At 46.7% G+C, this 57728-nt stretch overlaps 1 protein-coding gene across 6 annotated transcripts; it reads right to left on the bottom strand.

Annotated features, from left to right (window-relative positions):
* Window positions 1–10942: 10942 nt before the first annotated feature.
* On the bottom strand, window positions 10943–57147 carry LOC129343284 (very-long-chain 3-oxoacyl-CoA reductase-like). 6 transcript variants are annotated; one of them, XM_054999417.1, is made up of 13 exons: window positions 40336–40360; window positions 40096–40201; window positions 35892–36110; window positions 32754–32800; window positions 29560–29635; window positions 26348–26458; window positions 21942–22006; window positions 20243–20287; window positions 19186–19220; window positions 17045–17126; window positions 16237–16302; window positions 13662–13808; window positions 10943–12341 (listed from the first exon to the last, which is right to left on the bottom strand). In XM_054999417.1, the coding sequence occupies exons 1-13, from the start codon at window positions 40345–40347 to the stop codon at window positions 12249–12251; spliced, it is 1104 nt and encodes a 367-aa protein (XP_054855392.1). In that variant the 5' UTR covers window positions 40348–40360; the 3' UTR covers window positions 10943–12248. The 6 variants fall into 6 exon arrangements, with proteins under 6 accessions (XP_054855392.1, XP_054855390.1, XP_054855394.1 ...); XM_054999415.1 differs by having other exon boundaries at window positions 35892–36113; XM_054999419.1 differs by lacking the exon at window positions 40336–40360 and adding an exon at window positions 37641–37791 and having other exon boundaries at window positions 35892–36113; window positions 40096–40162.
* Window positions 57148–57728: the final 581 nt, after the last annotated feature.

The raw sequence follows: 57728 nt of genomic DNA on the forward strand, positions 1-57728 counted from the left end.
CCCCTCTCTGAGTGAAGTGGAATTTCTTGCAAAGAACAGCCACTCAACTGAAGAGATTGTCTTTCAAAGAGATTATTTCAAAGAGAGACTGATTCTCTTTCAAAAATCCAACTAGCTGGTTTTGCTTCAGCTCAGAGATGGAGGTGGGGTGGGGGGAATCCGAGCTGTGATTCCCTGCCAGGAGGGACGAATTTCTCTCTTCCTCGCAAAACACCTCTGCTTTTTTTCTGTCTCTTGTTACGTTGTTCCCCCACCCACCCCCATCCCAAGTTCTCAGAGGATTTTTGAAAGAGAGAGTGTGCGTGTGTGTGTGAAACTCCCCCCTCCCTCCCCAGCTGAGAATCATGTTGAGCAGATGTTTATTTAAACTACAATTCCCAGGGATCATTGCAGGATCTGACACTTGCCCATGAGTATCGTGTGTTTTGACCCTCTCTGTCAGAGGCACCGAAGCAGACGCGACTGTACTGTAGAGCTTGGCTATAGATATGTTTGGTGATCAGTAGGCTTTCTGTATAAAGTGGTTCTTAAGTTTCCTGCTTAGACCTGCATTCTCTGCTCAACAGGTGTGACCCTCAGCTAGGATGGGAGCACTGTCTTTTTAAATGCTCTTACTCTTTTTCTGCAGGTAAAGCAAAGCTGTCCTAATGCAGAAAGCATTTGCTTCTTTGAATTTGGGGTTAATTTTGGAGCCTGGGAGATTATGAATGAATCTCTTGTACTTTGAATTTTTGTGATGCTAGTTATGTTGCTCTAGTTGAACTAGTTCTTAATTGCCTCAAGTACACAAAAAAGATAAGCTACATGTTTTTATAGAAACACACACAAATGTAAATAGCAGGGAAGAAACCGTTCAATAACCTGAAAGTAAACAGGTTTTTACTTACCATAACTGTTGTTCATCTAGGTCTTCCGTGCAGGCACACATGGGACTGCGCACGCGCAGGCCTGCCGATCCGGACATTTCCAAGCTCAAAAAATTCACCACCAGGGGGCGCTCTCGCCTCCCACCGCGCAAGCGCGGCAATTTCCCGCCGAAAAACGGCTCCCAAGAGGCAGAGCGTCCCCCCACATACCCTCAGTTCCTTTCTCGCCGCTGTCTACAAGGAAAAAATACCAAAAGACTCAGCGGGGAAGGAGGGAGGGCATGTGTGCCTGCACGGAAGACCTAGATGAACAACAGTTATGGTAAGTAAAAACCTGTTTTTCATCTACGGTCTTCCAGTGCAGTCCCACATGGGAAGATTACAAAGCTTAACGCCAGGGAGGTGGCATTACCTAAGAAAAAACACAATTAGACACTGTAATCATGTCCTTTATTAATCTATTCAGTTATTTATTTATTTATTGTTAATGAAATTCACAAAAACATGGATTGCAACACTGCAGTTCCCACTAAAGACTCCTTCCTATCCAGGATATCCAAAGCGTAGTGCTTTATAAACGTGTCAGCCGAGGCCCACGTTGCTGCCCTGCAAATATCATGGAGAGGGACTCCCCTCAGCAGGGCCGCAGAAGACGCCTGCGCCCTAGTAGAGTGAGCACGTACACCCAGAGGGCAAGGTTGATTTGCTGCAGCATAGCAGGTCCCAATTGTTTGAACCACCCAACGAGAAATGGTGCAAGATGACGCTTTCTTACCCTTATTGGGCCCTGCGTAACACACAAATAAATTAGAGTCACGCCTAAATGGTTTCACCCTGTCCAGATAAAACAGGAGTGCCCTGCGAACATCCAAGGAATGCAACGCCCTATCAGCTTCCGTAGATTGGTCAGGGAAAAACACCGGTAAAGTAATATCTTGGGAAAGATGAAACCTTGATACCACCTTTGGCAAAAACTCCACCTTCGTCCTCAAAACAACCTTCTCTTTATGGACCTTTAGGTAAGGGGGTTCATGAGACAAAGCTGCCAATTCCCCCACCCTCCTGGCCGAGGTGATAGCCACCAGAAAAACGACCTTCTGAGACAAAAGTCGAAGAGGACAAGTGGCCAAGGGCTCAAACGGTTTTCCCATCAAACGAGACAACACCAGAGGCAATGACCACTGGGGAACGATAGCTGTCACTGGGGGGAAGAGGTTATTCAGACCCTTCAGGAACATCTTCGCAATCGGATGAGAAAAAACCGATCTCTGATCAATGGGAGGATGAAAGGCTGAGATAGCCGCCAAATAGACTTTTACGGAGCTATTAGCCAAACCCCTCTGTTTGACCTCCCACAAAAAATCTAATATTTCCGGCAACGAAGCCTGAAATGGATGCGATCCCTTTTGTTGACACCACAAAGAAAACTTTTCCCACTTAAACACATATGACTGTCTGGTGGAAAAGCGCCTAGCGTTCTCTAAAACATTAGTTACATCAACCGAAAAAAAGGGCCTTGTGTGATCAGCCAAGCTGTGAGCTTGAGCCTCTCGATATCGTGATGTAACACTCCCCTCCAAATCAGCAGGTCCGGCACCGCCGGTAACTGAATCCACTGTGCCTGGAGCCTCCAGAGGGCGTGAAACCACGGTTGGCGTGGCCAAAAAGGGGCTATCAGTATGATCGATGCTCCGTCTCTCTGAATCTTGCTGACGACTCTGGTCAACAGCGGAAACGGGGGGAATGCATACATCAGGGGACCCGACCACCCAAGTTGAAATGCGTCCCCACGAGACCCTAGGCCTACTCCTCCCCTGGAGCAATACTTTTGGACTTTGCAATTCTCTTCCGAGGCGAAGAGATCCACTTCCGGGAACCCCCATCGGGAGAAAACAGCGAGCAGATATTTGTCCTGCAGGGACCACTCGTGATTGTCCCTGTCCAATCTGCTCAGATGATCCGCCATAGAATTCTCGGCCCCTGGTATGTGCATTGCCTGGAGCCACACCGAATGTTCTATGGCCCAAGTCCACAACTTCTTTGCCTCTGCACACAGGGACATGGACGCCGTGCCCCCCTGTTTGTTCACGTAAAACATTGCTGTCGTATTGTCCGTCAAGATCTGGACGGACTTGTTCTGTACCGTATCTGAAAAGGAAATCAAAGCGAGTAAGATCGCTCTCAACTCAAGCAGATTAATATGCTCAATACGTTCTAGTTCAGACCATACCCCATGAGCATACAATCCCTCACAATGAGCACCCCACCCCAACAGTGAGGCATCCGTTGTAATAGTGATTTGAGGTTGTTTATAACCAAACTCAACACCCTTCATAAGATTGGCGTCAGACAACCACCAATCCAGCGATCGCAGAACCTGTCTGGGGACGGAAAATTTCCTGTCCTGGGAATCCCGTTCAGGGGAGTAAACAGAATTGAACCACGTCTGTAGGTCTCTCATAAAAAGCCTGGCAAGGGGGACCACAGCCGTCGTGGACGCCATACATCCCAACAAACCTTGAAGGAACCGTGCCGGCTGGTAACGGCATCTCCTCAATTTACGAACAAGGGTCTTAATCTTTGATGCCCTCTCCTCAGGCAGGAAACCCATGTTCCTAACACCATCTAGTACCACTCCTATAAAAAGGAGGGACCTTACCGGGGTCAATTTAGATTTCTTCTGGTTGACAACAAGACCCAACTGAAGACATACAGATAAGGTGAGGGCGATCTGCCTATCGACCTCTTCAGGGGAGTGTCCCACCAATAACCAATCGTCTAAATACGGGAAAATGCAACATCCCTGGAGTCTCAAATGGGCCACCACAACTGCCATGCATTTTGTAAATACCCTCGGTGCGGTAGCCAAACCGAAGGGCAAGACCCTGTATTGAAAAACCTTGGTACCACACGTAAACCGGAGGTACCTCTTGTGATCGGAAAAAATTGAAATGTGAAAATAAGCGTCCTTGAGGTCAAGGACGGCAAACCATGAATACGAGGGTAACAGTGTTAAGACCGTCTGTAATGTTACCATCTTAAACTTTCTAATTCGAACCAGCTTATTTAGTTTTCTGAGATCTAGGATAGGCCGGAGACCTCCATCCTTTTTCTCAACCATAAAAAGGGGAGAATAAAACCCCAACCAGGATGATGTGCCAGGGACTTCCTCAATAGCCCCTTTAATCAACAATGCAGAAATCTCAGATAACACCTCTTGTGAAGGTGGTTGAGAAATAAACACAGGGAGACTCAAGGAAGGTAAATCCAAAAATTCAACTTTATAACCTTTTTCAACTATTGATAAAACCCAACTGTCCGAACAAATAGAACACCATGCAGCCTTGTAAGTGCTCAGCCTGGTCCCGAAAATGGGGTCAGGGCTCTGTAACTGTCAGAATTGTTTATTTGCTTGAGGTAGGTCTTTAGCCTGTCGCTGTTGTGAACTGGCTCTACCCCTCTGATTTTGCCGGCGCCGGTAAAAGGAAGGCTGAGGACTTTGATAATTTCTGCGGGATTGGTACGCATACCCGAAGTATGGTTGGTATCTTTGCTGCCGATTTCGTTGAAAAGGCCTATAATATGGACGAGAGGCCTGCTGAGGATTCTGGTGGAGCACACCGTACGAACGTGCAGTCAGGCGGTCCGTCCTCTTCTTTGAAAGGAACTCATCCGTTTTTTCAGAAAACAGTAACGTTCCTTCAAAGGGGAGATCTTCTACTCTATTCCTAGTCTCAGGAGGCAGCGCCGTGGTCCTCAACCAGGCGTGACGACGCAAAACTACTGCCGAGAGGAGTGACCTGGCCGATGTGTCCGCCATGCTTCTGCTTGCATTGATCTGGTGGCGAGACAGCCGTACCGCCTCCTCCTGTATTACCCGCAGGAAGATTCTCTGATCTTCTGGGAGCTTTGGTACGAAGGCAGCTACTTTCTTCCAAAGCAACAATTGGTATGCGGCCATCATCGCTGCATAGTTTGCTATCTTGATCCCAAAGGCAGCCGAAGTATAGAATTTTCTGCCTAAAGCATCAATCTTTCGGCTGTCCTTATCGACTGGTGTGGAAACAGAACCTTGTCTAGGTCTAGTTTGCATCTCTTCAGTAACTAGAGATGATGGAGGTGGATGTGTCGATAGAAAAGGATGAGCGTCATCTCTAAGACGATAGAGATTTTCAACCTTACGATTAGTGGCGGGCGTAGAGGCCGGTTTAGACTGAAGGCCCTTCCACAAATCCACAAATCCATCAATCAAAGGAAAAGCCACTGTCGGAGTGGATCCTGAGTAGATGTGCTGTAAAATTTTGTCCGTAAATTTGGACTCGGTTGCAGAAACTTCAAGGTCCAGAGCTTTGGCCATGCGCTGTAACAGGTCATTATACGCCCTGAAATCATCCGTAGGAGAAGCCTCATCAGTGGGGCCAATTTCTCTGTCAGGCGAATCAGAGATTGGTGAATCACTATAATGCCGACGAGACCTATGGAAGTCGGTATCAGAAGGGAGAGGTGTTCTGCGATAGTCCCCATAAGACCTCCACGAAGGCGACCTGGGGCTCTCCTGATAAGGTCGGTCCGAGATTGGGGAGGCTCTCTCACTGTAATACGATCCAGCCGGATCATCGCTGAGGCGATCGTCCCGCGACCGACTTCGATAGGAACGTGGACTGCGCCTGCGGGGTCGACCCCTGCGACTGCCCGATGAAGCAGATGATCGTGCCTCTCTCGAAGTCGACCTCGGGCGCCCCGTCGGAGTGGAGGGTTTGTCTAAAACGATAACATCACCCACCGGACTGGAACGCTGAATGGAACCTCTGGGCGAGCCACGATCAGCCGAATCCGCACGTCGGTCCTCAGCCGGAACCGCTTGCAACGGTTCCGAAGAAGGAGCGGTAGGAGGCACAATAAGACTTTCCAAGACTGCCGTGTCCTTTTTAGAAGAGTGTTTCCGCTTCTTCTTTTTCTTTTCAATAGTCGGTTCCGGAGCCTTCGACGTCGAGGATGGTTCCGATGTTCTCGGAACCGACAAAGGCACAGCCGGCGCGGATGTTGGAACCGTTTTCGGAACCGAAGGAGGTCGGTGTCGCTCCGAGGGTTTATGTGCCGATGGCGCCGAGGCCACAGATGAAGTCGAGGGTCGACGGTTCCGACTCGCCTTCGAGCCCGACGATCTCCGACCAGAAGCTGCCGGTTCCGACGCGCTCCGGGATGACGTGGTCGGGGGCTCAGAAGCCCTCGGTTCCGAGTGGCTGGGAGAGGGACGGGAACGCGAAGTTCTCGAAGATGTGGAACCCGGGCCAGATCTATGGGCCGCAGAACTCGGGCCGGGCCTAATCGAATCACCAGTCGCGCCCGGTGGATCGTGGACTTCCATTGCCCGCTTCCAAAGAGAAGCATGCAGCCGGCCTGCTCTCTCCGCCCTAGCCTTGGAGGTGAAGGCTCGGCAGTGTTTGCAAGCCTGCGTATTATGGGTTTCCCCCAGGCAGTACAAACAATGAGCGTGGCCATCAGACCGAGTCATTTTTCTATCGCATGACTCACATCTCTTGAAGAGGGCAGTGTCCGACATAGCGAAGAGCTGGAAAGAACCTTCTCGATCGGCGGCGAAAAAGGAACTGAGGGTATGTGGGGGGACGCTCTGCCTCTTGGGAGCCGTTTTTCGGCGGGAAATTGCCGCGCTTGCGCGGTGGGAGGCGAGAGCGCCCCCTGGTGGTGAATTTTTTGAGCTTGGAAATGTCCGGATCGGCAGGCCTGCGCGTGCGCAGTCCCATGTGGGACTGCACTGGAAGACCGTAGATGAACAAAAAGATACTGGAGAACATGAACTTTCGCACTGAACTTAGGCAAACTTGTCTTTTATAACACTAAGTTTGCAGCAATAAACTTTGTGAATGAGGGAGACCATCCAACAATCTATGGAAAAAGCTTCTCAGTTTAGGGGTTTTCCGCATGGTTTTTTTCCTGCCTGTTCTGGCCCCATACTGCTTCTATTTATCCCATGATTTCCATGCGCCCTTTTTCGCCTTCAGGTTTTGCTTTTTTGTTTTGTTTTTCTTTGTTTTCCTTCCTTTTCTTTTCTTTTGAGGCCACTTTTACCCCAATCTTTTTCTGGAAGCTTATTTTGAGTCGATTTTTCCTTTGTGTGGAACGTTTCTTTTGTTTTTATTTGTCCCACCCTCTCCCTCCCACCTCCAGTTCACTTTTTGTCAAACCACTCCCCCTTTCTTCCTTTCTCCCTCCTCCTGGTTTTGTTTTTGTTTTTATCATCATTTCATATGTTATCTCAAGCTATCATTGTAGCAATACATGCAGCAGATTCTCTGAATTCCCAGCTTTCATTTTTTTTAAAAGTAAGTCTCTAGCCTGTTCCATTGCAGAGATATGCCTTTTCCCTTATATCTCTGCAAGGGAAAAGGCTAGAGACTTACTTTTTTAAAAAATGAAAAAAATCTTCTACATGTACTGTTACAATGGTAGGGGTTGATATAATGCTCTGAAAATGACATTTTTTTTAAAAAAAGTGCAAAAACCCTAGGGGCTTAAAGGAGGCAGGGGTGGCCACTTTTGGTGCCAGAAAAAGCAGTACAGTTTGAAAAGCACTGCTGCTCCAGGCTCCATCCCAACAGAGTTTGGTTTGCCCTACCAATGCCAGCTTCTGCCTCCTACCTCTGGGTCAGCCCAGGTGGGAGTCTCCATTTTGGACCACGGGGGGGTAGGTTAGCTATGGGTAGCAAAGTTGTTACCCTTTTAGGCTTCCCCATACAAAGACATCCCCATTTTCAATTGTTTTTTTTAAATGTTAGCCCTTAGATCGATTTATTAACCTAGCGATATAAGCATGTGCAAAAAATAAAAAGGGTGGGTGTGTGCGTGCTGTGATATCACTGATGAGATCATAGGTGATGACGGCCCCCTCACTTGAAAATCCTGATTATTTAAGGCACGTGCAGAACAAAATAAACAGACGCCACAACTGTAAAAATGCAAAGGGAAGGCAGTCATGTGGAAGAACCATACCCGAACCGATTTCAGTGCTTGGGGATCAACTGCTAAGAGAAACAGGAATAAGTTGAGCGGGCAGAAAAGCCCTTAGATAAGGAGATTTTTGAAGTACCCCCATCGGTGAAATATTGACATCAAGCCAAGAGTTGTCCCTCCACACACACACTCATAAATCTAATTACTGGCAAAACTGTAATGAAAAGAGTGTGCACATAGGACCAGGGCTTTTTTTCAGCGGGAACACGGTGGAACGGAGTTCCGGAACCTCTTGAAAATGGTCACATGGCTGGTGGCCCCGCCCCCTGATCTCCAGACAGAGGGGAGTGTAGATTGCCTCTGTCCCCTCTAAACTCCCCTCTGTCTGGAGATCAGGGGGCGGGGCCACCAGCCATGTGACCATTTTCTCCGAGGTCAACCCACTGAGTTCCACCACCTCTTTTCCCAGAAAAAAAGCCCTGTGTAGGACCATCTAAAGTTTCTGGTATCTCCATAACAGCAGTTAAAACTTAGGGAGGAAGGGACATGTTAAGCAGTCTTGGAAGAATAGAAAAGAGTCCAGTTGCACCTTTAAGACTAACCAACTTTACTGTAGCATAAGCTTTCGAGAATCACAGTTCTCTTCTTCAGATGCATGCAGAAGAAGAGAGCTGAGATTCTCGAAAGCTTATGCTACAGTAAAGTTGTTTAGTCTTAAAGGTGCTACTGGACTCTTTTCTATTTTTGCTGCTACAGACTAACACGACTAACTCCTCTGAGTCTTGGAAGACTTTTTCTTCTTTTTACTCACTGAAGGAATAGCCTTCTCTTGGGCCGTTTCCACAGGGCTTACCTTATTCTGCGAAATAGCAAAATCTCGCGAGATGCTGTTATCGCGTCTTCTCGTGAGATTTTGCGCGAGATTTCGCTATTTTGCAGAATAAGGTAAGCCGTGTGGAAACGGCCCTGGTTCTTTGAATCTAGAACATCAGAACATCTATTTCTTTGTATTTATTTTACTTCATTTATACTCTACCTTTCTCCCCAATGGGCACCCAAAGCAGCTTACATCATTCTCCTCTCTTCTGTTTGTTCTTCACAACAAACCCTGTCGGGCTGAGAATGTGTGACTGGCCCAAGGTCACCCAGCGAGCTTCTGTGGCAGAGCAGGGAATCGAACCTGTGTCACCCAGATTCTAGTCTATCACTCTCGCCATTACACCACATATTTCACCACTATAAGAAGAGTGAACAGTGGTCCATCTAGTCCAGGATCTTGCCTCACAGAGTGGTAGGGTTGCCAGCCTCCAGGTAGCAGCTGGAGATCTCCCGGAATTACAACTGGTCTCCAGGCCACAGAGATCAGTTCACCTGGAGAACATGGCTACTTTGGGGGGGGGCTCTATGGAATTATGCCATGCCAAGGTCCTTTCCCTCCCCAAACCCCACTTTCTCCAGGTTTCTCCAGGTTTCACCCCCCCCCCCCCAGATCTCCAGGAATTTCCCAACTTGGAGCTGGCAACCCTACAGAGTGGCCAACCAGTTACTCTGGAAGGCCAACGACAGGCCGTAGAGGCCAAGGCCTTCCTCTGACGTTGCTTCCAGGCACTGGTGTTCAGAGTTGGACTGCCTTTGACTGTGGATGTTCTTTTTAGACAGTATGGCTAGTAGCCACTGGTAGGCCTATCCTTTTTTATAGGTTTTCATACTTGTGCCCACCATGACAACAGAAAATTCCACCTTTTAAACACTTACGTAAAGAAGTATTTCCTTTTTTTCGTCCAGAATCTTCTGCTCAACATTGGATGCCCTAGTATTTCTTCTGGTCTGAGCTGGCCACTTGGATCCATGCTACGGTAACATCAAGGCTTGACTACTGTCATGCTCTATACATAGGTCTCCCATCTAAGTTAACTAGGAGGCTCCAATTAGTGCAAAATGCTGCAGCTCGACTGTTAACAGGAGCGAGCAGGAGCATGAACGTCACTCCCATCCTACAGTTGCTCCACTGGCTACCCATCGTTTACCGTGCTCAGTTCAAGGTATTGGTTATTACATACATAGTTCTTCACAGCTTTGGTCTGGCATACCTACAGGACCATCTCCCTCCCTATGTTCCTCCACGACAGCTTTGCCCATTTGAACAGGGTCTCCTGCAGGTGCCAGGCTGCACACAGGTGAAGTCAGCAGCAGTCTGTACAAGGGCTTTCTCCGTGGTGGCCCCTATCCTGTGGAATGACCTGCCTGAGGAAGTCAGAAGACCCCCACTCTCCTGGCTTTCTGTAAATGATGCAAAACCGAACTATTCAAAAAGGCTTTTTACCAGGGCTTTTTTTCTGGGAAAAGAGGTAGTGGAACTCAGGACCACACAATGGCGTCACTTTGGGTCAGCTGGAATAAGGGGGGAATTTTTTAAAGTTTAAATCGCCCTCAACGAAAATGGTGACATGACCGGTGGCCCCGCCCCCTGATCTCCAGACAGAGGAGAATTTAGATTGCCCTCCATGCCGCACCACCATGTAACCATTTTCAAGAGGTGCCGGAACTCTGTTCCACCGTGTTCCTGCTGAAAAAAAGCTCTGCTTTTTACTCAAAGGGGAGGGCTGTAATGTAAGGAAGATGCTTTGCTAATGAGTTAGGGACCATTGGTTTCATCACTATATTCCCTTACATATTATCTGCTGCTTTAAATATGTATTCCTATGTACTACCAGTGCTCCATGTTGTCTAATGTTAGTCCTAGAATTGATTGTGTTCTGCTTCAGTTTTTTTCCTACTTTGTATTGGATTCTTGCTAATATGATGTCTTTTAAACTTGTATCTATTTACCCCATGTTATTGTTTATGAAATGTACTTGATACTGATTGTACTCATCTCATACTGTATAATCTGCCTTGAGTCTCAGTGAGAAAGGCGGACTATAAATGACATAAATAAAGTAAGTACAATAAAATATTTCAGGAGAAGGAAGAGTTTCTCTTTCTATTCTCCCTACCTCATATATAATTTTATAAACTTCTATCAAGTTGTCATCCTCCCTTAGTCTATTGGATATTTCACAGATTACCCCCAGAAAAAGAACAGGCACTAAGTTAGTCTTAGAGATCTTTATGTTAAACAACAGTATTATGCCACTTCTCCACATACAAAATGTTCCCAGGCCACCCCACAGGATAAACCCCAGCTCTGCATGTGAATGTGTGCCCTCAACAATCTAGGTGTCTAATTGTGTGTATTAAATCTAGAAAATAGGCACACTGCCATTCCTGGACTCTGGGATTTAACAAAAGACTATTAATGTGGAGATTTCCATCTTTGGAAAATAACGCCTTCGGTAAGCATGAAGGGGCAGAAGAAATGCTTTGGAGCCAGTTTGCAGAGAGAAAGGGGCAAAGAGGGAGGAGGATGTCCCCAATGCAGTTGTCAGAAGCTGAAAATGAGATGTAGGCAGGGCTGGTGTGCAAGTTACTTGCTGCGAACCTGAGGTTGTGCTTCTTGCTGAAGGAGGGTCTGTTTGCTTCCATAGGCTCTGTTCGTAGGTTTGCAAATAAAACAATTATAAAGGGCCAAGCTAGAAGTGACGAATTACACTTGAATGGCAAGTGAACAAACTCACATGTATTCCTCCCTGTTCACTTGCACTCCACTTGCACTCGACTCGAGAGGAGTGCAAGCGGAGTGCAAGTGAACAGGTGAACAAGTGTAATTCGTCACTTCTAGCTTGGCCCAAAGGTCCTTTGAAGTCTCCAGTGCAGCTCTCCCTCATCCAATGGTCATGAAACCCTGCAATGCTGCCCCAGAACTCACTACCACTGAGGGAAACGGAAAGAGAGAGAGAGTACATCCAAGGAAAAGCAAAACCAATCCAGAGGTGCTAATGAATATCGAGAAATCACACTATGCTGCCTTGAAGTTCCTCACTGTCGTAACCAATTTTATACCCATGCTACAACTATAAAAATTAAAAAGACATTGCTCTGCCCACCAGCTTGCGAACGAATAGAACACATCTGGGCCATTTCCACACTGCTTACCTTCCCTCGGAACGACCCAGAACATCATGCAAAACCGCGGAAGATCGTGTTTTCTCGTGCGAGATTTGCGCGATGTCGCGCAAATCTCACGCGAGAAAACGCGATCTTCTACGTTTTTTGAGTGATGTTTCGGGTCATTCCGAGGGAAAGTAAGCAGTGTGGAAACAGCCCAGGTAAGGAGATATGAAGAGAAAAGGGTAACACTCAAAGTAATTTTCTTTTCTTGGTTAGCAAGTGAGGGGGGGGGAAACAGAAGGGAGGAAAAACCTTCACCCTCAGAAGATAATGTTTTAAACAGTGCTCTGAACAGCGACCTGGAGGAGATTAAGAACTCTTGGACTGTTTCCATCCCAGTCCCAAATGCAGTACTGTGATTCAAAATACTTTTCCCACATATTTTTCGAACAATGTGGTTCCAGCAACGAATAAGTGCAACCAGACAGGAAACACCAGCTCAATGGCGAGTTTCTGAAAGAAAAGCAACCCCCCCAACACCAAATTTTAAATCAGGTGGTGTAAGGGCAGCCTTCTGTCACTTCTTTCATTTAATTTTTATATAATTAAAAACAAGCTTTAAAAAACTACAATGCACATATATTAATAAAACAAACAAAAACAACTAATCAACATACAAAAACATAGATAATACTGGGGGGGAAAACAATCTAAACTAAAAGGTTTCCGATTTTCTCCAAAACAAATATTCATATCGTGTCAAATCTACACTTTCTCTAAGTAATGATTAACAGTAGACATGGGCACGAACCAAAAAAATTTAATGAACCAGCAGTTCGTGGTTCGGTGCTACCACCGAACCCGAACTAACAAACCGAAATGAATACTTCCCACTGACGAGCTGGGTCGAGGTTCGTGGTTCATGGGCATCAGAACGGCCCCCGTTGGACTTACAGAGCCCATGTTCCCAGGCAGTGTTTAGCAGGCTCTCGTCCAGCCAGCACTCAAATTTGGTCAAGATTGCAATAGAGATCTTGGAGTTATACCCTCTCCAATCCGAGCCCCCAGGAAACTCCCATTAGATACAATTAGAGCCACCAGTTGATATTGGCCCAGCGTACAAGGGGTGGGCTGTCAGAACTGCCTATCAGGGTTTGCAGGGATGAGATTGGAGTGTCCATGGCTACAGAACACCCTCCTTCGCCTTCCCTCCCCCCGGGTGTCTTCTTCCATGTTACCAATTGTAACCAATTTGCAGCTCCATGGTTGGAAGGAAGACCTGCTGATCAAGGTAAGCTGGGCTTCGATTCGGGTTTCCAGGGCGACAGGAGTGCAGACAGAGTTCAGGTATTCCTCCAGCTCTGTTTCCAAGGGAATTGATTGATGATGCCTGACTGTCTGGCTTCACGAACCGCTGACATACGCAACTAACTGGGTTTCCAATGAACACTGGTTCGTTGGCCATGGACCCTCATGAACTGCCGGTTCGCAAACAGACTATCAGGCAGTTTGTGGGGTTTTTTGGTTTGTAATGTGGTTCGTGCCCATGTCTAATTAACAGCTCTCTTTTTCTAAAGTCAAAATCTCTTAATCCAGAAATCATCAAATCGTGGCTTTCTATTTCATGTAAATAGTCTATGAAGGGTTTCCATTCATCAACAAAAAAATTTATTGACTTTCTTTTAATCTTTACCCGCAGCCCACCGAGGACAGAGAAGAACACAATGATGATGTTTCACCTTCTTTACAATATGAAGAATCAATCTCTTTGGAAGACCCATCAGCCAGAACCACCAGCCCCTTCTGTCTCTGTGAACCTTTCTTCCCCCTTACCTGGACAGCATGGCTGAGACAACCAGTGACTCTGTCGGAGAGCCCCACAGTGTTCAAGGCCTGCCGTACGAAAGATTCTGAGGAAACCGTAAAGCGCTTGTCGATGACGGCAGTCATGCCGGTCGCAACGTACAATGGCAGAACGCTCTGCAGAGAGAAACAATATCAGGACCAAGCTGAGGCGGGGTGTGGCCATACCTGAAGCTCCAGCTCAGGGTTCCCTAGGGTTGCCGTAATCGTGATACCCCTTCGTTTCCATGAAATTCCCTTGTCAGATTTGTGGAAAGTTGCTCTGTCGATCAGGCAAGAGCAGAAGGCCAATCTCCTTCGCCAGGAAGACGCTGTTATCGCACGATTTCATGCAAGATCACACTGTTATCGCACAATTTCGCACGAGAACACGCTGTTATCGTGCGATTTTGTGCGAGAACACGCTGTTATCATGCAATTTCACGCGAGAACACGCTGCATCCCGGCAAAAGGTAAGCGTGTGGAAACTGCCCTTCTGTCCAATCCTGAGGTAAAATAAAGTCTGCCAATCACCGGGAGCCAATATTACTCATTCCAGCTCCCCTCAATATTTACTTACTTTAAAGATTTTTATCCCACCCCACCCTGGGGGCTGAAAGAAGTTTACAAAGTAATATACACAAACTGCATGACATTAAACTATTTTATACACATAAATATATATTTTAAAATGTAGGTTCCCGGTAAAGCTCCGTACTGGTTTCAACAGTACCTCTCACATAGGGCCAGAAGTTGCATGCCGTAAGGTAAGAGCTCCTTGGGCTCATGATGACAAAGGGTCATGCTTTGGGCCAAGTCAAGTTACCCACAAAAGGCTGGGGGATCCTTGGTTTCTCAGGTGGTGTTTCCAGTTCCCTCAATCCCTAAAAAGGGCTCCGGTCTCTAAGCCCACACACCATCCTTGGCAAGTCACTAGGACAGGCCTAAACCTTAGATGACAGACACCCTAGTATACGCTCTTCAGTAGTAGCAAGGCCTTATCCCATAGGCAATTCTAGGTTGACAGTGAGAATTTTGCCAAGCCCTGTGGAGTATCAAGCACAAATCATACAAATCGTGAAGGGCACTAACCCAAAGGTGTCTTGGGAGCAACATTCCATGTCCCAAACTGGCAAGAAAAATCATCGTTACTTTTATTTTTGTTTGTTAGATTTGTATTCTCCCCTCCTGGGAAGGGGCTCAAGATAGCATATGGGTCCCTCTCCTCACTTTTTTTTCTCACAGCAATCCGGTGAGATCCAGCAACTGGCAGAGTGGGGATTTGAAACCCAGTCCCAGTTGTATGCTGACACTATAATAATTACGCCACATGTATTTTACATGAAGACCATTGCTCTGTGCTGCCTGTTCTAATAGGTAGAGGCTCTCCAAGGTCGTTGTTGTAGATTTTCCGGGCTGTATGGCCGTGGTCTTGGCATTGTAGTTCCTGACGTTTCACCAGCAGCTGTGACTGGCATCTTCAGAGGTGTAGCACCGAAAGACAGAGATCTCTCAGTGTCAATGTGTGGAGAAGATATTAGCAGGTAATTTATATCTGCTCAGGAAGGTGGGTTTCGGCTGAGTCATCCTGTAAGAGTTTCCCAGGGTGTGGCATGCTAATAGGGGGAAGCTTCACTGTATCCTGAGGAGGTTCTTTTGCATATGGATTGGTGGCTCTCCAGGGTCTTAGGCAGAGACACCTGGAGATGCCAGAGATTTACAGTGCAATCCTCAGAAGAGTTCCTCCAGTCTAAGACCACTGAAATCAGTGAGCTGAAGTAACTCTTCTTAGGATGGTACTGCCTGTGATCTTCTGCATAGAAAGTTATACCTATGAGATGTAGGCCTGTCCTTGAGATCAATGCAACGTGATCATGTTGTTCACTCACGCTCTCTCTCTATCTAGTAGTGCTCCTACGACTATTGCCTTAAGCAGAAATTAAAATGGAAAGAACCTTACATGGGGCAAATCCACACACCCCAGTGCATCCCGGCGTCGCAGTAAACATTAGCTAAACTTCCGGAAGTATAGCATCTTTCTAGCGAGATTTCTGACTCCTCGCATGATGAGTCAGAAATCGCGCTAGAAAGACGCTATACTTCTGGAGGTTTAGCGAACGTTTACCGCGATGCCGGGATGTGTCGATTCAGCCTTGGAATCATATCTTATGTTGTTCATTCAATATAGTTGGGCACAGCTCAAATCTGTTATTACTCTCTCTATTTTTTTTGATGTAACGTAATATATTTTTTATACGTTTCTATGCACTTTTAATTTTCTCTCTCTTTTTCTAAATAAAATTAATTAAAACTCAAAAAAAGAAAAGCGTTATCTATATGAAAAATAAAAAAAAATAGTTGGCCACCCTGTTCCATGGACCCAAATGACTGAAGATGGGATTGTGCAATATCTGCACTGCACTGAGGATATTTTAACGAACTGTAATTTAGTTTTATGCTACCAGTGCTTTATCTTTTATATATCTTCATTATTGTGATCTGCTCTCAACCCGCTTGCGGGAAGAGCAGGCTATAAATTTAATAAATAAATAAAAATGCCCAGTACCTGAACAATGATGCCTTTGGATCCATACTCTATGTCCAATCCTTGCGAGAAGAAATCAACAAATGTCTTCATTGGAGGCAACAAAGAAGAAATCAAAGAATGTACAGGTCTGAGGGCGTTCCAGATGGAGATACAATGGCTTTCATGTTTACAGCTACATCCCTAAACTTATAATCAGGGCTTTTTTTCAGCGGGAACGCAGTGGAACGGAGATCCGGCACCTCTTAAAAATGGTCACATGGTCGGTGGCCCCGCCCCCCTGATCTCCAGACAGAGGGGAGTTTAGATTGCCCTCCGCGCCGCTGAGTGGTGCGGAGGGCAATCTAAACTCCCCTCTGTCTGGAGATTGGCGGGGGGGGGGGGCGGCACTGGCCATGTGACCATATTTGCGAAGGGCAATTTAAACTTTAAAAAACTCCCCCCTTGTTCCAGCTGACCCAAAGTGCCGTCATTGTGCGGTCTTGAGTTCCACCACTGACTTCCACCACCTCTTTTCCCAGAAAAAAAAACCCCTGCTTATAAGGATGCTAATTAATCTCTCCCCCAAACTGGAGGTTTCTACAACTTTCGTGACAAGAAGTTGCAATTGGGCGATTCCTTACCAAAACGGCAGTAGCATTTACAGTATAAGCCTAAGCAGAGTTGCCATGAGTCAGAGGTGACTTGAGGGCACACACATTAAGTGTAAGCTGTAGACCTAGGCTTGTCGTAACTAACTAACTACGAAAGGCTTCCTGCATTTCTTTACGACATTGCAAATCTATGTTCTCCTGCTTTCAAAAACCCAAGAGAAGCAGATTTTCCTTACCTTGGTTGCACCATACATCAAGTTGAATGGCCAGGGACGCGCACCACCAAAAGATGCAAAGTTTATAATAATTCCCTTCTTCCTACGGAAAGAAAGGCATCCTTGTGAGGTAGGTCTATACCTGCCACGTACACAGGCATGTCTGAATCGAGATCCTCCGTATGGAGGAGAATCAGAAGCCGTGGAGAGAGGAGAAGCTGGAAATGACAGCTTCTAGAGCTTCCTGTGCCACCAGAAAACTGATAGCAGCTAAACCGAGATGACATATAAAAATAATCGCGAGGAGGTATCAGTATATCATGGCTGGGCAGTTCAGAAGGGCATTTTCATAAATGAAACAGTATTCTGTTTCAGTCTGCACGTTATCTTTCAGCTCTGAGCTTCAGCTTATTAGGTTTCATCCAGCGCATTGCCATATCCAGGCACCTATTCGGAATATCCTGTCTTTCACCTGTCACTGCAGCAACTAGGGTTGCCAGGCCCCCTCAACCTCCCGGCGGGGGACAAGCGCCTGGCACTTACCTTTGGGGAGAGGGGGGTAAGTGCGCGCCCCCACAGGCACGATGATGTCACTTCAGGAGTGACGTCATCGCACGGCCTGCCAATTTTTGTGTGCTGCGGAGCGCAGGAGCATTCTTGTGCTCTGCAGCGCCTCAAAATGGGCCCTATCCACGGCAGAACCGGCCTGTTTTGGGCACTGCAGAGAGCAGGAGCGTTCCTGCGCTCCACAGCAGCTCAAAAATGGGCCCAATCCGTGCCAAAATGGGCCCGTTTTGAGCGCTGTGGAGTGCAGGAGCATTCCTGCGCTCTGCAGTGCCTCAAAAGGGTCCCCATCCGCAGCACAATGGGCCCATTTGGGGCGCTGCAGAGTGCAGGAGTGTTCCTGTGCTCTGCAGCGCCTCAAAATGGGCCTGATCCATGCCGAAATGGGCCCATTTTGGAGCGCTGAGGAGTGCAGGAGCACTCCTGTGCTCTGCAGCTGCTGAAAACAGCCCAGTTTGCCGTACATCAGGCCCATTTTGAGCGCTGCAGAGTGCAGGAGCGCTCCACAGTGACCCCAATCCGGGCCAAAATGGGCCCGAACCCAGCGGCTGCAGCACACAGGAGCGCGCTGGGCCGTGGGGAAGTGCGCAAGGAAGGTGTGTGTGCCCGCCGCTGCTCAGGGAAGTGGAGGCGGGCTGTGGGGAGCGGGGTATCCCCCACTCCCAGCGAGGGTCTGGGATCCCTAGCAGCAACACAGAAATACAGACGACCCCTCACTTGAAATCTCTACAGCTTCGTATCAAAGTTGTACAGCAGGAGGGACACAGAATGGAACTCTGTGGCAAGACTGAGTGCAATTCTCACAGCACTACAGTCTTATACTGTTCAGGTAGATAGGAGCAGACCTACCTGAACACAGATTATCAACCGCACCAAGGGTCCCCTACCTTCTTGAATCTGTGGGCACCTTTGGAATTCTGACACAGTGGTTACTGCAGGAGGCAAAGACAGCCACAAAATGGCTGCCATAAAATGGTTCGGAGGCAGAGACAGCCACAGAATGGCCGCCAAAAATGGTTACTGCAGGAGGCAGAGACAGCCACAGAATGGCTGCCACAAAATGGTTACTACAGGAGGTAGAGTCGGCCACAAAATTGTTACTGCAGGAGGCGGAGACAGCCACAGAATGGCTGCCGCAAAATGATTACTACAGGAGGTAGAGTCAACCACAAAATGGCTGCCACAAAATGGTTACTGCAGGAGGTGGAGCCAGCCACAAAATGGCTGCCACAAAATGGTTACTGCAGGAGGCAGAAACACCCACAAAATGGTTACTAAAGGAGGCGGAGACAGCCACAGAATGGCTGCCACAAAATGGTTACTGCAGGAAGTGGAGACAGCACCAAAATGGCTGCCACAAAATAGTTACTGCAGGAGGCAGTGCTTGCACAGGGGACTACCTTTACCTATATAAATAAATTAAACTGCCGAGGGAGTAGGAAATGCCCATAATTTTTCTGGCAAGTGGTCCCAAAACAAAACAACAACAAAAATCTGGAATGCTTTCAGATATTTTTCAGATTGAGATAAGTAACCCCGGGCTCCAATCAGTTATGTAGACAAGCCTTCAGAGAAGCAAGGTCCCTTCTTGTTTCTACCTGGCCACCATCTGAGGAAGGATAATTTGCGTCATCTACAAAGAGAGCAAAATAAGGAGAGGAAATTAGGTCCAGGGCCCTCTTGCTTCCGCGTCTACAGTTACTCGCCATCACCATACATCAACCCCCTCTAACAATTTGCCAGATCCAAGACTGGGAACATAGAGAAAAGCATATTCTGATGACAGAGAACACACTGGCACTTAGGGTTGCCAGTCCCCCACTGGGGGCAGAGGATCCCCCACCCTCCAAATCCCATCCCTGATTACCTGGCCAGCAGGGGGAACACGCCTCCCGGAAAATGTTCCCAGGTCGTGCAGCATGATTTGGGCCAGATTCAGCTTGAATCCAGCCCAAATTGGGCTGGTGCAGAGTGCAGCTGTGCTCCCATGTGCTGCAGCAGCCGGATTTGGCCCAAATCAGACCACTGCAGAGCGCAGGAGCACCCCAGGGCCCGTCGCACCACCCCAGCAGCGCTCTTGCACTCCACAGTAGGCCAATTTGGGCTGAACTAGACCCGAATTGGGCCCGATTCAGCCCTCTGCGGAGGGCGGGAGCATTCTCAAGGGCAGCACATGACCTGTGACATCACTTCCCGGAAGTGAAGAGACCAACTCTGGTAAGTGCTAGGTCTCCCTCCTCCCGCTGGAAGGGTAAGGGGACTTAGCAGCCATATTGGCGCTGCATACTCATCCTGTGACCCTACAGGCTTGGCATTCCAGACATGAGAAAGGATAAGTATGGAAGAGGAAGAGAAATGCTGTCCCTTCATGTATAGAGGCTCACAGTTACAGTCACTGTCCTCTCTCCTCTCCATCTTGCAACATAGATACAGGTCTTGTCCTGCAATCCCATGCCATCCTTAGACTAGACAGATAGGTATCAATCTCTGTCCTCTTTCCATTCAGAGTATGGAGTTCCTACCATAAAGAGCTCTCATTTCTTTCAAACAAACTTAAAAGTTTGTTATTCTCTCTCACACACACATGCTATCCAGCAAAGCTCCTGCACATTTCTTCCCTGTGAACAATGCAACTCTGTTAATAATTTCACCCACCTTCACCGTTGAAAGCATGTTGCAATTCACAGCGTCGTTTGTATACTAAAGAGTGGGGAGAGAAAACGCGGCATTAGTGGCTTGGTCCCTTAATTATGGCGAAGGCTGTTTCACAGTTATTCCGCATTAAGTGGCGATTGGACAGGGATTTCCAGGTGTTAAGGAACATTAATGCTCCTTCTGCCTGTTTAATCTAGTCTTTATTCCAGGTAGCTCAGATTGACATATGCAGTTTTCATTCCCTGCATTTTATCCTTAAAACAACCTGCCAGGCAGATTGGGCTGGAAAAGAGTCACCAGCCCAAGTTCCCGCAGCAAGCTTCATGGGTAAGCGGAGATTTGAACCTTAGACTCTCCAGTCCTAGTCTGACCCCCTCCCCCAACAATATATTCTTCTGCAGCCCTTGGAATGTCCCAGGGGGGGGAAATTAAAGGATTGGAGAGGAATGCAGTATATATTTGGAAACACAGAGAAATGGGACTGCTTTTTGCAGATAGTTTCAAAGAAAATTGTAGCTCTGGGTGATTCTAAATACACACAGTTTGCTTTGCTGATTAACCTTGACGGCTGGTCTGCTTCTCAGGACAACATACACATTTTGAAACAGTTCTTACAAAGATTCTGTAAGTTCACAGCGTTCACTTTGTCAAGGATACACACCCTGTAAAAGTCTAGTCCTGGGATTTTCTACTGCTAGGGAAGTTGGATGAACCCAGAGGTACTTTTGGTTATGCTGGGAGGCCATAGATAGCATCCCTGAAGCTCCTTTCCCCCCCTTTCTACTTCTCTAAGTAGACCCTGGCCCTTTTCACACTGCTTACCTGCTCCCAGGACGTTGCTAAATATCGCGCAAAAAACGCGGAAGATAGCGTCTTCTCGTGAGAGTTTTGCGCGATGACGCGCAAAACTCTCGCGAGAAGACGCTATCTTCCATGTTTTTTGCATGATATTTCACAACGTCCCGGGAGCAGGTAAGCAGTGTGAAAAGGGCCCCTGACCTGGATAGCCCAGGTGAGCCTGATCTTGTCAGATCTCAGAAGCTAAGCAGGCTTGGCCTTGGTTAGTTATTGGATGGGAGACCTCCAACGAAAACCAGGGTAGCAGAGGCAGGCAAGAGCAAATCACTTCAGTTAGGCTCTTGCCACGAAAACCCCACTGGGGGTCGCCATAAGTCAGTTTTGATTTGAGGGCATTTCCCACCACCACCTCTAAATAATAGTTCTGAGCTCCGTATCTTTTTTGCACAAGGAAAGAGAGTTCGAACAACGGCCAACCTATGAATGTGGGATCTGTTCATGTTGAACATGAGCAAAAGCCTCTCTGTGCACCCGCTTCAGACTTCTGACAGATGTGCAAGGTTTAATGATGTTTTAACGTAATGTCATTGCTACCATTGTTTTTATTTTTTATGTATATTGTTGTGTTGTGCTCCACTCTGAGCCCACTTGTGGGGAGAGCGGACTAGAAATCTAATAAAATAAATAAAATAAAGGAAAAGTAGGGTTTTCAGCACTCTGGGCGGGTCAGCTGCCTTCCAACCACCTGGGCTGTGTTCTACAGGCATATTTTGCAAGTGCTATTGTACGTATCATCAGGTGTGTGTGAAGTTACATAGCCAATTATGGGTGTGGCCGAGGCAAGCTCTACACCGGAGAGAGGCAGAAGGCTAGCTAGTTTTATGCCTGGAACTTAACTCACCTTGTCAACGTTGGTGACGCTCAGAAAAGGTACAAGCTGATTGGCGACCATACCAACATTGTTCACTGCAAGAAAGATCAACTATTATTGCATCAGTGCAGAAGACCAGAGGGTGTTAACCAGGGCTTTTTTTCAGCAGGAACATGGTGGAACGGAGTTCTGGCACCTCTTGAAAATGAACTACAATACTAAATGGGATGGATTCCAAAACACCAAGATACAAAGGGAAAACTCCCAGGAACCCCTCAACTGTATACTATATATATCAAAATTTAATTACACTATCATGATCCAAATACAAAGATATACACAATTTCATACAATGTTACAATATTACAAAGACTCATTCCATAAATACAGTCACATATTATACATTTCCAAGGTGCTGTAATAGACAGAAGCCAATTCTGAGCACTTAATGTGCTCACAGCAAGGCTTTCTCCTTCCAATCAGTGATAATACACAGCAGGTGCCTGTCTACAGTCCCGTGCCTCTTTATTCTTTCCTCTTTCCTTTTTCTCGTTCCTCTTAAAGGCACAGTACTCTCTGTCCTCCATACCTCATTGCTGCAGATCCAACACTACTCACAGGAATACTGCAAAGTTAATTTCATTGTTTAACCCATGGGGTACCAGACAATTCATTCTATAGATCCATTGAGTCTCCAATTGCAGTAATTTTTTGTTGTTGCTGTTATTAGATTGCACTACCTCAAGTACTGAATATCTAAGTTCTGTTTCGTTGTCATGACACTGAGTGAAATGATCCACTAATGGGGCTTCTAGGTTTCTTGTACGAATTTTAGAAAGATGTTCCCTTATTCTTACTCTAACTGGTCGTTTCGTGCTACCCACATTAAGTTGGAGACTGTGACTTCGGACGTTATGTATATGTAAGTTAAAGAAGTTAACTGTACTGTTTAAATGTTTGTATTAAGTGTAGCTGGTAATTTGTGACATTTTTATGGCAGAAAGGAGGCTGAGAAGAAGGGAATCCGAAACGAGCAGTTTTAGCTGGCGGGCTCGTTGCCAACAACCAGGAGAACCGGGGAGGGACCCGGATGGTGTACTCCGGAATTTGCCATCTAGATTTTCTACTATGAAATTTGCAGCTATTTGGAATTCACACCTCTTTTGACTATAGTGATTTGTTTCCTTTCAAGCCATTGGCATAGGAAAGGATTTAACTGTGCAACAGAATTGGCTTCTGTCTATTACAGCACCTTGGAAATGTATAATATGTGACTGTATTTATGGAATGAGTCTTTGTAATATTGTAACATTGTATGAAATTGTGTATATCTTTGTATTTGGATCATGATAGTGTAATTAAATTTTGATATATATAGTATACAGTTGAGGACCTCTTGAAAATGGTCACATGGCCAGTGGCCCCCCTCTCTCCAAAGGAGGGCAATCTCAACTCCCCTCTGTCTGGAGATCAGGGGGCGGGGCCACCGGCCATGTGACCATTTTCACCAAGGGCAATTTCAACTTTAAAAAACTCCCCCCTTGTTCCAGCTGACCCGAAGTGACGTGATTGTGTGGTCCTGAGTTCCACCACTGAGTTCCACCACCTCTTTTCCCAGAAAAAAGCCCTGGTGTTAACCTCTGGTTGCAAAATAACCTCCTCCAACGTTATTTCATTTCTGACGACACTCATGTTGTCCCTTTAGCCGGTTTCGATCTTCAGGACTGGGTGTTTCACTGCGATGCTGTAATGGACAGGCAGGTAATCTCCTACGACAAATTCTCCCAGTGGTTTAAATTATTCAACAGGGACCATGTCAGAGCCTCCTACCTGTTTAATATTCTTTCTCATAATCTCAGAATAGCCTTTACTTCACTTCAGTTTAGGCTCAGAATAGCCTTTACTTCACTTTGGTTTAGGCTCAGCATAGCCTTTACTTCACTTCGGTTTAGGCTCAGCATAGCCTTCACTTCACTGCCAAGAATGATGTTACTCGAAAATATCCCAGGCTCTTCATCATTGCCTATGCAGAGCCCGAGTTCCTGAAGATTTACCACAGTGTTTATTATTCTGTCCCCTTTATGCGGAGCCCAGAACTAAATTCCTGGCAGAGTTGTTAATGGGAAATTTTTGAGAAATTACATTTTTTTCCTCTCAGACACTGACCCATTTGTCTCTTATACCTATGGGACTGCCTCTCTCCCTATGTCCCTCCACGGCACTCCACGGCAGCTTCGCTCATCTGAACACAGCCTGTTGCAGGTGCCAGCTTGTACATGGGCGAAATCAACAGCAGCCCGTACACTGTGGTGGCCCCTTCCCTGTGGAACGGCCTGCTTGGGAAGGTCAGGAGAGCCCCCACCCTCCTGGCTTTCCGCAAACAATGCAAAACTGAATTATCCAAAAAGGTCTTTTTTTCTCAGCTAAGAGGGAGGTATTGCAGGAAAGGGATCCCAGATGTTTCGCTAATGAGTTAGAAACCATAGATTTCACCGTTATGTTGCCTTACATATTATCTGTTGTTTTAAATATGCAGATGACACCCAGTTGTATCTGATGATGGACGGCCAGCCCGACTCAGCCCCAGATGTCCTGGAACATGCTTTTGCAGCCGTGACTGGTTGGTTAAAGCAGAGTCAGCTGAAACTGAACCCGACAAAGACGGAGGTCCTGTACTTGAGCCATGGGGGATTAGGTTTGGGGCTGGGGCACCGTTAGTGCCAGTCCCGAGGGTTAAGAGCCTGGGGGTGATCTTGGATGCCTCCCTGAAAACGGAGGCACAGGCCACAGCGGTTGTCAGGTCCTCTTTTTTCCATCTGCGGCAGACCAGGCAACTTGTCCCTTACCTGTCAACCCGTGACTTAACTGCAGTGATCCAAGCAATGGTCATCTCTAGGCTAGATTACTGTAACTTGCTCTACGCGGGGCTGCCCTTGAGCCTGACCCAGAGGTTACAGCTGGTACAAAATGCAGCGGCGCGTGTTATTACGAGAATGCCAAATAAGGCGCATATAACACCGTTCTTATGTGAGCTGCATTGGCTGCCAGTGGAGTACTGGATCAGATTCAAGGTTCTGGTATTGACCTATAAGGCCCTGTGCGGACTGGGACCAGTGTATCTAAGGGACCGTCTCTCCCCATATATTCCCTGGAGGACACTCTGATCAGGGGACAAACGGATGTTGGTGGTCCCTGGCCCCAAGGAGGCCTGCCTAGCCTCAACTAGAGCCAGGGCCTTTTCGGTCCTGGCTCCCACCTGGTGGAATGTTCTGTCTGCTGAAATCAGGGCCAGGCAGGACTTACTATCTTTTCACCGGGCCTGCAAGACAGAGTTGTTCCGCCAGGCATATGGCTGAGGCTGGGCCACCCTCCACCAACCTGAAAAATGGGATGTATAAATCTTAACCCTCCCTGTGAAGGCTGTCCACCATCCTGTTTTAAATGTGTTGTTTTTAATGTACATAAATTTTTAAATTGTATTTTTAATATGTTGTTATCCGCCTTGAGCCCATTCGCAGGGTGGGTGGAATAGAAATCTGAAATAAATAAATAAATACTCCTATATCCTACCTGTGCTTTATGTTGTTCAATGTAAGTCCTAGAACTGATTATGTTCTGTTTCAGCAATTCCTCAACCCCATACTGGATCCTTGCTAATACTGTATCTTTGTAAACTTACATTCTTTTACCCCATGACATTGTTTATGGAAATGTTCTTGACACTGTATGGAAATGTCTGCCCTTGTCCTTTCCTCTAATTGTACTAATCTCACACTATGTAATCCACCTTGAGTCTCAGTGAGAAAGGGGGAATATAAATAACATAAATAAATAAATAAAATAAATTAAAGAGTATCACTATTTGCTGTAACAGCCAATAAAGTTTGGGCCAGAGCTGTATTTAGTGAGAGTAATGCTTATATTTAGTAACTTTGGTTAAACCATTTTAATTACTGATATTTGTAGTTATGATGACTTAGATTTCTATGTCAGTGTTTTATATGTTTAGATTCTAATGGTCTTTGGTTATAGGCAATGAAATTATCTACCTCTACTGCACTACCAACTCATGCCTATGTGAGACACCAAGTGTACACCTTGCGTATTTGAGTTTCCCATTGGCCATGTACTAGAAGTTTGTTTAAAACCATCAGACAGATACTGCAAGGCAACGTGGTGTTTTTCCGCAGAATGTCTCATTAAACTTTTAACAGCCTCACCAAGAATACAGCTGGTGTTACTGAGCTGCAAAGGTCAGCACTCTAACCATTACACAACACTGCCTCTCCTCTTTCCCTCCATCCCTCTCTTTGGAAAAAGTCCAGCCAAAACACGAATAATGTGTGGTAGATGTCATTCATGTAAATTGTGCCAGGCCCAGCTCAGTTGCACAAGTTTGTGCATTTTGTGTCAAGGCAAAGCAAACATTTACTCACCCAGCACGCCAATCTCCAGGCCTTGCAAAGCAGCTCGAATTGGCTCATATATTTCCGAGCCTCCAGTGAAATCTGTCTGGATCACTTTAGTGCTTCGGCCGTGCTGCTGCTCTGGGAAGCAAAGACAGCGATGTTCAAGTTACCGCACGGAAATGAAAGCCAAACAGGTTTGAATGTCGCTTGAGCCCTGGGTAGACTCTACAAAACTGACGAAAAACAATGCTGAACAGAATAGTTTGGTTCACAGAATAATCTTATTATTTCAAACAATATGCACGTAGGTGGGCAGCACACTGCCTGGTCCTTCCAAACAATAAGGAGAGCATAACTGATTCTCCTCCTGGGCTGCTTCTACACCGCCTGTCTCAAATATCCACTCTTCCTTCACTTACAGAGTAACCCTAAACAGTCTAACATCATTCTAAGCACATTGACTTCAATGGACTTCGAACTGCTCAGAATAGCATTGTGAACTTGTCACAGAGAAAAGAGTGAGCATCGCTGCCAAACTATTGCAGCCCAGAATTTCTTGTGCTTTCACCTCATTGTGAGTCTCTACACAAGACATCGGACACGTGAAGAACACATGTTGGGAGATGCAATGTTAGCCGGGAAGGGTAGTTTAAAAAGACAGAGCCGGCGGCACTTCAGCCCGTTATAACCTCTCCAGGTCCAAGCCTGGCGCTGGAGGGCAGCTCCAGCCCATTTCCATTCCTCGCTGCCCTCTGGTTGCGATGCCACACAGTTTTAGATTGGAGAAGTGAAATTGACAGAGCCTTCTGGGAGGCAAAGATGAAATTAACAAACCCCGTGAGGAGTGATCTCCGCCACCTCTGTCTTTTTAAACTACACTTCCCAACTAACATTTGTCTCCCTACACTTGACGCACAAGGCGTCTCGTGTAGAGAGACTCTTTATTTTCAACCGAATTTATAGCTTTCACTAGAAATTGCAACACAAGTCTATCTCTGCATGAACTGGCAAAGCGTTTTTGATGCACCTGATGGGTAAAGGTCAGGCTGTTTATATACAGTGGATGAATACATACTGGTTGTTATAGGGCTATTCTGTACTGCAACTATTTCCTTGATTATCTTTAAACACAATGGGACTGAATACAGGAAAGAAGATCAGAAATTGAATGATAGCACCAATCAACACTTATTAGAGGGCGGGGAAAGCATGAGTTCAGAGGGCTGCTATTATTATTGTTGTTGTTGTTGTTGTTGTTGTTGTTGTTATTGGACAGATATTATGCTTATGTACAACTTCTAGTTTCTTTTGTACACAACAGCAAACTGCCTAACAAAAGTACACACTGGCTTGAATCCTGTGTAGAAGGATATATATTACATTCACTAGTATATTACATTCACTAAATAAAAGTATATTACATTCACTAAATAAAATTTAAAAAATTAAAATTTAAAGGGCTATTATTGTGAGTATAAACATAATGGGGTCATATTATTATTAGATATTATTGATATTATTCTTTTACTTAAATGTTTTAAAACTCTAACGGCCTCTTATAATCTGCCTGAAAATGAGCAGAATGTCACAGAAGCCCATAGAACTACTGACAGTAGGTCAAATCTCCCCAAATCCACAAGAATATTGCCCTTTTCACATCTGAGGGAGGAATCATAGGGTTGGAAGGGACATCTAGGGTACATCTAGTCCAACCCCCTGCACAACGCAGGAAATGTACAACTATCTCCCCTCCCTATACCCCCAGTGACCAGGCCCAGAAGACGGCAAAACACCATCAGGATCTCTAGCCAAACTGGCCTGGGGAAAATTGCTACCTGAGGATTTTGGCAATGTTCTCCAAGGCTTGAAATGTATGGGGAAGCCCCCCCCCCTGTGTGCTGTGTGTTATGCGTTCTCACCAAACTGGGAACAGAACAAGAGCAGATGGGGTCAGGTCCACTTGGGTGAATTTTGCTCTGTAATAGAAAGTTCCCCGGACTGCATTAAAAGCTTCTGAACACTTCTCTCCTCCCCCAAAATCACACCTGCCAGCAGGTACAACAAATGACAAGTTTAACTGGTTAATCAGCATATCCTTGAACATCAAATTAATTCTGAACTTGCTTTAACTTTTCTTCAGTGTCTGTCACAAGGTGCCAGGCTGTGATAGCTTTTTCCTGCACGCCTGTGAGGACAGAAGATAATTTAGTTTCTGCCCATGATCTAGTGCACAGATTCTAGCTATGAATGAAGCGCATGCCGTGTCCCTTTCTAACATTTTCCCTGTCCTGCTCTTCCTCCTCAGAACTCCGAAAGCGCACAAGAAGAAGGGCTAAAGGCCCTAACGTTTAGGCTCAGAAGGGAGCACGAACTCCAGAGAGAAAAGGGGGAAGGTAGCCCAGGAAAAACTTTCTCGAGTTAGGGGGATCCTCTCGTTATGCTACAAATGGATCACATTGGATTAACTCGAGCCCGTTTATCCTGGTCTTAGAGTTGCCAACTCCAGGCTGGGAAATTCCTTGAGATTCTCGAGGCGGAGCCTGGAGAGGCCGGGGGGGGGGGAGGTGCTGAGGAGAGGAAGGACCTCTGCAGGGTACAATGCCATAGAGCAGAGGTGGCCAAACTTGCTTAATGTAAGAGCCACATAGAATAAACCTCAGATGTTTGAGAGCCACAAGACAGTAAGCATTGAAATGACTTCAGAGGAAGAGGCGGGTTTGGGGGAGTGCCGTGAAAGTGACATCACAGGAAGGGGTGGGTTCTCCTTTCCCACTCTCTTTTCTCCTGACAACCTCAGGGGCGGGGGGGGGGGACTTGCAAGCTTGCCTATTTCCCCCTCCTTCTCTGCTAAAATAAACTGTATGGCCACGGTGATGCTCAGAGACTTCCGGGAGCCACATGATATGTCTAGAAGAGCCACATGTGGCTCCCGAGCCACAGTTTGGCCACCCCTGCCATAGAGTCTACCTTCCAAAGTAGCCATTTTCTCCAGGGGAACTGATCTTTATGGCCTGGAGATTAGCTGTAATTCCCGGAGATCTCCAGGCACCACCTGGAGGCTGGCAATCCTAGCCTGGATGCAATTTCTTGGACTTCCGGTTCCAAGGAACCTTGGCTGCTGGCTTACAATAAACTCCCTAATTTCCCCCCAACAACTTCCTTCTCCATATTTTTCTGTATTATTGCAGGACTGCCTAGTTCCCAAGAGCACCTTGTTTTGAAAACTCCTTCTTGCTTACCGATTTCAGCAGCCACCTGCTTCAGCTTCTCCATGGAGCGGCTGATGAGCACCACGTCAAAGCCCCTCCTAGCAAGCTGGAAGATGAAGAGAGCCAAGGTGACGCATCAAGAAACAGCAAGGTCTTGCCAACAGCCAAGAGCACTGCACAAAATGTTTATATGTATGATCTGTCGAGGCATTATTTTATCTTCCGCGAAGAGAGTTCCCCTCTTGGAGCCCCCGAGAGCCACAGCCACGGCAAAACCCACAGTAGAGAGGACAGAGCTTGGGAAGCACTTGTTGAGGCCGAAGAGTCCTAATTATTAGGCAACCCACAAAGAAGCAAAAGTTGGGAAGGAGCGGAGGAAAATGAAAACCAGCGACATTTGAAAACACACAAACACAGAGTGAAGGGACTGTACAGCTGTCAGTAAGTTGCTGGGAAGAGGTAGCTTGGTGCAGTGGTTAGTGTGCTAAGTTCTAGAACCTGGAAGAGCCCATTTCATATCCCTGCTCTGCCATGAAGCTTGTTCGGTGACTTTGGACTAACTTTGAACCTACCTCACAGGGTTGTTGTGAGAATAAAATGCTAAAGGGAGCATCATGTGTGCTCCCCTGACCTCTTGGGGAAAGGGTGAGATAAAAATGTGCTAAGCAGGTAGAAAAATAGGGAGCAACCAGGAAACACAGATGGATCAGTGACGCTAGTTCACATGGGAAAGTATGAATCCAAAGATGTGTGGCCATCGTCACACGGGCCCTTATTTTGTCAGTTTTGCACTAGAAATAGTTTCTTCTGTTATTGTTATTAGAACGGATTCTCCCATCTTTTGACGAGTGCCTCTGGAAACGGGGCCCTAAAAATCCCATTCCTTTAAAAAACAAATTTTCACATATTTGCACTATATCACTCTTCTATTATACCAATGTTGTGCTGGGCCAACCCAAAAGCCAACCGTGATAGGTAGCAGAGGTTTCCCACCCATGGCAGAATAGCGCTATAGCACTATAGCACCATAAGGCTGATTGTTTTTTTAAAAAAAATTACTTTGAGGCTTAATTGCGGGTCGTGCTGGGGCTTGTGGGAGTGTAGGGCAGGAGAATCAGTGTTAGGTGAGACAGATGATCGGGGAGAGTGAGCGTTTTGGTGTCGCAAAGCGTTCATAGTTGATCCAGGGCATTCACATGGAAGTGGATCAAGACGACATAAAAGAGTCACAAAGTGTGAATTGGGGAGAATGGCGAAATCGCAAGAGAGCCGGAATAAGGTGAGCATTCAGCAGGAGATGGCGCTAGTTTGGCGCTAATTTAAGGCCATGTGATGATGGCCTGGGAAACACTTGCACACAGCTTCAGTTACAAAGCCCAGGAAAATAAAAGGAACGATGCAGTGCACAAGTTCTAGGGTTGCCAGGACCCCCTGTACTCCTGGAAGGAGGTGGGGCTCTGCCCCTTACTTTTTGGGTGTCTCCTTCACACACGCATATGCCCCCAATCTGCACAATGATGTCACTTCTGGGAAGTGACATCATCACGCAGGCTGTGGCTGCCCCGGGTGTGCTTGGAATGGGCCCCTGCAGCACAGGGGAGTACTCCCCCACCTAGCAGTGGCCCAATCCGGGCTATTTCGGGCCCATGGGACCCCGCCGCACCGCCCAGAATGTGCCCGTGAGGCCTATGCCTCCCCCACCAACCAGGTAAGCAGAAGTGGGGGGTGGAGGGTGGGAGCGGGGGATCCCCCACCCCCAGTGGGGGAATGGCAACCCTTGTGAGTTCTGTGCAATCGATTCATTTAAGTCTTACGACTGCTCTCCATAAGACACTGTCCTGTGGATGTCCAGATGAAGCCCAGAGTTGAAAGAACTGTTAAACATGATGTATCAGATGCTGAATTGTGAAGACCTTTGGATGATGGCTAGTGGGTGTTTTTTTCTATGTAACCAATTCATATGTAGCTAGAGAATTTGGATAGCTGTCCTACCCAAAGCTACACTCAAAGACAATCCCAATAACTGGAAGATATTTTGGCATTAATAGTTTGCTTTGTAAAAGGATAGAGGATAAAACAATGAAGTTTCACTTATTTGGCTTTTAATTGGGCTAGTATCTTTATTTAGTATTTTAGATACGAACAAGGGAACTGGAAAGGGCTTGCAGGGGGGGTCTCTTCTTTTCCTCTTTCTCTCTTCCTAGAAGCCCCCGCATGCTTTCTCTTTTCTCTGTTCCATTGTCCCCTGCCCACTGACCAACTTTGTCTCCCTTCCCAGTCTTCAGCTTTGTAGTTTATTTACTTTCTCCTCAATGGGGACTCAAAGCTACTTACATCCTTCTCCTCTCTTTCATTTTATCCTCACAACAACCCTGTGGGGTAGGCTAGGCTAAGAGTGCAAGACTGGCCTGAGGTCATCCAGCAAGCTTCCCTGGCAGATTGAGGATTCGAACCTAGGCCTGCCTGATTCTAGGCTGACACACTAACCACTACAGCACACTGCCTCTCAGCTTTCCTTCCCTCCCTCTCCCTGGGAAAAGTCTGACCTAGTTGCAAAAGTTGTGTGGAGGCTGCTGATGGAGTTGGGCCTCAGCAAACTGTGTGGTATTGGGTCATCTGGTAGCTACTTCCACACCTGGTTGAGTCACACAAATTGTATGGTAGCCTCGTGGCCTGTGGTTGTGGTTGCCTGGCCCTGATGAGACCTCTGGGGCAGGAAGCAGGAGAGCAGGGATAGATTGGGAGGCCAAAATAGCCCTGGAAAGGGCCCTCCTGACACCGAGAGAAACCAAGACTTGAAGGCAGACTACATTGTTGTGGTTGTCTAGCAACCCCCACCATGCCTATTGGGCTCACAGAGGGCATCCATTTCTTAAAGGTACCTCCTGCTAGATATTTTTTTTAGATTTCACCTTTTTCTGAAAACCTAGGACTTTCTCAGGTTTGTAGAATATTTGTTTTGTCTGTTTGTGGCTTGTGCCATGTTGAGAATCAGATATATCAACACTTCAGGAGTTGGTCAACCACAGCTTTTGAAACAGCATCTAACAATTAATACATGCAGATGTGTTACCTCGGTGAGCACTCTCTGCATCCTACGGAACCTTGATGGAGATCCAGAACAAGAGAAATCAAGAACAAGCTGCCCTTCCTCTTCCCAGTCATTAGAGGCCCCTGGGCATGCTAAGTCATCCCGTTGGCCATCCTTTTCTCTGTAGTCTTACCTCATGGGCATAGGCTTTTCCAATACCAGATGTGGATCCAGTCACCACTGCAATGAAGAAAAAATAGCAAGCAATTAAAATGGGAACCTATTTTACTCCATGGTCAAAGATCCAGAGGATGTAGCTGTGTTAGTCTATGTCAGGGGTGGCCAAACTTGCTTAATGTAAGAGCCACATAGAATAAACGTCAGATGTTTGAGAGCCGCAAGACACAATGCATTGAAGTGACTTCAGAGGTGGGTTTGGGGCAGTGCTCTGAAAGTGACATCACAGGAAGGGGTGGGGTTTTGCTGCAGTATGCTGGATGTGATATCATTGGAAGCAGTGGAGCATGGGAAGAGCCATCACCTGACCATTGATTTGGAAGTGACAACGCAAAAGTGATGTCACATCCTTGCTAGGCTTCACCCCCAAAGTCCCCAGGTATTTTCTGAGTAAGACCTAGCAACCCCAACATTTTTATTGAAAATATGAAAGACATGGAAAGAAAGAAAGAAGGAAGGAAAAAAGGAAAAGAGAGGGAAAGAAAGAAAGAAAGAAAGAAAGAAAGAAAGAAAGAAAGAAAGAAAGAAAGAAAGAAAGAAAGAAAGAAAGAAAGAAAGAAAGAAAGAAAGAAAGAAAGGGAGGGAGGGAGGGAGGGAGGGAGGGAGGGAGGGAGGGAGGGAGGGAAAGACATGGAAAGAAAAAAGAAAAGGGAGGGAAATAAAATAAAATAAAATGTATGGCTGTGGTGATACTTAGAGACCTCTGGGAGCTGCACAATATGCCTAGAAGAGCCACATGTGGCTCCCAACCTACAGTTTGGCCACCCCTGGTCTAGTTGCAAAATAGTAAAGAGTCCAGTAGCACCTTTAAGACTAACCAACTTTATTGTAGCATAAGCTTTCGAGAACCACAGCTCTCTGTGAGATGCATCTGATGAAGAGAGCTGTGGTTCTCGAAAGCTTATGCTACAATAAAGTTGGTTAGTCTTAAAGGTGCTACTACTATTTTACTCCCGAAGATTACCAAAGATCTGTCAGAAAGCCAAAGGAGTCCTGGAAATCTTGTATGACAATTCCTTCTACAAGAAGGCAATCCCAGGAAGAAGCATATAACAACAACAATTTATAAACTGCCCTTCACGACAACTTAACGCCCACTCAGAGTGGTTTACAAAGTGTGTTATTCTTATCCTCATGACAATCACCCTGTGAGGTGGGTGGGGCTAAGAGAGCTCCAAAAAGCTCTGACTGAGCCAAGGGCACCCAGCTGGCTTCAAGCAAAGGAGTTGGTAATCAAACCGGCTCTCCAGATTACAGTCCTGCTGCTCTTAACCACTACATCAAACTGTACCATGTTGTTTTTATTTTACCACACAGGTAGAGACTTTACCCAACTGAACACTTCTTCCTGCTAAATTTTAGAATGTGTTGGACAGAAAAAGTCAGAGTGGATATGGGGATGCTGAGAAGGAACTAATGAATGAATCAGGTTCTCAGTTCTCGGAGTATAAGGGTGGGATCCAGTGCAAAATTTCTTTTGTGCTAGAGCTCTTGCCCAAGCAGAAAAGACTGCAGTGGCTGCTTGCCATAAGTCAAAATTATTGTTACCCCCCCCCCCCCCCGTTGTGTTTCTTCTTGTGTGGATCCTATGCAACTAATTTCTGGGCACTATATTATAGGAAGAAAGGTCCTAGGTGATCCACAAATTATTGTACAAGAAGAACTACACAAAGCTCAGTGATGTTTCCCCATGCGCATCGCTAAATCTAAGACTACATTTTCGATTGGGATTATTTTATATTTTTCATCCTTGCTGATCTGACCTCCTAAATTCCTGTTTCAATTTTACTTCTGCATTGTTCCAAGTGAACCTTGTAATTCTTTGTTTACATGCCATTTTGTATTTCCTCAAAGTGAATTTACCCCATAAAAATGTATACTTCTCCAGCAATATTTGTGTAGTAATAAATCAGCATCATGCATAAAGTAAATTAAGAGCCCCGTGGCGCAGAGTGGTAAGCTGCAGTACTGCAGTCCAAGCTCTGCTCACGACTTGAGTTCGATCCTGGCAGAAGCTGGGTTCAGGTAGCCGGCTCAAGGTTGACTCAGCCTTCCATCCTTCCGAGGTCGGTAAAATGAGTACCCAGTTTCCTGGGGGTAAAGTGTAGATAACTGGGGAAGGCAATGGCGTATCACTCTGTAACAAAAGTCTGTCAAGAAAACGTCACGATGTGACTCCCCCACCCCATGGGTCAGTAATGACTCAGGGCCAAACTACAAGTGATGAATGACACTTGAACGGCAAGTGTATTCCTCCCTGTTCACTTGCCCTCCACTTGCTCTCCACTCGATCCACTTGCCGTTCAAGTGTCATTCGTCACTTGTAGCTTGGCCCTCAGTGTTTGCACAGGGGACTACCTTTACCTTTTTTAAAACATATAGTAAATGTAAACATTATGGACACTGTATATATAAATACCGTATGCATTAAAAAAAAATACAGTATGCCCATACAAGTAAGTCAAGAAAACCAACTGCAAAATGTGGAGTATTGAAACTGTTAATAAAAATAGAAATGAACATAAAAAGAAACTAACTTTGGAATCGTCACTGGTTCCTAACGTTTAGCTTCTGATTCAGTGAATTCAGTAAATGGGCGCAGGCCAAATGGAGAATGCACACAGAAGGAATTAGTTCAAGAGAATTCTCACACTCACAACTCCATTCCCCCCTCAACATGACAGCGCTTTCAAAAACTGACTCAGAAACCTTGGTTAATTAAACATATGAAGTTTAACAAATCAATTAATGGATTAACTTTGCCTCTGAATACCACAAAAAGAGTTTTGTTGGAGAGAATGGTATTAGATAATACATGTTCACGTTGCGGCAGGCACAGTATCAGAAGAGGTATCAAGGTCGTATGGCAGAATTTATTCCACAATAGGACCAGGTACCTTACCAGCAATGTTTATAAATACGGCTATAACAATGCTAAAAATAAATGACATCATTTAAACCCCATTACTTGATCCAGGCAGATTTTCGATCAATCAAAATATTTTTAAGCGATTAATGAACAGCTCTCTCTCCAAACACATTTACTCTAAGACAAACCGTAGAAGCAGAACCACAGCGTTCACGTGGAACTCACCTGCCCAAGGCCCATAGGAAGCCAGATCGACCCCTCTCCACTTCTCCGACAGCACGTACACTCGCATCACCCATCCCACAACCAGTGCGATTTTGACAAACAGCCAAAGAAAAGTTAATACTCCAAGGACATTCAGGGCGTGATCTAGTGGCAACGCACTGCTGTCGATCGCCATCTCCTCGCCTGTTTCCCTTGCAATGAAGCAATGGTGGCTGCGCTCTGCTGCAACACAGAGAAGACACAAATGATCACTCTAACTTCAAATGCTATCAAGTGTGGGGGGCACACCCACAGTCCAACAGCACAGGATTTGGGTGTGGACTTCTCCAGTCGACACACAACATCCTTCCCACTGAACCAGCCACCCTGTCAGATCTCTGGGGCAGGAATGCAGAGGAACCAAGAAGCCGAGAATTCCACCCTGGCATGCAATCTTTTTTTTTTTTTATTGTAACGCTCAGTAATGGCTTAGGTGTGAGTCTTTCCCCTACGGGCTCAGGGCCTTTGCTACGTGGGATGGTGTGTCAGGAGGAGCAGAGATGCTGTTCAACTCCAGCCTTGACATATTAGAGGCAATATTCAACTCTCTCTCTCTGCCTGTGCATCAGAGGACTTCAAGGTGCGAATGTATGCAGTGGAGCCTAGCGTTAACTTTTATCTAGCAAGCCAAATTATCTTGGTAGGAAGGGAATGATCTCCTTCAGTACAGGAGGGAAGGATAGGATTTACTCTTCCCTCTTGCGTCACAGGAAAGACTGCTTAATAATAATATGCTAATTTAGCTAGCTAAATTAGCCGCTGTAACATTCCCCGGGCTCCTGCCCTGCCTGCTCGACCGGTAGGCTGCTCTCCTTCTTTCCACATGTTCTACAACTTACCTTCTTCTCTCCCACCCCATCCCTCCTGAATCTTCTGTTCTAATTTCCTTCCTGGCTCTGTTTCTTTCCCTTTCATTTCAGCCTCTTTGCCACTTCTCAGATATTTATTAGCTAGATAGATATTGGGGACAGGTGGGAATGCTAAATAGTAAAGAGTCCAGGAGCACCTTTAAGACTATTATTATTATTTATTTACTATTTATAGTCCACCTTTCTCACTGAGACTCAAGGCAGATTACATCGTGTGAGATTAGTACAATCTTTATTACCAACTTTATTGTAGCATAAACTTTCGAGAACCACAGCTCTCTTCGTCAGATGCATCTGACAAAGAGAGCTGTGGTTCTCGAAAACTTACACTACAATAAAGTTGGTTAGCCTTAAAGGCGCTACTGGACTCTTTACTGTTTTGCAGTTACAGACTAACATGGCTAACTCCTCTGGATCTATGAGGTGGGAATGCTGGAGATTTGGACTGTGTCCCTTTCAAAGCTCACCTGTCCCACTCTAAGGCTAGAATGACACCCAGGGACAGCCTGCTACAAGACAAGCCCAAAGAAAATAACAGAACACGGCTGTCAGTCACCTACAGCTCACAACTCAAGGCAGTTCTATGCATTGATCATGAGCTCAACCGATGTTGGATTGTGACACTTCCTTCACACAAGCACAGTGTGTGTGTGTGTGTGTGTGTGTGTGTTTGTGAGAGAGGGAGAGCTGCTAACCTAAAACAACTATTCGCCCGCAATGATAAACTACGTAACAGTAACATGGACTCTAGTACCAAGGCCTGCGACAAACCAAGGTACCAACTTTGCTCTCATATATATCACAGCAACACCATCAGTGGACCCAACAGCATCAGCCATACCCTCTGAGGTTCATAAACCTGCCTCATCCTCTGAGGTGATTTATGCCACCACGTGTCAGGAATGCCCCTCCACCTTCCACATTGGACGAACTGGCCAGTTCCTTCGACAAAGAATTAACGGACACCAAGTATGACGATAGAAACCACAACACTAAAAAAAAAAACAGTAGGGGAATATTTTAACCTTCCAGGACATTCAGTTGCTGGCCTAAAAATAGCAGTCATCCTGCAGAGGAATCTCAAAGGGAGACTAGAAAAGAGAGACCGTTGAACTGCAACTGAAAACGAAGCTCAAGACAATGCATCCACCTGGATTGAATCTAGACCTAGGCTACCTGTCTGATTACCAACACTGATTTCTCCATGCTGATTTCTTCACACCCTCTGCTTATCCACCTTATCCAATCACGCTTGCTATTGTCATTCACTGGCTATTGTCATTTACCTGCTATTGTCATTCGGCATCAGAAATCACTCCACTCTTCAAGGTATAAGGACAGACAGACTCTCATTCTAGCAATATCTGAAGAAGTGAGTTGTGTGACTAAGGTTGCCAGGTCCCCTTATCCTCCTGGTGGGAGGGTGGACCCAGAGCTTACCTTCTTCACGTTCCTGGCATGCTTCTTGTGCACACTCAATCCCAAGCCAGCGCTATGATGTCACTTGCGTAAGGTGGGGGAGCCGGCACGTGCTTTGCAGCAGGCCGATTTGGGCCCGAAACAGGCCTGATTGGGCCGGTTTGGGGCCCAAATCGGCTCACTTCGAAACACACAAGTGCTCTCAGGGCGGCACGATGATGTCAGTGATGTCATTGCACCAGACCCAGGAGCGTGCCCTGGAGGCTCGTTCCCCATGCCCCCCGTCAGTCAGGTAAGCAGTGGCAGGAGGGGCGAAAGGTGGGTGTGAGGGATTCCCTGCTCCCCCCACAGAGGAATGGAAACCCTAGCTGCGACTCACAAAAGCTCATACCCTGCCACAAATTTATTTATTTATTTATTTGACTTACAATCCGCTCTCCCTGCGATGCAGGCTTTGAGCGGATCACAACCCGATTAAAATACAATAAATATAGAATAATAAAAATACGGCTGAAACAATTAAAACTGGCAGCAAAATTCCAGACAGACAGCAGATTTCACAGTCCTGCATAATCAGTGGGTCCACGGAGGCTGGTGTACAACAACAATCTAAGAACTGGGGGGTCTTCCCCCCAGCCAGAAGGAGGCCGGGAGGAGGCCCGCCCGCCTCAACCACCAAAAGCCTGGGGGAACATCTCCATTTTGCTAGTCTTATAGATGCTGCTGGTCTCTTGCTCTTTTCTGCTGTCCCATTCTAGCCCCTGAGAACAGCTCGGTGTGACACAACTTACCAGAGCTTTGGCAGCATGCCTCATAGGAGAGGTCTGTCCAGGGCCGGACCTGAAGGCAAAGATGGCCCTGCCCGATCCCCTCGACAGAGGCGAAAGGACAAAAGAGCTGGCTCCTCTAGGGTTGCCAGCCTCCAGGTAGTGGCTGGAGAATCTGGAATCACAACTGATCTCTAGGCCATAGAGATCAGTTCCCCTGAAGAGAATGGAGGGTGCTCTGGAGGGTGGACTCTGTGGCATTATACCTGCTGAGGTCTCTCCCCTCCCCAAACCCTGCCTTTTCCAGGCTCCACCCCTGTCAACATCTCCAGGAATTTCCCAATCTGGAGATGACAACCTTATGCCTAACCCACACAGAGACGAGGCCACCGGCTTGCTGTTACTCACACCCAACCAGCCCAAGGCAGTGATGCACAGGCCTTATCTGCCACAGGGAGGGAGGCCTCCCTTCAGGAACAGCAAGCTTCCCTGAGCACCTCACCACGTTAGACAAGCTTGTTGTTTACCACATGGTTTAAAACAATGCAACAAAGCAAAGCCGTTAAAACTTCATTCTGTCAGGAGGGACAGGCAATAGTGTGGCATGAAGCCTGATGTCTATCCGCTGTGCTCTTCCACCCTCCTGCCTTTAATCTTTAAAAATGCACCCGGAACCTTCTCAAATTGTGACTGGGTTGCCAACTTCCTGGTGAGGCTTAGAATTATAACTGTGTCCAGACTCCAGGGATCGGTTCCCCTGGAGAAAGCAGCTGCGTTGGAGAGTGGGTTTTATGGCACTGCACCCCGCTGAGATCGGTCCCCTCCTCAGGCTTCACTCCCAAATCTCCAGGAATTTCCCACCCTGGAGTTGGCACCCCTAAGATTTGTGGTGATAATGGGCCATCAGGGGTGCCAGCCTCCAACTAGTGGCTGGAGATCTCCTGGAATTATGGCTGATCTCCTGGTGACAAAGATCAGTTCTCTTGGGGAAAATGGCTGCTTTGGAAGGTGGACTCTATGGATTATACCTCACTGAGGCCCCTCGCTTCCTCAGCCTCCACCCTCTCCAGGCTCCACCCCCCAAATCTCCCAAAATTTCCAAATCCAGACCTGGCAACTCTACCAATCTGGCACAAGAAAGATGAACTCTTCCTCCATATGCATCCAAAAAAAGAGCCGCGTGTCCCTGGCTGATGAAAGGAACCAGGAAACAGGCCTGAGTTGGGGAGGAAGAAGGAGAGAACAAAATGGAGGCCAAGAGAAAGCCGCTCCCACCTTCCGCCCCCGCCATTTGCAGACCTCCCAGCCACACTCCCCGGCCAGTGTGGTGACGGGGGGACCAGCACTCACCTTTCTTGTCATCTTCGCACGCACACTTCACATTTCTCGTGATGGGAAGAATATCTCCGTAACGCTGATGGTCTAATGTCACCAAAAGGAAGAGTCCCATAATTTCAGTTTTGAAAACATAAACCCTTTCTGCATGAGCCAGTTTCATCAGTTCAGTTCCCATACTGCAGCGGGGACAGGGGGGCAGTGGCGGACCTACATTTTGGGGACCCTGAAGCATGAACTGTTATGGGGGGCCCTTCTCAACCAGCAACAATAGGGCAACAGCTGGGGGGTCAGGTAATAAAATATTGGAGGTAAATATTTGGAGGTAATAAAATATTTTTATTTATTTATGCCTTTTATAGTCCACCTTTCTCCCTGAGACTCAAGGTGGATTACACAGTGTGAGATTAGTACAGTCAGTAACAAGGATATTTCCATAAATGATGCCATAGGGTAAATAAACACAAGTTTACAAAGACATAGCATTAAGAAGAATCCAATACAGAGTTGAAGAAATGCTGAAACAAAACTTAAGCAATTCTAGGACTGACATTAGACACATGAAGCACAAGTAGCTCACAGGAGCACATATTTAAAGCAACAGATAGTATGTACGGCAACATAGTGGTGAAGTCTATAGTCCCTAACTCATTAGTGAAGCATCTGAGACCCCCTCCCTACAATACAAAATATTATTATTATTAATTATTACAGTTCTAACCCGCTCTTCCTGCAAGCAGGCTCAGGGCGAGGTACAGCAGTTATAAAAATATAATACAAATATTAAAAACAATTCATAAAACAACAGTTCATCATAAAATCAACAAACAGATAATAACTGTCCCAAGATGGGGTCAATTCCAGATTCCTGCCCATCAGCATACAGGGGGAGGGAAGCGGACAGATAATGTACTGCAACCCATACGTGGGTCAGCTAACAAATGGGCACTACATAGCCCCGTGCTGTACCCATACGTTGGGCAGCTGGCCAGTGGACACTGAGGCTGATGGGAGGCTCAGTGAGGATCTCATGCCAGCCTCAACCATACGCCGGGTGGAACATCTCCATCTTACAGACCCGCCAAAATGATAGACGATCCTTACAGGCCCGAGTGTCCTCAGACAGAGAGTTCCACCAAGTTGGGGCCAGGACCGAAAAGGCCCTGGCCCTGGTTGAGGCCAACCGAGCCTCCCTGGGGCCAGGGACCACCAGCAGATGTTTTCCAGCTGATCGGAGCATTTTCCGGGGCACATACGGGGAGAGGCAGTCCCTCAGGTATGCTGGTCCCAGTCCGTTTAGGGCTTTATAAGTCAAAACCAGCACCTTGAACCAAATCTGGAATTCCACAGGGAGCCAGTGGAGCTGCTGCAGAATTGGTGTAACATGTGTCCTATAAGGAACACCCGTTAAAACACGTGCAGCAGCATTCTGGACGCGCTGTAGTCTCCGGATCAAACCCAAGGGCAGCCCTGCGTAGAGCGAGTTACAGTAATCCAACCTGGAGGTGACCGTTGCATGGATCATTGTCGTTAGGTCCTGGCCTGAGAGATAGGGGGCTAGCTGCCGGGCCTGCCGAAGATGGAAAAAAGCAGCCCAGGCAACCATCACAATTTGGGCCTCCATAGATATATATACTGAAAGTGAATGAGAGACAGGGCTTTTTTTCAGTGGGAACGTGGTGGAACGGAGTTCCGGAACCTCTTGAAAATGGTCACATGGCTGGTGGCCCCGCCCCCTGATCTCCAGACAGAGGGGAGTTTAGATGGAGGGCAATCTCAACTCCCCTCTGTCTGGGGGACCATTTTCTCCGAGGGCAACCCACTGAGTTCCACCACCTCTTTTCCCAGAAAAAAAGCCCTGATGAGAGAACACCAATGGAAACACACAAAATACTAGAGAATATCTCATACACCAGGCAAAAATACTGGGGAAAAGTTTCAAAAGCTAGTAATAGCCTGCTAGCCCCCTAAAAGTTTCAAAATTACAAGACAAAAGGGCAGTTAGACCTCTGAAAAATCCTAATAAAATACCTTGACTTCGAAATCCAGGGATATTGCTAACATTTTTGCACATCATTATTGTTCTTTATGTACTTCACAGAGTCCAAATTCTGCTTCAGTCTATAACTTTATAGAGAGATATATTAAACATAAATTATCTCCTGAACATATGGTGAATCTTCACACATCGCTCTCCCTACAGCAAGTTACAGAGATAATTGAAAAACTCAAAGGCAATAAAACACAGGGTGAGATGGATTTCCATTACTTCCCTCTAGCAAATGTCTAATTTAGCTTTGTTACTGTTATTATTCCCCCTTATCCCACACCGGCTCAAAGTGCCAAGGGGGTGGCAACGTATGACCATTCGTGGCTGTCGTACGGCTAAGCATGTTGGGTTGGGGAAAGCAATGGTGAACTACCCTGTAAAAACTTCACTGCGAGACTCTGTGGATCTCTCTCGACGCGCTATAGGACAGAAAGGCCTGGAGGGGGACGATCTACGGAGTAGCCGAGGGTCAGGCGCGACTGTATGGCTTGGATCGGATCGGACTGTTATTATTAGCACTTCTTTCATTGTTAATTTACTGTTTTATTCATCTTCTTTATCATGCATTATTAGTATTTTTGTTGTTATTATTATTATTATTCATGCATTTTTGCTAATAAATAGTATTAAAAAAACAAAACTAAAAACTAAAGGTCCGTCATTGCAGTGAGAAAGAGGCAGCAGCTGCATTTAAACCAGTTGGCCACTAGAGCGCGCTGAACAACAGGAATTCAAAAGCTACCAGCAACTCCAGTCTCTCCTTGCTATTGGACTTGAATTTTGTTCAGCAATTTGAAAGAAATTTCTAGAGAATACCTTCCGAATTTTGATTGTTGTTGTTGTTGTTTAATGCTGCTTCTTTTTAAAAAAAATGTTTTACTTGAGGCTTTTAAAAATACCAAATGACTTGTTATCATTAAAGATAAAAGTAATGAATGGAGCCAATCACATTAACAACAACAACAACAACATTCGATTTATATACCGCCCTTCAGGATGACTTAACACCCACTCAGAGCAGTTTACAAAGTATGCCATTATTATTCCCACAACAACAATCACTCTGTGAGGTGGGTGGGGCTGAGAGAGCTCTGAGAGAGCTGTGGCTGACCCAAGGTCACCCAGCTGGCTTCAAACAGAGGAGTGAGGAATAAAACTCGGCTCTCCAGATTAGAGTCCCGTGCTCTTAACCACTACACCAAACTGGTGTACAGCTTCTAAGAGTCTCTCTACATGAGGTGCCGGTGTGTGTGTCCATCAAGTGTCAGGAGACACAATGTTAGCTGGGAAGTGTAGTTTTGAAAGACAGATCCGGCAGAGATCACTCTGGAGGGGATGGATTCTCTCACAGCCCGCCGCCACCTCTGGTGTGCTGGACAGTCTCCCTTTCTAGAGCTTTTACCCAACGAGGGCGGCTTAAAACTTTGAATTAAGTGGGCAGAGCAAAGGCTACAGAAAGGTTTAGGAAGAGGAGGGACCTCAGCAGGGTATAATGCCATAGAGACCATCCTCCAAAGCAGCCAGATTCTCCATAGTAACTGATTTCTGTCACCTGGAGGTCTGTTGTCATTCTAGGTGATCTCCAAGCTCCACCTGGATGTTGGTAGTCCTAATGCTTTGCCCCAGTTCTAGATGTTCCCATTAGAGTTGGTGGGCTCCATGTTCAGCTGCTATCTGAAAATGTCTGATATACTGGAGGAACCATGAACATATTTGTTAAAAGTTATGGAGGCCTTTGAGCTGGGTGTTAATACATTTTGATTATGTTATGCAAGATTGTAAACTGAGAATGCTAGTGAATTCAGTTAGCAGATTATGTGAAGATGACCCAAGCCAGATTTCTCACTCCCCCCCCTCTGCTTGCCCTTGCAATCAGGGGTGGTGCTAGGTTTTCTGGTGCCTGAGGCCAGATACCTGCACCTGGGGGTAGCTTCTGCCGCCATGAGCACCCAGACTGTGTGATGACATCACTGCGTATGACATCATCATGCAGGGTGTACCACCGCAAGCCAGCTGTCCCGCTGGGGAGGCAGACAGCTGCGACAGTGCGCGGGTGGCCTCCCACCCTCCCGCTCAGATGCCCCACACAGCCCTGGCCGCCTGCTGCGCCTGGCTGGCCCACAGCAGTGTGATGGCGGCGGCGGCAGCATGGGGCAACTGAGTGGGAGGGCTGGGAGGCTGCCTGCTCAGTTGCCCCGCGCTGCCACCACCAGCACGCGCTCCTAGCCAAGCACCTGCAGGCTAAGCGCAGCAGGCAGCCGGGGCGGCATACAGGAGCGGCTTCCCAGCCCTCCCGTTCAGCCACCAGCTCGGCACGTGCCCCTGCGCCTTTTCAGCACTCGAGGTGGCTGCCGGCACCGCCTCAAAGGATGCGCCAGCCCTGCTTGCAATACAGCTATTGCAGTTAGAACTAACCTTCAAACTAAGGGAGACCTCCAAACAGAAAATCAGCAAACAGGCAAAGATCTTTAGAATAACCATTCCATTCGTTTCCGTTTGTTTCAGCTAATATTTGAATATATTAGGGTTAATAAACCGTTCCCTCCTCTCCCCGTCATTGTTCTCTATTTGTCCCTGGAATGAAAATCGCCTTGGATCCTTTTTTTAAAAAAAAAATCTGAGGAGTTGTCTATAAAAGACACTTAGCAGTAGGCAAGATAAATGTTTCCTTATTGTCAAATGTGGCGAGAAGCAAGTGACCTGATTATACAAAGTCCCTAGTCCCAGCGGCACGTGAAACAGCATAACTGTCTGAGTCAACTGCAGATGACACGCGCCCCCACATTCTTCCCTGACTTCTATTTCTGACTTGGCACACTCTTGCTGCGCACTCACAACACATAGTTATGTGGGAAAGCATGGGCATTACACCTGGCATGGAGAAGGTCCCAAAATGCAAGCTCAAGCAGTTTCAGTTTAAGAGTCTCAAACCGCACTGGAGATTCAACGATCTAGACAGCACAGAGTAAAAGAGCACCTGCTCTGTGGACCAGTCGCCTGCCTTACCCAGTTTGGACCTCAGGTAGAAGGACTGAGAAAGCCTTTTACCAAAGACACAGATGAGCCACCGCCAGTCAGGGTGGGAGATACTAGGCAAGATAGACCAATGATATCAGGCAGCTTCATATATAGGATTGCCAGCTCTGGATTGGGAAATTTCTGGACATTTGGGTGTGTGTGTGTGGATATGAACAGTCAGGGGTCATTTCGTAGAAAAAGAGCTGGAGGAACTCATTAGCATAGCCTATTAGCATATGCCATGCCTCTTGCCATCACCGGAAGTGTGTCATTAGCATAACTGATTTGCATATGCCACACCCCCTGACATCACCTATTCTGGACCCAATCCTGGCCATTCAGGGCTGAAATTGGGCCCAAAATGGCAAAAAGGGTCTGAAAATGGCCAAAAAGGGGCCCAAAATGGTTAAGATCGGGCCGCTGCTGAGCAGGAGAGTGATCCACCACCCACAAGAGGCCTGACCCGGGCCGTTTCGGCCCCAATCCAGGCCAAAATGGGTCCAAAATGGCCGAGAGTCAGGTGGGCGGGGCCACATGACATGTGACCTCTTTGGGGAACTGCCGGAATGGCGTTCCTGTGCGTTCCCCCTCGAAATGAGCCCTGTGAACAGTCAGCCAAGGACTGCAGGGAGGCCACATACACTACACGGCGTGCAAAAAATTCCTTACAAGCAATAATATTCTTTATGAGCAACTGAATATTCAAAAGCCAAATTCACATGCGTCATTACACCAAAGTTATATCTTTATACACAAGTTTTTCTATTTATATCCAAGAGTCCGTATTAACTCAAAGCCCAAAGAGGCCCAAAGCACAGTTCATGCTGTCAATACTTTATTCTTTCTTCATTTCAGGAGAGTGCGCGCAGAGTGCTGTATCCACAGTCCTCAGATGCTCCCATCAGTTGGCAACGAGCCCGCTAGCATGTGTTCATGCTCGTTTCGAGAACTCTTGTTCACTGCCACATTAATTTCCAAAGACAGAAATCAAATACCTAAAGCACTACTGCATCATAATTAAATAAATAATTTTTTACAAAAATACACTTGCAACTTACAGTTCTTCCATGAAGTCAAACATATTACTACAGCTCAATTTCTTACAGCATAGTAGTCAGTTTCCTCTTTGGGTGTGAGTTCTCCCTGCTGAGATCAATTTAACGAACACTACTACATTCCAATTAAAGGCCTGGTGCTTACCGAAAAAGATACAATGTTTTACACAGCAATGTTAACAAAGTTACAAGAATACAAATTACAAGAACGCTGCGAAGTCCATTTCAGAATTTCATAGAATCATAGAATCATAGAGTTGGAAGGAGCCATACAGACCATCTAGTCCAACCCCCTGCCCAGTGCAGGATCAGCCTAAAGCATCTCTGACCAGGGCCGATTCCAGACGCGTTTTTCGCGTTTTCCACGCGACAACGCACGACGTTTCGGGATGGGGAGGGCCGTCTGGAATCGGCCCAGTATTCATCCAGCCTCTTCTTGAAAACTGCCAGTGAGGGGGAGCTCACCACCTCCCTAGGCAGCTGATTCCACTTTTGAACTACTCTGACCGTGAAAAAGTTTTTCCTAATATCCAGCCGGTACCTTTGTACATGTAATTTAAGACCATGGTTTCAGGTCCTACCCTCTGCTGCCAACTGGAACAGCTCCTTGCCCTCCTCCAAATGACAGAACCAAAACTATCCATTATATTTTGATCCGCCTCTCCACCCACCACCCTACAGGCAATTGTCCCAGCCGCTGCTCTGAAGCCAAGACTCCAGAGACGCTGGCAACGGCAGCCCCATGGCAGCTAGGTGGTTGCCGCCCCCTAAGCATGGAGCCTGGGGCAGCTGCTCTAGTTGCCCCATAGCCAAGCCTGCTTGTGGCAAAGAGCCCAGGACAGTTACGTGGTTCTTCTCCCCTCCCTATTTTATCCTCAGTAACCCTGTTTAGTAGGCTAGGCTGCATCCTGTGAACTGAGTGAGGTAATTTGAACCCAGGGGACTAATCTGACACGCTAAGATAACCGCTCTCACCACTACACCACACTGCCCACTGCTCTAACCATTACACCACACTGCCTACTGCTCTAACCACAACACAATGCTAACTTTAAAAAAAACGACTTTAGCATAGTTTATTCTATAAAAGTACTCCTATAATACAAACTATACCAACTAAAAGTATATAGTCCATGGCAGGGCAACGTTGTTACATTATTTAAAACACTTCTGCATCCTCTTTCCACCCAATACAGGATCCCCCCAATAGCAGTTGGGAATTTTAAAAAAAAGTTTTGTGTATTTTGAGTTCAGAATTTAAGACATATCCATATTCTTACTCCGCTTCTTCAAAGCAGGAAGCTTCTTGCAAAAATGTAAACCGCTGCGAGGACCAGTACAGCCCCGATTCCACGCAGGCTACGATCCACCAGCAAGCACACTTCCTCGGAAGAAAGCCCCCGGGACTGACGCCCTCGTACGCAGGCCCCAAGCCCTAAGCAGTCCGCGCAGCGCCATCCCCGGGCTGCCCGATCCCCTCTTCCGCCCAGCTATGCGCCTCCAGCTGTTTTTCCCACGTGCCGGACTTCGCTGCGCGTCGCGCCTTCGGGCTTCGGGGCCGCTCCTGGGGGGGGGGCAGGCTATAGCAGCGGCCAAGAGGGCAGGAAAAGGGCAAGAAGCGGCAGGGCAAAGAAAAGCAAGACTGGGGACCCCGATCCGGCTCTTCCTTTGCAGATCAACAACCGCCACCTTAATTGTTAAGCAACAATCATAACCTTCTGTTGGAGAAGAGCAAGATTCGGGTCCAGCAGCACCCCGAAGACCAGCTAACTAGAAATCTAGTCAGTCTTGAAGGGGCTGCTGGACCCGCAATCCTAAACTTAAATTTAAACCAATAGGGACCAGGCTATTAAACCTAAATTTAAACCAATAGGGACCAGGCTATTAAACCTAAATTTAAACCAATAGGGACCAGGCTATTAAACCTAAATTTAAACCAATAGGGACCAGGCTATTTAGTTTAAAAGTCCAGAATACTTCAGAGGGCAGAGTTTGGGAAGGAGAAAGGTCTCAGTGGGGTACAATGCCATAGAGGCCACCCTCCGAAGCAGCCCTTTTCTCCAGGGGAACAGAACTCTTAGTTGTTGTAGACAACATATCAAACTGAACTCTGTTGCCTGGAGATCAGTTGTAATTCCTGGAGATCTCTAGCCACCACCTGAAGGCTGGCAAACCTATTCATATAACAGAACATTACAACAGCTCACCAATGACCTTTCTAATCCTGTTCCACAAAGTGGCAACCTGACGTCTCTCTAGAAGGCCTACAAGTGGTGCACAGAGATGAATGTCTCCCTCCGTGCCCCCCTCAGCACTGACATCTAGGGAGCTACTGCCTTTAAACATGGAGGTTCCATTTAGTCATTGTAGCTAATAGCCCGCACTTACTGGGAATTCCTCGCTCATGGGGAATAATTGCAATCTCCGATCCCTATCACAAATGGGCTTCAACGGGTTACCTGCACCTGTCGGCGTAGGGTGTACAAAGGGCAGGGACTTAATCAACGCGAGCTTATGACCCGCACTATTGTGGCTAATAGCCATTGGTGGACCTATCCTCTATGGATTTGTCTAATCCCTTCTAAAAAGCCAACTAAACGAGTAGTCATCACTGCATCCTGTGGCAGTGAATTCCACAAGTTAATTCTCTGAGTTAAGAAGTACTTCCTTCTGATTATGCCAAATCTACTGCTCATCAGTTCAACTGGTGCCAAGAAATTCTATTGTTGGAGCTCTCCGTGAATAATTTTATAGACGTCTATCACGTCTCCCAATTTGAGTCATTTGTTCTCTTAAAAAGCCTCGAACTTTTTAACCTTTCATCACAGAAAAGGTTCTCCAACCTTGATAGTCCGATGTCCTCTTCTATATCTTTTCCAGTGCTACCTTTTTAAGGTCTGTATTACCTGATTCCTGAGCAAGGCACTATGCAAGAGAAGAACAGGTGCTCTAACCTCCATCGGCTTCCTGCAGAGGAGGAAATACCTAATCAATTTCCCATTACAAAAGTAAAACAATATTGTTTTATACCAAAAGCAGACTAGCTTGTAGTCACCAGCCTGCAACGGCCATTGAGGAAACACCTTGACGAACAAGCTATGAAAACACAATGGACAAGACTCTTTCCCATATCCGAGCAGTATGCTTAAAACAATGTTTTAGAAATAGTGCTTGGCATCAACTAGAAATCTCCATGAATGGTTATCTAAGGACCAAAGCAGACTGACAAAGAACAGAGATCACCCACCTGTAAAAGGTAAATTGGGCAGGGAGGTGAGAGGGCATTTAGTCCTTCAATGTCAGTCCCCTCCAAGTCTTGCTATTCAAAACCTAACGCCCTGAGCTGTTATTAGCATTTTAAGGAGGGGAAAGATAAGCCTTTTTAAAAAACCTACCTTTTCCATTTTAAAATGTAACAGGGCCAGGAACATGATAACAATCACATCTCTTCTGGTCCTAACTCAACATCTTTTTATCTTTTCAGCAGCCAGCTTTTTAATAAGATCTCTTGAAGTGCTCGAAGGAGAGTGGAAAGCCAAGCGATGCTCCCATCCCTGCTTCCAATATTCAATACATTTCTTGCACTTATCAAGACATTATGTGCCCAGGTTACTCTAAAAACGAGCTTTCATATATCTGCTACAGGCACTCTGCTGCTAATAAGGTTGGCAAGCCAATATGGAGTGCCATAGGATTCGAACTAGATATTATGAAAAGAACTCTCTTTACAAGGAGTCTCCATATGAGACGCCTCGACGCGTGTTCATCAAGTGTAGGGAGACGCAGTGTTAGCTGGGAAGCCTAGTTTAAAAAGACAGAGCCTGTGACAATTGATCCTCAGAGGGTTTGTTAATTTTATTGCCTTCGTGAAAGCTCTGTCAATTTCACCTCTCCAGCCTAAAACGGCGTGAGATCATAACCAGAGGGCGGTGAGGAATGGAAATGGGCTGAAGCTGCCTTCCAGAGCTGGGTTCAGGGGTGGCGCCAGGGTTTCTGGCGCCCGCGGCTGCCCCTATGTGTGCACGCACATAGTGCACATGCGCGCCCTCCAGACTGCATGATGACATTACTGCGTGATGACGTCATCACGCAGCAAGCCGGCCCCATTGGCCGGCGGGTGGTTGGGATGGCGTGTGGAGGCTGCCCGCGCTCCCAGTCGGGCGTGGTGGGTGGCTGTGGAGGTTCTCCATGCCTGCCGTGCCTGGCCCGCAGCTGCTGCGCCCGGCCGGGGGCATGTGTTATTGGTGGCGGTGACGACGGCGGCAGTGTGGGGCTGGCTGGCTGCAGCAGCTGCGGGCCAGGCACACCAGCTCCGTGGCACACACCTCCACCCCAGCACCACCTCCAGAGCCCCCTTCCGCGCCTCAGCGCCCGCCTCACTGCCTCAATGGTGGTGCCGGCCCTGGCCGGGTTTGGACTTGGGCTGAAATTTCCCTTCTAGCATTTCACAGTTCCTTTACACGGCTCCAGTATATAGCAAAGCCTTTGCCCTGCTGTCGGCTCTGTCTTTTAAAACTTCCCTTCCCAGCTAATATTGTATCTCCAGACGTGTGTTCTTCACATCAGATGTCTTGTGTAGAGAGACTCAAGGAAAGGCTAACAAATTCGAGGCTTCTCAGCCTAAGGAAAAAGCATTCTATCCTGATGACATAAAATCCCCACACATTTCTGCACCCTTCATCGTTCACTACTGCTGGTGGGAACAGAGAAATGTACAGCATAGTACTGTCTGCTGATGTAGATATGCTCCTACTAGGGGGACTCCATGTTGTTAAACATGCCATGTTAACTAGCTACTCATTGTTTCAGAAACATTTCAGCTCTGTCCCCAGGTTTATGCTTGATTCAAATTTTCTGCTACCATTCCCTATTGTATCTGCTTACTGAATGTCCTAACTGTGGTTTATTATTGTATTGTATTGCATTTTGCTCTGTTGATTATATTGTAGTTCACTTGCACTGTGTAAACCGCCTTGGGTCCCAGCAAGAAAGACAGACTATAAATAAATAAAGGCAGACTATAAACAAACAAATAAACAAGTGTAGCAATGCCATAGACCCAGGATGAGATTTACTGCACACACAGGCCAAACACACACAACAGTATCAGAAATTGGGCACAGAAAACCACGAGAAATTGGCCATTTCTTGTGGTTTCCCTTCACATTATCTTGTCTCACACTGAGAGCCGTTGTAAAAACAGCATTCCTCATTGCCAAATCTGAATTAAAGCCGCCAACTGTTAGGAAATCAAGCAGGGGTGTCTACATATGTTTAACCACTTTAACAGCCTGAGCCTCTGTATACCAGTTTAAAAGTTCAGAGGTGCTTACTCCTAAGTAAGGATCGCCGTCGGGGGGGGGGGGGGGCTGTATTTCTTCCAGAGGCGCCAGACTGGGAAAAATATCAATCAAGGCCACCAAAACGGATATCTTATTAAAATGATGTACTGAAGCAAGCCCTAGGAACAGTAATTGACTTGAAAGGCAATGGGTGTTGAGAGAAGTCCTGTTTGGTTTGGAATTTTATTAGCATGATGATCAGTACTGACAAAATCATTTTAATTGAAGGATCCATCAAGTAGGTGTGTCTTTGTTTTGAATGCCTCGATCAATTGAAGATGATCAAGGAGTTTATTTCCTTTAGATCGTTTGCCTGAATTGGTTAATTAATTGTTCTTTGTTAAGAGGCAGCACAGGCTGAAAATAACAAAGGCATAGAAGGCTATCCAACCAGATGGATACACACTACCATTTACAACATAAGCAGAAAAGAGAAGTCCCTGTTCCCAAGGAGCTTCCAGTCTAACAGAGGAATTGGAGAGGCAAGGATTGGAAATCATGATTTTTTAAAAATTTAACAAAACTGATATCTTTGCCTTTCTGTCCTCACAAGGGCCACCAAAGCAGCTAACAAACTGAAACATACACGCTAAAATCACGTTATAAAACCCTTAAAATGGACAAAACCCATCATTAAAACAGTTAAAACCAGAGCTTAAAAACATTCAAAGACATAAAAATAAAACAATTAAAATGATTACCACGTTCGGCATGAACTAAGAGTCTCTTGCTACACAATACTTTTGACATGTGTTCTTCACGTATTGGGAGATACAGTGTTAGCTGGGAAGTGTAGTTTTAAATGACAGAGCCGGCGGAGATCACTGCGGAGGGGACGGATTCTCTCACAGCCCTCTGCCGCCTCTGGTGTGCTGGACTGTCTCCCCTTCCGGAGCTTTTGCCCTTTTGTCCTCGCTGCTTAAAACTTTAAATTAACCAAGCATCAGCAGGGCAAAGGCTCCAGAAGGGGAGATGTCAGAGGCGGTGGAGGGCTGCGGGAGAATCTATCCCCTTCGGAGCGATCTCCACGAGGTCCGTCTTTCAAAACTACGCTTCCCGGTTAACATTGCGTCTCCTAGCATTTGACGAACACGTGCCCAGACATCTCATGTAGAGAGACTCTGAGAAGGAATCATTGAGAGTATGCCAAACAAAACAAAAAAGTCTTTACCTGCTGGTGGAAGATGGCAAAAGAAGGGGACAGATGAATCTGCCTGGTGAGAGAGCTCCAAAGTTTTGGTGCCACCGCTGAGAAGGCCCTCTCCCAGGCTGCCATCTGTCTAATCTTATAAATTCGGGGGCATCCGAAGGAGCGCCTCTGATAATGACCGCAGTGGTCTGGTAGGACTTGTGCTCCAGCCACAACAAGGGGTAGCAAAGCAGAAAGGGGGCGGCTTATTTGCAGTCTTGCATTCTTGGCTGCTGCTGCTGCTGTTAATCCTGCCCCCCAAGTGGAGGACGGTGCTGATGTGGGGCACATATCCCATGCTTCCATTACACCATATGACTGCTCTTGCTCTCCAGAGGCACTCTGCAGCTCAACCATGGCTCAGCCAAACCATGTGCAATGCAGAGTCCCAGCAACGAACTGAGATCCGTGAGGTCGAAATTCAGAGTGAATCTGTGGTGTGCAGAGAAGGGATTAAGCATTCCTACCAATGTTGTTTCCGTGGCCTGAAAGAGCCCCGTACAGAGGCTATTTGCACCACTGTGGCAAATCCAGTTTTGGTATGTTGGGTGGTGGTGGTTAGGCATTGTTTGTCCAATGCTGAACATATGAAGCTGCCTTAGACCGAATCAGACCTTTGGTCCATCAAGGTCAGTATCTTAGACCAGCAGCAGCTATCTGAGTTGCCGATAGAGTTCTTTCGCATCACCTACCGCCTGGTCCTTTTAAATGACGATGCCAAAGATTGTACCTGGGACCTTCCGCCTGCCAAGCAGAGACTTTACCACTGTACCATGGCCCCTCCCTACTGTTTTGCTTGCACTGTTTTTAGGGGTGTAATCTTAAACAAACATCAAGGTCTTGATCTGGATCGCAGTGAGGGAAAGAACAGTTCCACTGAAAACGTGATGAGGAAAGGTGAGGCATTTAAAAAAAAAACACACTCTCCCTGTGCCACTAGACCTAATTCAAATCACGTCTCCATGTAGTGCCTGCTTTTTTAAACGGGGGGGGGGGGGATCACATGAGACGTCATTCACAGAACTCCCCGAGCAAGTCTGATTTGGCCCCCAATGTACGACAGTCCCGTGTCTATGAAGATAGTTTCAGGGGGTAGCCATGTTTGTCTGGGGTAGAAGAGCAAGATTCAAGTCCAGCAGCACTGTAAAGACCAACTAGGGCCATTTTCACACGTCTTACCAGCTGCGCAAAATCGCGCAAAACTCCCGGAACGACGGCATCTTCCTGGTGCGATTTCCTGTCATGACTCCAGTTTGTGGTGCGAATCATACCACAAACCGGAGTAATGACGGGAAATCGCGCCAGGAAGACGCCGTCTTTCCGGGAGTTTTGCGCGATGTTGCATGGCTGGTAAGATGTAAAAACAACCTCTGTTTCCAGAGTATGAGCTTTCCAGGGCCAAAGCTCCCTTGGTCAGATACATTTAAACCCCTACATAGTTCCACTTCAAAATGTATCTGAAGAAGGGAACTTTGAATCTCCGAAGCTCATATCCTGGAAATCTAGTTAGTCTAGTTAAGTTGGTGCTACTGGACCCAAATCTTGTCCACCTACCCATATTTGACTCCTGTGTCTTTATGCATGCACCATTAAAAGGTCGTTTCAGGTGGTCAGCCGTGTTAGTCTGCAGTAGAAGAGCAAGATTCAGGTCCAGCAGCACCCTAAAGACCAACTAGATTTTCAGGAGATGGTCTTTCAAGAGTCATCTGACAAAGGGAAACTCTCCAAAGCTGGAAATCCAGTTGGTCTTTAACGTGCGATTGGACCCGAATCTTGCTCTGTTTCCAAACTGGAAATCTGCTTGGGGTAGTTTCAAGTGGGTAGCCATTGTTGGTTTGTATTACAAGAACAAGATTCAGGTCCAGTAGCACCTTAAAAGACCAACTAGATTTCCAAGGTATGAGCTTTTAAGAGTCAGAGCTCCTTCGCTGTCTGACAAAAAGAGCTTTGACTCTCGAAAGCTTTTACCCCTGGAAATCTAGTTGGTCTTTAAGGTGCTACTGGACCCAAATCATGTTTCTCTAGTAATCAGCATGTCTTGGACTTCATGTTAGTGTGCATCGTGGAAAGACTCTAGCCATTTTGATACTTTTGCCGATCAGTCATTCCCAAATGCCACTTTCTGGTATCTCAAGGCTGATTCCCTCACTGGCCCTCTGGGAGCCAAACTACAAGTGACGTCTTACACAGGTTGGACACTAGTCGGCTTCCCTCAAGTTTTGATGGGAAATGTAGGCATCCTGGTCTTGCAGCTGTAATGGAGAGCCAAGCTGTAAAACCAGGATGCCTACATTTCCCATCAAAACTTGAGGGAAGCCGACAAGTGTCCAACCTGTGTAAGGCGTCACTTGTAGTTTGGCTCTTAGCTCAGCAATGAGCTGGGGAAATCCTCTTTCTTTGGCTGAATCTGATCAAAGCATCCGCAGGGGCTGTTCATGTCTCTATGCTGTTTGTGTACAAAGCAGGGGTCACGGTTTTAATGTATACTTCTATGACAGCATATGGGAGAGAAAACGTGACTCCTTCCAAGTCCTATTGTCCCAGCCATGGTCCAACAGCGGGGACAAGGAGTGGCTGGAAGTGTCCCAGCACAGGAAGATAGGACAGAAGTGTGGCGAGGGCCCACCAATTTATTAAAACATTTGTAGCCTGGCTTAGAAAAAAAATCTTTAGGGCAGCTCTGCCCACTCACATACTCCTTTTGATGGGAAAATTAGACCAATGCTTCCCGCTTTACATATGAATAGGGAAGAGACACAAACAAACAAGTGTGTGGGGCTGTCCCTATCATGTCAAATTTGACCCAAAGTTAGCCACAAATGGAGACAGGATGTTTGTGTGCCCTGATGTAATCTCTGATAAAATCGTTCTTTCCTGGCACCATTACGTTCCCCACAGATCTCAATCAAGCTGGTAGCTTCTGTGGTTTTTTGATGGCATCCTTACATTTGAGCCCTGTGGACGAGCTAGGACAGTTCTGCCACCACCCAGTGTTTCCAAGGTTCTCTCAGTGTCCAAGAAATGGGACGGAGAGGCAAATAAGAGGGAGGAGAAGGGTGACAAAGGTATATTACGAGAGCAATAATTGCACATAATGACATTCTGCAGAACAGCATGAGGAAAATGGAGAAATTTAGGAGAATAATTTCTTAACGACTGCATCGCGGTGCCAAAGCTTCTGAGAATGCCTCCAGGAAAATCTCGTCATCCCTGCTGCCTCCTCTGCCCAGACTCTTCTTTTGCTACACGTTCCAGATGAGCAACAATGAACTGCATATTATTATATGAAATCCTTTGCTTCTTTGAATAAGCTCCTTTCCTTAGAGAACGTAGCTTCTTAGAGCCTTTCTACACAAAATGCCTCGATGAATGTTAGTTGGGAGTTGCAATGTTAGTTGGGAAGCATTTCACTTGGGCTTGCAAAGACAGCTTCTCAGAGGACTGTGATTGGATCTCATTTCCAGTCTCTCCCCTGACCTGCTACCCTTCACAGCACTCATAACGCATTTATTTCAAAAATGTGTACGCTGCCTTTCCAGACCTGCTCAAGATGGCTCACATATAAAACAATAAAACAAAACCTGCCAAGACAACAAAAAACAAATCACGGCTCTAATAACAAACCAAGAGCAACAAGCCAAACCCATAAAAACAAGCCGGGGCATAAAATCATATGAAATAAGCAGAGCGGTCTAAAATGATATAAGACAGTCCTCAGGCAGAGAGTGGGCAATAAAACAGCTAAAAATTAGAACTCCTTAGTTAAAGGCCTGGACAAAGAGAAATGTTTGGGCCTGGTAACTAAAGGAAAGGGGGAAAGGTGGCAGGTGAGCCACTAGGGGAAGGTATTCCACTGTAGATATGGGCACAAACCGCATTACGAACTTAAAAAACCCACGAAATTGCCAATCGCCTGATCGCGATCCAGCATTTCATGAGTGTCCATGGCCAACGAACCAGCGTTTGGAAGAAGCCTGGTTCGGTGTGTTTGGCCGCGGTTCATGAAGCCAGACAGTCAGGCGCCATCAATCAATTCCCCTGGAAACGGAGGGGGGGGAATGCCTGAACTCTGCACTCTTTCTGTCTCCACGGAAACCTGAATCGAAACCCAGCTTACCTTGATTGGAGCTGCAAAGTGGTTACAAGTTGGGAGAAGACACCCGGGGGAGGGAGGGGGGAAGGGGTGTTCTGTAGCCATGGGCACTCCAATCTCATCCCTGCAAACCCTGATAGGCAGCTCTGACGGGCAAACACAGACCCCCTGCAGTTCTCAATGAGTCCTCCTCGGCTTATAAAAAGCACTGCGCTCACAGTTCTGGTTTCACTTTCAGCGAGCAGTGGAGTGTGAGAGCTGTTGCTTCCTCCTTGCTAGCCTTTGGGGAGAGACAGAGAGTATAATTGATCTTGGATTTTTGTGGGAGTTTCCTGGGGGCCTCGGATTGGAGAGGGTATAACTCCAAGATCCCTATTGCAATCTTGACCAAACTTGGCTGCTGGCTGGAGGAGAGCCTGCTACACACTCCCTGTGAATATGGGCTCTCTAAGTGCAACGGGGGCCGTTCTGAGCCCCACGAACCACAAACTGTGAACTGGTTCGGCAACAGGAAATGTTTGTTGCGGTTTGCGACTTCGGGATCGTCATCAGCACTGAACCACGAACCGCTGGTTCGTTAAATTTTTTTGGTTCGTGTCCATGTCTATTCCACTGACAAGGTGCCACCCCCCAAAAGGACCTGTCTCTGCTTGCCACCTGC

Source organism: Eublepharis macularius, chromosome 15, assembly GCF_028583425.1.
Source record: "Eublepharis macularius isolate TG4126 chromosome 15, MPM_Emac_v1.0, whole genome shotgun sequence".
NCBI lineage: Eukaryota > Metazoa > Chordata > Lepidosauria > Squamata > Eublepharidae > Eublepharis > Eublepharis macularius.

What these genes read in the sequence shown, in the direction of transcription:
- LOC129343284 (XM_054999415.1), bottom strand. An exon ending in GCAGGTGGCTGCTGAAATCG is followed by an intron (nt 26,459 to 29,559) that starts GTAAGCAAGAAG and finishes TTTGCTTCCCAG; the next exon opens with AGCAGCAGCACGGCCGAAGC. An exon ending in TGATGTATGGTGCAACCAAG is followed by an intron (nt 16,303 to 17,044) that starts GTAAGGAAAATC and finishes CCTCCAATGAAG; the next exon opens with ACATTTGTTGATTTCTTCTC.